General features: G+C 35.3%; 2 protein-coding genes across 5 annotated transcripts; both read right to left on the bottom strand.

The window, feature by feature from the left end:
- Nucleotides 1-16,087: 16,087 nt before the first annotated feature.
- On the bottom strand, nucleotides 16,088-46,944 carry LOC127835091 (uncharacterized). 3 transcript variants are annotated; one of them, XM_052361366.1, is made up of 4 exons: nucleotides 46,779-46,880; nucleotides 18,179-18,286; nucleotides 17,835-17,951; nucleotides 16,088-17,429 (listed from the first exon to the last, which is right to left on the bottom strand). In XM_052361366.1, exons 1-4 carry the CDS (start codon nucleotides 46,821-46,823, stop codon nucleotides 17,301-17,303), a joined length of 399 nt encoding a protein of 132 aa, XP_052217326.1. In that variant the 5' UTR covers nucleotides 46,824-46,880; the 3' UTR covers nucleotides 16,088-17,300. The 3 variants fall into 3 exon arrangements, with proteins under 3 accessions (XP_052217326.1, XP_052217317.1, XP_052217310.1); XM_052361357.1 differs by lacking the exon at nucleotides 46,779-46,880 and adding an exon at nucleotides 19,030-19,196; XM_052361350.1 differs by lacking the exons at nucleotides 16,088-17,429; nucleotides 17,835-17,951; nucleotides 18,179-18,286 and adding exons at nucleotides 44,404-44,594; nucleotides 44,998-45,114; nucleotides 45,459-45,617 and having other exon boundaries at nucleotides 46,779-46,944.
- Nucleotides 46,945-61,726: 14,782 nt separating this feature from the next.
- LOC127866398 (uncharacterized) lies at nucleotides 61,727-64,939 on the bottom strand. Of its 2 annotated transcripts, none has more exons than XM_052406900.1 (4): nucleotides 64,772-64,939; nucleotides 63,699-63,839; nucleotides 62,664-62,780; nucleotides 61,727-61,921 (listed from the first exon to the last, which is right to left on the bottom strand). In XM_052406900.1, exons 1-4 carry the CDS (start codon nucleotides 64,814-64,816, stop codon nucleotides 61,793-61,795), a joined length of 432 nt encoding a protein of 143 aa, XP_052262860.1. In that variant the 5' UTR covers nucleotides 64,817-64,939; the 3' UTR covers nucleotides 61,727-61,792. The 2 variants fall into 2 exon arrangements, with proteins under 2 accessions (XP_052262860.1, XP_052262868.1); XM_052406908.1 differs by lacking the exon at nucleotides 64,772-64,939 and adding an exon at nucleotides 64,127-64,150.
- Nucleotides 64,940-72,089: the final 7,150 nt, after the last annotated feature.

Raw genomic sequence — 72,089 nt, 5'->3', positions numbered from 1 at the left:
ATTGGGGAAATAGACATGAATATTGGTTTCTTAATCGACACTTTCATAAAATAGAACACAATATTTGTAATCTTATAATGAAATTAGTTTGACATTACATATGTGTTGTTTGTACGAACTTAAAATGCGTTAAAATGTATATGCACAATTTTTTAATCACCAATTTATTTTCTGACGTAATAAGTTCTACGAATTTATACATATTTGTTCTGTGTCGAAAATATGATTGAATGTATTGTTTTCTTAGTTCTGAGTATAAACTGTACTCAAGGACAAAGTGAAACTCATCTTCAAGTTTATTGCATACGGTACATTTTCTGTGTTCTAATGGAATCGGAGTGGGTCGTGCCCATCTGCCGCTCTCAATGTACAGCCTATGTGATGCCAGCCGAAATTTAGAAAAACTTATTCGGAATTTACTTATTTGACAATAATTTAGGTACGGTTGAAAACGAAATATTGCAATGTGTTTGTATAAGTTAGCTCTGCTGGAGTTTTCAAGCCTATTGCTCCAGTTTTGGATACATGTGTCGTTCAGTCGTTGTCTTAAGGCAGATATGAAAATGTTTACATTACCAACATCTTGGAAGAGCCAAGCGTCATAAAATCCCAGATTACTTAACAAATCCTTTAATAATGTACACCAATTTTTCTTTAAAGGATAGACGATGCTATCATTTAATAGAGTTAAATATATTTTCTTAATAAATTTGTTGTCTGGAGTTCTTAAAAGTTTTACCCAGTATTTAATGATATTTAAATATCTTCTGGATTGATAATTAATACGTCCAACCTCACCATATACAAAATCATTTTGTGTGCATTTTTTACACCCAATAATTGTTTGCAAAATTGCATATGAACCCTTTCTATTGGTAAAGCCTTAATAAAGCCCCATACCTCGCTACCGTAATTTCTATATTGGCGTTATAAGTTTATCGAAGAGCTCAAGTTTGTTGCCTAAAGGAATTTCCGTAAATTTTTATAAATACTTTTTCAGTTTAAAAATAGCTTTAAGAGCTTGTCCAGATAGTGTGTTTGTGGCGTCAGACGTAAAAACAACACCGAGATAATTAAAACGATTGACGATATTTATAGTTTTGTTGTTATAACGAAAAGAATTGGTTGAATTACGACCGCCTTTGCGAAATATTATTATTTTAGACTTATCTGTATTAACAACTAGCTTCCATGTGTGGCAATACTCATGTTATAAATCTAGACCCCTTTGGAGTTCATCTGAATTGTAAGCAAAACTTATTATATCATCCGCGTAAAGCAGTAGAAACAATTTTAAAACAGTTAATATCTATTCCATTTAACCCATTCATGTGAAATTCCTGTTCTAGGTCGTTTAGATACATGGAAAATAAAAATGGCGACAAACACTCACCTTGCCTGACCACTAACATGCATTCAATCTATCACTTAACGTGTTACTATGTTTTTGATTTGATGGAGTAATACATTGATTTGATTACATTGTATTCCTTATATAAGCAATTCTCGTATTGTCTCAAAATATAACGATAACATCATATTAACTTTCTATACCATTGTATTGCGTTTGTAACGAATTATTGTTATCGGGTTTTTAAGCCGTCAAAAGCTGCATTTTATGGAAATTTTAGACCACGGTTAGTGTTCAGTATAACTGTTTCCTAGCAAATAACAAAATAACAACGACGATGTGTAAATCTTAGACACTTGTTCAATTTTGATCATTTCTCCAAATGTGAAAAGGTTCCTTTAATTGGCGGTGCTATTGCATTCTATAACAATAATAACCGACCCACTTAATTCAAAGCAAGGTATCTATTATAGAGGATATTTGTTAGATTTGGTGGAATATCGATTTTAATTCCCGAGTGATCATAGAAAATGATATGTGTGTACCAAAGGTCATTCTGAGGGAATTGGTATTTAAAGGGGCCTTTTCACAGATTTTGGCATGTTTTGAAGTTTGTCATTAAATGCTTTATATTGATAAATGTAAACATTAAATTTTAAAAGCTCCAGTAAAAAATCAAAATACAATTAAAAAAGGAAAAAAAGTAGCCCGCAGCAGGGCTCGAACCAGTGACCCCCCCCCCCCCGGAATCCTGAAGTAAAAACGCATAAGCCAACTTAGCTATCCTGCCAAGCATACAAGTATTTTATACGTTATATAAGCAATCTTCGTAGTTTCACGAATTTAAACGACAACAACAGAACTCTCCAAATTATTCAATCGTTTCGCGTTGCAACGCTTTATAATTTTTAGGTTTTTAAATCGTCAAAAGATGCATATAATGGCTATATTAGACCATGGCAAATGTTCAGTAATACTTTTACCTCACAAATAGCATAACTAAACCGAAAATTTGCGAATCTGAAACAACTTTTTCAATTTTGTCAATTTACCAAACCGTGAAAAGCTTCCCCTTTAAACAACAAATCAACATCAAAATATTAGAATTCCGGGTATCAGTTTTTTAACGGTCAATAATAACGCAATTATGTCACCTATTGAGAGATATCCGAACATCTAATTTTGAGACCAGCGGAAAGTACACAATTATTAAATACCCAAGATAAATAAAGATTTAGCTCATAAAACCGGAATTTGAAAAAATCAAAAACAATTTAAGTCGATTTATTTCAGAAAAGGCAGCTCACTACCCCATTTGTTACCCAAAGATTTCGTTTCATTCATCTGGTAGAGTTATTTGAATAATTACTAAAAAGTCAACTTTGTCACATAACATTTTATTACAATTCTTAAATGTGGTACATAACGTTAACACAATTTGATATTCTATTGTTTGAACCATCCAATATATCAAAGGAACAATACAAAAGATAAATAGGAATTTATTGGCCAAATGGTGGACTATAATTTACCACCAGGACTAGCACTAGAGTAAATAACACCTCAGCTATATACTAGCACTACACAACTGAGGCATGTCGCGGAGGCGACGGAAGTACTGTACTGCCCTAAAGGTAACCCCCAACCCAGTTGCACTATTAATTTAGCTTCTCGTTTATGCAATCACCGCCACCAGATAATGCCACCGCATTCTATGCAATTTTGCAAGAGCTCGCAACGTGCTCACATTTATTTATGCATTCCTATTTCAACGAACGCCTGACTGGTTCAGAAATATATATCATTATTCACGCGCAATTGCTAAGGCCAACGCAACCGGCCAACTAATTCTAGGTACGCAGTACCTGCGATTGTCAAGTGCAACATATAATACACTATTCGCAATGCCACAATTTCCAAAGCCAAAAAAGAGCTATTCCAAGTACGCCTAAGCACGCAGTGCCATCGAGCGAGTATCAGAACACCCATACTATCCGAAAATAATTTGAAAGCATTCCTGCCATCCTCACACAGACTAGCACTACGTGATGGATGACGACAAAATGCAATGAATTTAAATCTTGGCAAAATGTGTGCCCCGGAGACTAATGCTCGCTGGAAATGCCCGCTGTACATATTCAATCGAATCTTGAATTTTTCAGCGACAGCTATTTCGAAAAGAATGAGAAGGCTGGTGCTCTGGTTTATATACCTATGAGTGACGTCAGAATGTCACTGAGTGACGTCGGCAGGTCACGATTAAATCGATTTTCGTCAGGCTTATTCTGGATTTTCGTAATTAAGAAGTTGTCTCCCATTCGGGAAGGTATCACGAGTATCCGGGTAAAAAGCGGTCCGTCTAAAATGCGAATATGACTCCACATCAGCGGATTGACCGAAAAGTGCGGATATGGACGAATACAGGCAATATCGATACTTTTTCTGCAATGTTGTAATAAAAAGATACAAATATGTGTTAATATGTTAGTATTGTCTCCAAAATATAACCATTTAATAGAACATTATCATTTTTCCAACAATAATATCACTTTAAAATCGATAATCACCGAATCCAACTAATGTCCTCTATATATTATAGTTTATTAGTACGTACACATATGCACGTCATTTTATTTATTCAAATGAACAAAGGATATCGTAGTGCTACATTTAAATTTTTCAAGATGATTATAACCAGTATAGTTGCGCGGTTATTGAAAAGCAATGCATGTCCCGCTAAAATTTTAGATTTTCGTTAATATTATGTTTTATAATTGAATGTAACAGCTGTAATATTGATCTTTAACATATAGGCTTCGTATTTTAACTTTTCGGGATATTGAATATGAACTGATGAAATATTAACGAAAAATCTATAACTTTTGGCGGGACATGCATTGTGTTTTTCAATAACATGTTACAGGTCGATAATTGAATCATTTATAATAAAATGTATAAATGCTTGAAATGATTTTGTTTTTACTTTACATCACTAATTTAAACAGTTCAGGCCCGTCCGTCAAGTTGATCGTATTCGTAGATGTACGTAAGCGTAGGTAGACGTATAAAGTATCAGGTAAACTAACATCTATATTTATCTTCACCTGTCCACTCTCCTTTGTTATGCTAATTCCCATCTAGCGCTGGACCAATCGTATGTATATAACATCAATCGTTGATGCTATGCCTTGTGATGTTGTATACGTACGATGAACGGCATTCTTTGATATTCATTAAATATATAGTATTTAAATATATATTTGCAGGTAAATTGCTTAGTAACATTGTTTTATGTTTATGTATGTTTTTAGCCATTTTCATTTTGTATTTTATGTAACATTGATTTACCTGTGCGACCTATATTCAAGTATTCATAACATCCATCGTCGATATTGTTATTTATCTTTACATTGTCGTCAGGTATGGATATAACATCAATCGTTGATGCTATGCCTTGTTGATATTGTATACGTACGATGAACGGCATTCTTTGATATTCATTAAATATATAGTATTTAACTATATATTTGCAGTTAGTTGTATTTTACCTGCCGTCAGACCAGCCTAAAAGAACCAAGTACTGTAACAAACAGCTCGACAATAATGGTTATAATCATTCTTTAAACATTTAAATGTAGCACTACGATATCCTTTGTTCATTTAAATAAATTAAATAACGTGCATATTTTTACGTACCAATAAAATATAATATATAGTAACAATCACATATAAGATATTTTACTATGCATATTAAATACATATTGTGTATTTTTCATTGAAATGAACATTGCAGAAAAAGTGTCGATATTGCTTATATTCGTCTATGTCCGCACTTTTCGGTCATATCCGCGGATATGAGTCATATACGCATTTTAGACGGACCGCTTTTTACCCGGGATACTCGTGATACCTTCCCGAATGGGAGACAACTTCTTAATTACGAAAAAGACCGAATTGTCATCTGCTAGTATCTTATAATCGCACGATATTTAAACCGAAGACATGTATTCGCTACTTCAAATAAATGAAATTAATTGTTTAAATAAATTAATTTTTATTAAATTAATTATCTAATCGTTTGATGTTAACTGCGGCAGTATAATTACAACTTTCTGAGGCACGATCAAGTGAAATAAAAAAACTACGAATAATGTACTGGTCTCTACAGCATGCATCGGTTATAGCATTTTAAAATTTATGACAGAGTTCTACAATTTCAGCACTTCGATTACTATAATCGATTTCGAAAACCATCACGATTACCATTGTACACAACATTGCTAACATCATTACGGATACGATCACGGACACCATAATGAATTAAAATACTGATACGATTACGGATAAAATTACGGATGTCATTACGGACACCTTTACGGCTACCATAACGGATACCATAAAGAATATCATTGCGGATACTATTAAGTTTGCAATAACAATTACCTTTACAATTAACAAATGGCTTTTAGTTTTGCGGTTTTTTTTTTCTAAATGTTTTTATTGAAGAATTGGGCCATTTACACACAGTCCAGCAACGTATGGTAATCATTCACAAGAAAACATAAATATATACTGTATGAACGTACATCCTGTGTACATAGGTAATAAGATGGTTTAAAGCACTCAATACTTAAGTTTGTTTTGTTCCATAGTTTATAAGTCTGCTTAAGCATTCATTTATTGATTTTTGTTTGAATGTTATAAAGGCAAATAATTTAAATTGTTTTCATGTCAAGAAAATTGTTCAACTCGAAATTTCTCCATTTGCAAGATTTTACAACAGGTCACGTAGGTTCAAATCTAACGTGAACGCATTTAAGCGACATTAAGGTTCAATAATGTGCATAGAATGTTAAACGCTCTTTCTGTATTGATTGAATTTTTTCCTGTGAACAACTGCTCCTTTTTTTAGTATTTTGTCGCTTTCGATTGATGTCTTTCCTAGAATTAAACAATTATATAATGTATCTTGATGATGAATGTAATTCGTTTTTTTTTCTAATTTATGCGTATGTTATTTTTCTGAATACATGGCAATTATTTTCATGGTCATTTTACCTATTGAATATGTGAGCAATTTTTTTATATTTTACATGTCCTATGTATTAGTGCAATTGATATGAATCACATTTTGTAAACAACAAGTGTTTTTCACGTTGATACAGTTGTCGTTTTTTTCATTTCCCATAAAATAGTAAACGTTCATAAAAAAATGATATATGTCGATTTTCTTCTTGTGTTCAAATTTTCTTGCAGACGGAGTAATGTTTATCAATTAATTTGTTATGGTATTCTTCGCCTCTGATGGCAGCATGCCTCCGATAATCAAACCAGGCGATTGTTGGCAGTGTCGACACATTGGCAGGTAATCGATATGTAATTATGCCATTAATCACGCAATCCAAACTGTTGCAAACAAATTGACAAAAAACGTGTGAAAACTGATGAATGTCAGCAAACTGGGCGTGAAAATATTGTTTGAACGCTCGTCTGTCAACGTTTTGATTGCTGGTCCCCGTAATCGATTACTAGCACTTGCTTTTGTTTTTACCATCGTGCAGAAAACCAGGAACAAAATGTAGCAGTCGTCATTCGACGTGTCAAAAGTGAATAATTTTTGACGCGACGTATATATAAGGAAAATTCTAAATGATAATTTCACGACACAACATGCTATCGTAAGTTAGAAAAGTTAAACAAAATTTTACAATATCATATCATAATAAACATGGAGAATCTACCTATTGACGCCACGTTGGATGATGTAATGAGGAAACTTGGATATTACAGTGGAAATAACAGTTCAAAAGAAACATGTTTTACAGAAGTTGAAGAAAATCAGCACTGCTATTATGGGAAGCGTTTAAAAAGAGGAATTGGGAGGATGTTATCGAGGAAGAAGCTTAGTTTTAAACGCAATTTGTTTACGACCAATGATGAAGCGACAAACAAGAACAAAATCCAACGAAAGGTATCCACAGGAACGCTAAAATCCTCGGACACTGGATACGAGCCGTCAACACACTTAAAGGACAAAAAGAACTCGTCTCCAAACAGGTGCGGAAATGAAGCCAGAACAACGTATTCGCGAATGCGTACCACAAGATGCGATGGTCGAAGTTGGTCCTCAAACCGTACAAATGAGCGCGGTACTGAAGAAAATTTAAACAAGACGATGCGATTGAAAAGACTGAAACCGCGCACTGTTTCCGGTGTAAAACAACATTATTATCGCCAAAAACCTCAGAGGCTTTCAAGAAGACGTTACCGCGACAGTGGAAGTGAGCTTTATCCTCAAAATACAGACATTGATCACGAAGTTGAAGACGAAACCACAGGAAAGTGTTTTATCCTGGAAAAGTTTTTAAATGACCAGGTTTCGAAGGCGACGACTCTACAACGGCCGCCGACAAGTTCAAGGCTTTCTGAACAGCTTCCGCGACCGAGAGCGAACAGATCTAAGACGAATCTTACCGGATCAAAAGAATTTTCCTTGGAGAGTGAACGAGCTCAGGTGGTTCCGCTGTACCGCTTTGACATGAATGGTACTTTGTGTAATCTAATGAAGGCACAACGAAGGCACAAGACGTTGCGGAGGGAAAATGGGGTTGGCGACCTCAAGACATCCCCTCATCCAAAAGTCAGTGGAATATCGGGAAAAAGCGCCGACCCTTCAGTGTCTTGGATGCTAGCCGTCTCGTTCGACTGTTCTTTGGTTAAACCTTATGACCTCTTAAACAGGGGTTTCGCTTGTACGCTTACGGACAGTGAAAGCGAGGGAAATGATTTCATCGACAGCACGTGCTGGGACATGACTGACGTCATTGATGAGTCTGTGGGCAGTTTGATGACGTCCAAATCGGACCTTGAGCACGATTTGTTGGATGTCACATTTTGTGATAAATATTTGTTTCATCCTCTTAATATATCTTACATGAAACCTGTAGGGGAGGGTTTGATTTTTAAATCTACAACAAGATGAGAAATGAAATACTACTGTTATGCACTCGGTTTCACTCATTGTACTAACATCATACACATCTTGATGAGGTGGGATAAACATGTACATGTATATGCTTCTTGAATGACAAAACCATGTCAAATAATGAGAATCAGTTATCAGTGACGTGTATTATTTATGTGCGCTTCCCTTCCACGATGACTTTGTTTTTTAAATTGTACAATCGTTTTGTATGTACTTGTTTTTATTTTCGGTTTGTTTATTTTAAACACATGCAATTTATAATATGTGCAATATTTGTTACTACTTTGCTAATGTTATGTTAATGGTTATTCTTGTTACTGTTTGCCTTTTTAATAAAATGTGTTCTTATACACTGACAATGCATTTGTTTTAATCCTTCGTCATCTTAATTATATATACTGCAGCTTCTTAAAATGTATTCAAGTAAACAAAACTTAACTGCTCAAACTTAAGATATATGCATTGAAATGTTCGCGGCATATTGTCTAATGAGCACATGTGCCCATTCTTAAACTTAATGATCGAGCATTGGTCGGTACTGAAGAAAACGAACTTTCTTGTGCAAACACGATTGCTTCCAACGTTCGAACAAAGTGTAAAGAAGCGTAAATATTCCATTCGCGAGTCGTTTAATATAAATAACATATAAACAACATGGAACAAAACAAAAAAATGCATTAGTAATAATTAAATTACATAGCCTATTGTTAAGTTGAGTAAAAAACAACAACACATCATCCAATACATTGGTTGTGTTTTATCACGACCAAAGGGGTTTCACGGGCCCTAAAGGTTGTCGCAACTTTATCGCGTCGTAAAAACCGTTACGCATCGGTGAATCTGAACGTATTGATATAGTCATTGCATACGTAAAAATGGATGTGCAACTCCTAGATGAAACAAAGTTGCTTCATTATACAATGTTAATAGTTATGGCAATAGACACTGCAATAAAACATTGGGTGTCCAGTCGCGCTTCCCACTTTGGCTTAACTACCCGGCCCCGTGACTGCCATGTTTTCAACAAATGGAAATTTTCGAACCGTCAAAGATAAAAACAGAACAACTTTTTGACAATGTTTCACTGAGGTTGGAAAACAATTTGACCCTAAAGTGTTGAGTTGTTTTGTCTTCAATTTTACATATTGAGCTAGTTTTGACCTCAAGTAACCCACACCTCTAGAATGTAAACAGGGTCCGTCTTATCAAAGATCGTACGACATTGTTAACTTACGATTGCATTTTGTAATTTTAAAATATAAGTCATTATGATCTGTATGTTTGAAATATAATGCATATTTGACAGCTTCCTTGGCAATGAATGGAAATGTTCAACAACAGTAATTATACATGTGACGGTTACGCATATATGGCGCTTCGAAAATTAATCGTTAATATGTACGACGCATGCAGCACTAGTAACAACTGACGACGTATAAAAGGCCATCACACAAGCGCGCCGTGTGCTCAGGTGAGCGATACACACAAAACCCAGCTCAAAACAATGCAACGGAAAATTACAAAAAACAAAACACCTTTGTCAGCGGTAAACATGGAATTATTATGATATACAATTATCGGAGCAAGGAAAAACGTCCGTATGAACCAGACCACATAATCGCGCACTCAATTTAGGGTGGAGATAGATTTAGTATAATACAAAAATGCCCACATTATCTGTATTTCGTCAATAAAATTACCGTTGAGCCCAAGGACTATCGAGAAGCATTACACATATTGTACAAGCTTTTATAATTTGATTTTGGTATTTAAATATTTTGTAATAGATCTATAATAAAAAAAATTGTTCGCATCCCTTATATTATTTGTATACTCCAGACTAACTAAACTGGCAAAGGGTTTTACCGGTATATTAATGGGGGCGCGTTTTTTTTAAAGCACTTGCTCTTTTATCAACAAATCAAAACGAACTTTAAAGCTGATAACCAAATATGCATTTATACAACATTTCTCATTTTTCCAATTTCAATAACGTGATTTAGATGTTAAGCATTTTGTATTATATACTCATATTTCGTTCTAACCGGGCTACTTTTCATGAATGTTTTGAGCGTAAAAAAGTTATGCAACACATTAAACGGGTTTTAAAGTAATATGACCCGACACGACCATTGCACAAAACAATTAATAATACCATATTTTACGTAGATCATTATTTTAGAGTGTGTATTAGCGCATTTGCACAGTATGGACTATCCTATTGATATTTGAATAACTTAAGTGTTGATAAATATCCATATATGAATACCAAAGGAAGTGGGTATTTAATCGATATTGTTTTACATAAATGAGTTCACTCGAGATGTCATCTCGTATATGAGCTATTGAGTTTGTTTGTTTTTTCAGTTGTATATACTGTATAGATTAAAATTAATATAATTGGGATACTATAATTTGAGTATGTTTTTTATTTCCGCTTAGCCTGGTCAAATAATTGTATAAAGTCAAAGGATCAAAGCAACTTAACCGATTTTGTGCCAGTTGTACATGTATACCAAATATGCATATAGAGCTCTTAATGAGCTTTTCTATTTTATCCATTGAATTCGGTGAATTTTATGCAAATAAAATAAAATAAAAAATGCCCAAGGCATCACTTTAATCGAAAGAGGGTGTTTTAGATTCGAGTTCAGGTGAAATGTCATTAATTAGCATTATTTGGTCGTTACGAGGGCATTTTTGATGTGTTTTAATTATATTGGCAAACTGGTGATTATTCTATTGGGTCAAAGTGACGCAAAAGAAGAACATTTGCTTCCATAAAAATCAAACCTATACGAATAGCCTATATTAAACTGTGAGAAGTATCGGTATAATTTAATTTGTATTTTCAAGACCAATTACATAATCAAGGAGAAAATAACGTGATGTCAATAGCGGGCATTTTTCTTTTAGAGGCAATTGATAATTTTTTTGCAAATCAAACTGCCATATCAAGGCAGGACCCAAACATTCATTTATACCAGAATCCTTGGCGACGTCCATATGTTCATCTTGGTAAATCCACCCGCACCTTAGCCAGTATTGTCTTCCCCGAAAGGAAATACTGTGATCTGATCAGGGCCGTCCGCATGAACGGGCGAACGGACATTCCGTCGACACCACCGCCATTGAATATGTTTTCATGAGAAACTTTCCGGACGGCAATATCTTTATCGCTAATAGAGTTTCCGACTGCCTCTTTCAATTTTTTCACGGGATACATACTTCTGTTGTATTCTCCGAGCATCCCGTCCCCGAATGAGGTGAAATTGTCGCGCACTGCAGCGTCACTGATGTACCTGTGCGTGTTCATGCTCAACGCTACTGCCGTCACTTTGCCTCCATCAATTTTACCACGGGATTCACTGTTCTGTTATTTTCAACAACCCTTCCGTCCCCGAATGAGGTGAAATTGCCGCGCACTGCAGCGTCACTGATGTACCTGTGCGTGTTCATGTTCAACGCTATTGCATTCACTATGCCGTTACACTCCGTGAGAACATAGTGAGAACTTAGTCAATGCCTAATGAGGAAAGGAACGTTTATTTGTAATATTGGACCACTGTAGAACTATTAATGCCTACATGAATATCTACGACTTAAAAAAAAAACATAAACTAATCTAAACTGGGGAGTTTCAAGCAATGGCTGATTTCCACCAAAGTTATTATTTATTATTGCGGATAATTTTCGGATTTTCACTAAAATCGCATTTTATAGCAAAGCTAGAAAAGATTTAAATTTAAATATTGTCATGAAGATTTTGCTCCTAATACTTGACAATAAGTGTTCACGATCACCCTTTTTTCAAAGCGAATAATATTTTAGTTGATATCACTTCTATAGGATCCCAGCGCTGCGATGAGATTCGTCTGCGCAACAGGCACCGCCATTTTCTCTTCTGATTTTGCTCTCGCTATCTATGTCTGACTGTAGACCCGCCTCTGCGTGCGCGCGAAGATTAAAAAAAAAAGAGAGAGAAAACTGTCCCAGGAGTTATGTCATTGATCTAGAAACCTGGGTATTATGGGAAGATAAAATTGGCGAAAAGTGTAACTCTATTTCAAAATGATTATGGCATTGCGTAATCGTTTGATATTCATCATATGTTAAAAATAACGCACTTCTAACTGAATTAAAATGTAAAGTTATATTTGATATGGAAACAAGATTTGTTACACACACTTTGAAGTACACTTTCAATATTTTACAACGAATTAAAAATAACGTTTGATAATGAACAGTATTTAAATGCCTAACCTTCTCAGATTTAATTACTGTACATTATGAGTGTCAAGGCATCCATTAAGAATTCATATGGGTATGTGAAGTAATGATCACGAAAACTATATTTAATTTGTGTAACCAACGTTCATTACTAAATGAATACCAACTTGTTTTATAATGTACTTGTAAGAAAAGAAAATATTATTATTTGAAGCGACCATCAGTTAATAAATTCCTAAGCATTGTGAGAACATGTACTGAAAAGAAGTTATTGGGTTATCTGTTTTGCGAAAGAAGCACTATTTATCAGGAAGTCCACATTGAGAGCGGCTCAGAATACGAAAACGATCAGCTTTTTATGTTCCGCGAGCTGCATTGAATGCTAGTTAATTTGATTGTTCGTTGTATGTATAATTTCTAGTATAATTCATTTATGCATAGTGTCTAGAAAAAAGTCCTTACCCAATATAAATAAAGATTAAGCTCATAATACCGGAATTGAAAAAAATAAAAAACACTTTAACCGATTTAACTCCGATTTAAATTTAACCCATTTATGCCTAGCGTCTAGAAAAAAGGCCTTGGCAAACAGCGTAGACCCAAATGAGACGCTCCATCATGCGGCGTCTCATCTGGGTCTACGCTGTTTGCTTAAATGAATTTCTTTAAGAAATCTTTTAAATATAGAAATAGAATATACTAGACATCCCTAATTTTGGAAATAAATTGATCCATTTTAGAAGGATGGGAGAGTCCACGAAGCATAAATGGGTTAATCCTCAAGACCAGAGAACGTATTGAAAACGTGTATTAGTATCAAACTTCAAATTTGTTTAAGCTATACGATACGCAATATACACAGAAGTTATAGTCCGAGTTGAACATAGTAAATAAAGTTTCTTATTTAATCGCCAAAATTGTCAGAAAATGCACTCGTTTAAATACTTGTTCTACTTTGGTCAGTAAAGGATTATTAAGGTTGAGGTCAAAATGCTTGTATACGAATTTCGTGTATAAAAATAAAATACTTTAATACCTCTGATAAAAACATAATTCAATACACATATTTAACAACTCCTTCAAACGAGTCCATAGGTAATATTTTATGGACTAAACTATCTCAACCAGATATTGGTATAGCAGGAAAGATTTTAGATGCTTTAAAGTCTCTATATTGTAACGTTACATCATGTGTTAGAATAAATGGTTTGTGTACAGATTTGTTTAAAGTTGAATGTGGCTTGAGGAAGGGGTGCTCGTTATCTCCCCTTTTATTAAATCTGTACGTAAATGATTTAGCTGTACGTATTAAAGACCTAGATAAAGGTGTTACTCTTGATAGTAGTAAAATATGTATTTTATTAGATGCAGATTATATTGTTCTATTAGCAGAAAAGGAACAAGATTTGCAATTTATGCTTGATAATTTATATCAATGGTGCACTGAGAATCATATGAATGTTAACCCTGTAAAGAGTAATATTATACACTTCAGATCAAAATCTGTCAACCGAACTTCATATAATTTCACATGTGGACCTCATGAGTTGAGAGTGGTCGACAGGTATACTTGCTTGGGGCTGTTATTAAATGAGTTCCTTGATTTACTGCTATAAGTGTCTCTCAAAGTGCAAGCAGGGCCCTTGGGTTACTCATTGCCAAATGTAAATCTATAGGCGTAGTGCCATACAATGTTTTTAAGAAACTATATGATAGCACTGTTTGGCCAGTCATATCCTATGGGGCCTATGTGTGGGGTGTAAGATCATTCTCTTGCATAAATGCAGTCCAGAGTCGAGCTTTGCGCTTTTTCTTTGGTTTGGGCAAATATACACCAAACAATGATCTCTATGGTGAATCATCATGGCAACCACCACATGTGAAACAACGGAGATCTGTTGTACAGCAATGGCATAGATTGAAACGTATGGATGACAATAGAATTAATAGTAAAGTGTTCTCAATATGCTGTCATAGAAGTAATAATAACTGCAGAAATTGGCAATTTTATGTTAAATCTTATTTCAGAAGTATTGATGTTATGAATTATCTTGATCAGTGTCCGACAAATTTCTTATTTTTCAGGTAGCCCATTCTTGATGAATGTGCAACAATTACCTCCAAGCAATTATGTAACCTTGTCGAATCTGTAACCATGAATAAATACATAGAACAGTGGAAAGATTCAATACAGAGCGAACAAGGTCCATCCCGTACTGGTAGAAACAAACTTAGAACATGTCGTATTTGTTAGCATGATTTTGATACAGAAAGTTATGTGAAATCTAAAATGCCCATTAAATATAGATCTGCATTTGCTAAATTCCGATGTGGGATGGCACCTATTCGACTAGAAACAGGAAGATATGAGAATTTGCCTGAACATTTACGGTTATGTCCAATTTGCAATTTATCAATCGAAAATGAGATTCATGTAATACTTTAATTCTCTGCGTAAATTGACGATAGAAATGTCTTATCACGTAAGGCCACATAAATAGACAACAACTTTATTAATATGTCAGACCAGGATAAATTCATAATTCTTTTTTTTCCAATGAAAGTGTTATGTACGAGACTGCCAAGACCTGTTACAAAATACTTCAATTTAGAAATAACTATTTGTATAGATAGTGTAGTTGGGCAGTAGGGTACCGGTAGGTCTGTTGTATGTACACTGGCGATGTCTTGGTCTAAGTCAATTGGTCTGTGTTGCAACCCCTGTGATGACCACCAGTGTTCATGCCATGGATTACCGTACTTCTTGATTATACTATCAGATGTTTAGATTATTCATTCTTTTAGTCCTACTTGATTTTACGGTTTTACATAGCGTACAAGGAAACATAATGATTTATGATTTTCCTAAGAATATGATGTAGTACATATCAGTGGTGCTAATTAGTTTACTGCAGGCATGGCCTGAGGTGATATGTGTTTTATCTACATTTTACAATTTTGGCAAAAGTCACGATATCTCTTTTTAATATCTTAAAATTCATGTTTTAAGACAGTTTTTAATCTTATAAATGAAAGTTAAGAGCAGGAAATGCCCAAGTAGCACTTTCTTATAATTCAAGGTCAATAAGTCAAAGGTGCTTTAAACTCTTTTACTGTTCATCGAATTTTGTCTAACTCTGCCATAACCAGAAAAAAAAGATTTAAGTATTTGAAAACGAGGACGGCCAATTGTAAGAATTGCCTTCAAGTGATCTCACTGTAAATTCAACTTACCAATACATAATGTCAACACAAATGACATATTTGACATAGAAAAACTTTTTTGAAGAATGCGGAAAAGGTTCTTAAAGCCGTCCAGCATAATATTTGATGGCGAACGGGCGCTTCTTTCACTGATAACAACATACCTACATATACCTAACGATCGTTCAATGTATAATTTAATGTATTATATTTATGTACATATGGCTGAGACGGTGTTGGTGCAATAAAATGTATGTATGTAACTCTTACAAGTGCCGTAAGGATTATCGACAAGACGAAAGAAAACATGAACAAAATAATTGAAGGTTTTTTTATTTTTAAGCAAACATCTTGCTTAAGAAATGGTATAGCGTCATATTTTTCATCACAGTTATTGTTAAGCATGATGACAAATGCTTTCGACTTAAAAGCATAGCGACAGTTTCAACGATTTTGATCAATAAATGATCCTTCTTTTAAGCAAACATTTATATTGTCAGTCATTTGATACGAGTTGTATGGTACGCTTGTGTAATTTTCTGTAACGAATCAACAAATTTGTCTTGTTTGATTACAAATTGAAATGCCTTCAAATGACAACAGTGCTATTTCTAGTGCAACCTAAGTCCAAAGAATAGCAAAAAAATATTTAAAAGTCTTTCTTCATACTAGCATTTCAATTGTAATGCATATCAGTGTTAAGCTTTAACCCAGCTGCCACAGACATACCCCATGTGCCCCCCCCCCCCTGTCTATTCTTGGTCTTTGGCAAACCGATACCTTATATCGTCAAAGACATAATGTGTGTATCTTTTCGGCATATGCTTAGTAAGGAAAGTATGACAAGCTTAGTAAGCAAATGTTAAGGTATACGTTACATAAATACATAAATATATTTATTTACAAGTATTACACAATGTCTTTGAATATCTCTGTTTCTTGATTTCTTGGTTGTATGCACGTCCAATTGTTTAAATCAGTTTAATTAATGAGTGTGACACTTTTTGATCTTTCAATAGATACAATAATAATAATTCAGTTGAGTCAGCCTAAATGCAGCGTATAATACTGTTTCAATCCTCATATGAGGTACCATATGAGATTGAAAAAGAAGGCACATTATACCTATTTTTCACGAAAGGGTTCGATATAATATAATATAACCTTCTCAGCTTAATTGTTCGAATAGCAGATTAAATTAGAATCGAACAAATCTTATTTTCTTTGTTAATTCGCCATTTAATTACTGTATCGTTCTGAAGCAAATATAGATAAAATAATTGTTTTGCAATCACATATAGTTGCTTAAAGGTTACACGGTCTCTTTTTACACTAAAGAAAAATAACTCATATACATAAATGATTTTTAGATATGCATTTCGTTAGTGGATTCCTTGTTTGTCGCACAATAGCTGTATAGCTAATGTTACTTGTTGATTATATGCGACGTTAAATGAAGCTTCTTTATCTTTATCATTATCTTTATTTATGTTCAGTTATTTTACGTAATAAGATAAATGCGAATGTGAATTAGACGGTGATGGTGAAGTAGTGAGGCTGCATGGAGAAGTGCGAGGTACAGGTAGTGACGTCACGTTTGTCAAGCGTGCTGACGTCGGTGACGGCCGTGGCGCTTCCGAGAGAGGCCAGAATTCTCAGCTAGATTTAAGAACATATGAATGACACAAGTTGTTCATAGTTGATAATGAAATATAACATACTTATAAAACAAAAGTATGACCAAAATTGAAACTTAGAAACTGCATTAGAAAGGGTAACTTTATAAACAAAATGTTCGATAGTTCAGGCAACTAACATTTTAAGAATGCAAACAGTGGGTATATATCACACTAAACAAGCAGACAATAAATAGCATGGTGGTCATTTCCGCAGTTAGACAAATCCGCATACAGGATAAATTCGTTTGATTCGCTAGATGTGCAGTATAATTTAACAGATAACAATATACTTGGACAGTGACTTGTATCTGCTAGAATTGCATCCTTCTATATTAGGTTTGCAAATTATAGACAGTACAGTTATGCCTAAAAGAGCTTTCCTTACCTCGACAGCCCTCATACCGGCGTCGGTGTGGATCTGCGCATGCTCGGAGTCGGAGAGGGCTGCGATGTAGCAGTTGTAGGTCATTTTATCCGGGTGGGTCTTCACTAGAAGGTGAAACTACATCGAAAATTAAATACACGATTACTTTGTGTGATAATTTGTATGGTAGCCGTACGCCATACGCCAATAGCATCCGAAAGCTGACTATTTTGAGGATTGCAAGGCAAGAGTATACAATTAATCCCAGATGTTCATAGAATCTAAAAAAGTAAAACTTCTTATGCGTAATATTCCTACTCTTTTTTATTTTTATTTGTGAATGCATGTCCCAATACACTACTTACTGTGAGAGGTTGAAACTGGAAGGTAATCGAGTCCGTTTCCGCTGGCTCGTGCGTGGGGCCCGTATTGTGCGCATGCGTGGTGTGAGGGGGTCGATGGGTGGTTGCGGCCTATAAATAATGTTAAGGTGTTGAACATGTGAGAAAAATACATCTTAAATAACCGTAACATATTTTCACACAATTGAGATATTAGTCTACACAAGGTTGAAAATCGAGAATCTTGTCTCCATCCACTATTATATATTCTTTCCTACTGTACATTTTTCTGCATGGTCACTTTGTATGAAATTACCACACGTTAACTTATTTACAACATAGAAAACGAGCTCTACGTCCGGAAGAAAAACATATTACCGAAAAGAACTTCTGCATTTTTCAAGACTTAAAACTACTTAAAAAAGTTATAATTGAGTGTTATCCTGTATTGCAAACAAACTATACTTTTACACAGCTTGACATGAAGCTGTTGTTGTTTTGAGCAACTGCTCCACGAACCGGAGCGAAAAATCTTTAAAAACAATACAAATAGATCATTATTATTTTAACAGCTTAAAATAACATAGTACGTTAGCAGAAGATACAAAATTTCCTTATATTGAAATGGAAAGGAGTGTTGGAGGATAAGACATCGATGATGTTTGTATTGCCTAACGCAATTTTAACAGAATAACATTTTAAACAGTTTAAAAAGAAGTAAATATTTTAGATCATATTGAACAAAAGTAAAAAAACATGTGTTGCTTTTGACATCATTGAAAACAAAGATGTCTTTTTAGCCAACTGAATTAAGTTGAGTGCTTTTTAACACGTATTAAAATAAACTCATTAAAAATACTTCCCGTTCTACTCACATAACATGCCACGATCACACCCAGGAAAATACAGATGGCTTGCATATTAACTAGAGAGCTGAAATCCCCGCGGTTGGTTATGTCACAGTTGATGTGCACATTTCTTCTGAAGAGTCTGTTTATATAGACGCCTAGGTACCATTAGGATGACGCTTTTCGTGCGAGTGTCTCACGACTTCTGAAAGTAGAGTTTACAAAACACGATCGAAAGATATCATTTTTTTTCGTTTGGAAACGACACGTTTTGACATTATTTTAAGATATTATACAGTTTAAGTGCGTTGCGGCATAAGCTGCAGACCATTTATATGTGCCTAGTTCTGCTGTGTAAGATGCATACCTCGAATTAGTTGAATGTTTGTTAGTTAATCATAAGTTAATCATGTTAAAGGTAAAAACGTAGGGGTATTTCGGTTCCCGCTCCGCGTAAGTTACCGTAGTTCCAGTTATAAATCATTATTTTGTGTCACAAACTTTTACAAATGATATTGTGTGAATATTTCGAAATATTAAAAGTTTTTACTAAAACTTATTCAAACACCACACGTGGTTACTTGGGGGATGTCGGTATCCGCGCGAGCGTTTGCTTTTGGCCGCTTTGACATATTTTAACATTACCGAAAACCCCTTTATATAACTTTTAAGGGGCCTTTTCACAGATGTTCGCACGCTTTTAAGTTTTTCATTAATATATATTGATAAATATTAACGTTGGATCTAAAATCCTCCAGTAAAAAAACAAGAATACAATTAAAGAAAGAAAAAAAAGTAACCATCAAATGGGCTCGAACCACTAACCCCTGGAGTTCTGGAGTAAATGTCTATCGCTTTGACCACTCGGCCATCCGCGCGCATATAGCTAGCGATGTATTTTATACTGTATATAGCAATCCTCGTAGTATCACAAAATATAACGACAACAGCAGGCCTCTCCAATTATTGAATCGTTTCACGTTACAACGCTTTATAGTTTTCAGGTCTTTAAATCGTCAGAAGATGCAGATACTTGATATTTTAGAGAATGGTATATGTCCAGTGATACTGTTTCCTCAAAAATATCATTACAACAACGAAATATGCGAATATGAAAAAAAAATTGGTCAATTTACCAAAACGTTAAAAGGTCCCTTTAATTAATTGTTTCAAAGACCAACTAATTTGTTGTTTTTTCGCTTTCCATTATTGTGACTGATTAGAAACTACTTTCAGAAATAATAGGTTGTATCACCTTGATTTTCACAACATATGCTAATTGGGTGCCCTGGCGGTGTAGGAAAGCGTGCTTAACTCACAGTTATAAATCGTTTCGTGTCATATACATGTACATGCAATCAAAGCGCTGTAGGCACTGAAGGCCTGTGGCTAGGTTTAGTGTGATGTAAAATGCATTTACGATGTTTTGTCCGATTTTCTCCCTTTTTATCAATTTATACGGATTGACCCTGGCGGCTAAGTGCAGAAGCTCAGAGACTGTAAGACAAGACAAAAGTTTTGTATATACTACAGTGTACATAGACAGTGGAGGACAACACGATTCTAGTTATGAGAACGATAACCTTTTGTTCAACTCTACAGATTTGGTAGAGGTTCGTATACATAGGCGGTGAAAATATACAACAACAACATGGCCGCGAAAACCTGTTATTGTTGGCGTCAAATAAATCACTTTCTATAGCGTAAAATAGCTTTCTATTACATAAATAAAGGGGCCTTTTCACAGATTTTGGCATTTTTTAACTTATTCATTAAATGCTTTATATTGATAAACGTAAACATTGGATCGTAAAAGCTCAAGTAAAAAATCAAGAATAAAATAAAAAAAAGGAAAAGAACATTGCCCGGAGCAGGTTTCGAACCAGTGACCCCTGGAGTCCTGCCAGAGTCCTGAAGTAAAAACGCTTTAGCCTACTGAGCTATTCTGCCGAGTACACATACTAGGCGTATTTTATACCTTATATAAGCAATCTTCGTAGTTTCACAAAATTTAACGACAAAAACAGAACTCTCCAAATTATTTAATCGTTTCGCGTTGCAACGCTTTATAATTTTTAGGTTTTAAAATCGTCAAAAGATGCATATAATGGCTATATTAGACCATGGTAAATGTTCAGTATTACTGTTTCCTCACAAATATCATAACTAAAACGAAAATGTGCGAATCTGAAACAACTTTTTTCAATTTTGTCAATTTACCAAAGCGTGAAAAGATCCCTTTAACAGATCAGGACAACACTCATACTTCTTTTGTAATATGCATACAAAAGAAAATCCACATAAGCCCAAGTCTAACTTTTGCCGGTAGAGTCCCGGTTTGCTAACGCCGGTCGACCGGCGAGGACCGGGATGATTCGTAGAAATTTTTTTACGCAGTCACACTATTTCCCGGTGCCGCCCCGGTTGAAGCCGGTCAACAGCCCGGCAGAGTCCCGGTCAACCCGGACTGGCTACGGTTTATCCCGATGAAGCCCCGGCAGTGCCCCGGTTGTCGCCGGTAGTGCCCTGGTGAAAGCCGGCTGCGTCCCGGTAAAGCCCCGGTTGTCGCCGGTAGTTCCCCGGTTTAGCCCTGGTGAAAGCCAGCAGAGCCTCGGTATAACGTAACACCGCCGGCACTCACCGTGTCTATACCGGCATCAGACTCCGGCAGAGCTACGGCAACGCCCTGATTTTACGCCGGTCGTCGCCGGTAATGCCCCGGCGGAGCCCCGGTGAATGCCGGTGGCCTTCCGACAGAGTTCCTGTTTTCTTATATACCGTAGCTATACTGGGGTTCTAACGGCATTCACAGGGGCGTTGCCGTAGCTCTGCTAGGGTCTGTATGGGCCCCGGTGGAGCTACGGTGCCGTCCCGGTTGTTCCCGGTGCCGTTCCGGTTGTTCCCGGTGCCGCGCCGGTTGTTGCCGGTCCTTTCCGGTGACTCCCGGTTCATCCCGGAGGTATTTAACATTTTAATACTTTCCCGGTGGAGCCCCGGTTTTCTCCGGTTAATCCCGGTCGTCAGCGATGGAGCCCCGGTTCATCCCGGTAGAGCCCCGGTTCATCCCGGTAGATCCCGGATCACGCAAAGGGGCTCCGCCGGCATCATAGTGAGACTGGGCCTTTTCCCTGATAAAGAACGGTGTACAGAGTGTGTCTCACGTAGAACTGTTCGCGCTCGATCGACCCAGTGAAATATCATATCCGGTAACTTCGTATATTTGCATGAATATTTGTTGTTGTTTTTGTCATGTTCTTTTTTCTTGAATGTCTCGTTAACGCAAAATAAATAACGATATCTTAAAATATGTTTATAAATACCATGTCTTCAAAAAATGTTTTAGAACAATTCTTATTACTGTCTCCGTAGACACTCGTATCTTTTCGGCCTAGACCGTAAAACAGTGCTCCAGCTAGGATTTGAAAAGGGCAGGGGGCTTTTTTGTCAAAAGGGCACTTTCGACGCGCAGTATTTTGTCAAAAGGGCACTTTTGACGCGCAGTATTTTGTAAAAAGGGCACGTTAGAGCGCGCGGGTGTTTCTGGAATGCTTCCTATTGCATGTTAATTTATATGTTATAAATAATTGTATTATTCCCATTATTATTAAACCATTCAAATACAATGTCTACAATGAGGATTAAACTAATTACAATGTAATAAGAGATTTATGAATTATCATATGTAAAAAAAAAAGGCGGAGGTTCGGGGGGGCAGGGCGGAGGTTCGGGAGGGCAGGGCGCGGCGCCCTTCGATTTAGGCCTAGCTGGAGCACTGCGTAAAGTGAGGAACTTATTCTCGTATGAATATGCAAACAATAATAACAACTATGTCGTAGCCAATGCTTAGCAATTTTGCTTCAATAATATTTGTTTCATGTTTTATGACACTGTCATTGGCGTCGCTCTGGAGAGCGGCGAATAGTATGTAATGCATTTTTTTCGCTTATGGGAGGAGCAGTTATTGTACGGATCAATGTATATATTTTTGTTTTAAGAATATCTTGCATAGTGGTGATTTTTTGTGTAAATAAGTGTAAATAAGTACTGCATATGTGCCTATTATATTTATTACAACATTTATTGATTTAAACATATTTTATTTCCAAAATAGTTACACAACTACAGAACATATATAGAGATACAACTGTTTTGAAAAAAAGGGTAGGACCTAAAGTTCTAACAACATTATTGGTGGTCTTTCCCTGTTGTGTTATTTACATTGCATATATTCGTGACGATAGCGTGATTTTGTAAAGCTGTAAGTTACATGGTCAAGATTACATTTGTATTAAGAGAGCAAAATACAAGTGCGCAAGTAAAATACAAAAGAAAATCATGGTTTGTAAAGCATTGGAAATAAAACATACAGTACAACCTTGAGATTGTGAAGTCCTGTCCAGAAGAATAAACATAACTATGCGCTACAACAACATTATGAAAAACGCTTTGTCGTCTTAATAAATATCTGAACATTTTTAAATATGAAGCAGTTGGTGTCATTATCTAACATGTCATTACCAAAAAGCATTGTATTGCAATTTATTTGTTCAATTGCGTGTAGGGTTTCAAAAAGAGTAGTACGTTGTTCAGAAAAGCGTGGACAAATAAAAAAGAAATGATACACTGATTCAACTTCTCCACATACGCATAAAGGTGAAGGTTCTAAGTGATTGATGAACAAGTGCAATTTCAAATCGCTACAGTTATTCCTTAGTCGAGCATGTAAAATGGACGATTTTCTATCACCAGTATGAAAATATAAAGGAGTTTCGACATTTGGGAGAAATAATTGTTTCAATTTAATTTTGAATCTTGATAGAGAATCTAACAGTCTTATGTCGCGAGGTAAGTTGTTCCATAGATCGATAGCCGACGGGATAAATGAGCGTGAGTAAAGTTCCGTCCTTCTAGTAACGATTACATAATCATTTGCGTTCCTCAGGTTCCTAGCAGATTGTTGATAGACAGTTACTGGTAGTAAATTTTGTAAGTAGTCTGGACATAAACCATTGTGAATTTTGTACATATGTATAAGTTTTAGATACTTCCTACGCTCGGCTAAACTATGCCAGTTGATTTCTGAATACAAGTTAGACAAAGAAACATACAACATTTATTGCCAATAATGCAAAGTTAATTCTTTTAATTAATAGCTAAACACATGGACTGGACACTAATAAAAGATCACATGGACTGGGCAAATACGCGAAACGGTGAAACTTTAAATAAATAGTCACATTTTGTGTCTGGAACTATCAACCGTGGTGTAGTTGTTAGGTGTCCGCCTAGCAATCGGGAGTTGGTGGGTTCGATTCCCAGGCGGGGAGCATTTTTTGTATATTATTTATTTTATTTATACATTTATATATATTATAATTTTAAAAATATAAAATATATAAATGTATAAATAAAATAAATAATGTATAAAAAAATGCTCCCCGCATTATTATATATTTTTATATTATTTTAAATAGAATTCAAATACACTGCGTTTTAATGCGACCTGAATACGACGTTGCACATTTTTATTAAAATTATTGGATGCCGAGTAGTGACAACGTTAATTAAAATTTCTTACATCTCTTAGATATCTTAAAAAAATACACGCGTTTTTATATGAACAAATAAATGCAAACAACAAATCTATTTTGCATGTATTTTTGTTGTTGTTTATGGTTGTCTATCATAGGCACTAAGTACTATCCCTAACACATATAGAGCGCGAACCGCGACACGTATTATTGATTGTAACAATGAGTTGTGATAAAGGAAGCAGTCGCTTATCAAGGAGGAGCTGTGTCCCAGCAACTCGTTTCCCTAGAGTCAAGCAAATCTCGGATTTTTTTAAGAACCACATATAGAGCGCGAAGCGAGACACGTATTTCTATCCAGGTGGTATGTACCCTTTGGTATTGACTTTTTTAGGTGACACTGTGAATGCGCGTTTTGTGACACTTTTTCCGCTCCTTAATTAGCGCGAAGCGCGACACGTATTACTATCCAGGTATTATGGACCCTTTGGTATGGATTTTGTTAGGTGACACTATCAATGCGCATTTTGTGAGATGAAGCAGATTTTTTAAAACCTACACATCTCTGTTCCATTAATAAAAATTGCACATGGATGCCAGTAAAAAAAGGAAAAAAAATGTTAATAAAATGTACTATGGAATATTTGGGGGTTACAACACAAAATCATAGATAATGGTTATTTGGGGGTTATAACACAACATAATGGATAATGGTTATTTGGGGGTTATAACACAAAATCATAGATAATGGTTATACCAGTATCTTTTTCTATTTTGTTTAAAATAATCGGCCAATATATAAATATTTATAGTAGAAAAAAATCGTTCCATGTAACTTCATTGAGTGCCTTTTACACTGAAATTCCCGATGCCTTTTGATGCTTTTCATCAATGCTTATCTTGTGTTATATAGTGATGTTCTGTATTTACAAGGCGTGTTAAGCAGATCTGCGAAGAACTTCTTTGATTGCGCATGAATTACCGCCAAAGTGGTAAATCGGACTTTAGGGAATTCATTCATTTGTGGGTTTTGGCAGCCAGCCAATTCTGACTGTCTCAGAAATTTGTATTATTACAATGGCCTTAGGGCTACGCCCAGGCCAAAAACTATGCTTTGTTAATATTTTGTAAATTACATTTCAGGTAACATGACACATTTTCGTACCACTGCAAGCGTCTTAAAATCGTGTTTAAACATAGATGTTATTATTTTAAAACGTATATATTTTTGCATGCGTGTCAATAACAAATGTATGATACAAAACCCTTCAACAAGTGTTTAAATGGATCAAAAATATTCTGAAATAATGAGTAATATATACAAATAGGGGCCACTTTGCTGTTAGCTTGTCCAAGTTTTATTCCCATTAGGTTACGTGTTTAAGTGGGCAAAGCGATCGTCATTTGAGATTTTCATTAATTTACAGGGACTTATTTTTTCAGCTGCATGCTGTTTGCTGTTTGTGAGGACGAACACAATTTATGACGCAAGAGTCCCGCATCCATTTAATACATAGGGTCCACATTTCAATTTTGCGAATATGTGTTAAATCCTGTTTTTATTTTAAATTCTTCCGTTTTATTATTACTACAAAGTAAACAACTCGTGCTCACACATTCATGGTTTTCCCTACAAATCAAAATACCCATATGTTTTGTATCGAGTGCATGTTACAAACACATCAATGAAAACTTTTTCTTAAATAAAAATGTATCATTAATCAAACGATCACACAGAGCTTGTTACTTCTTTGAGGCTTAGGACATGAGGCGCCCGCTATGGACTAGTAGTTCGTGGTTCTAGCTTGCCAAATCCAACCACCGCGCAAATATATGACTGGTTCCATGCTTAGTTCGATCATAATCTAGCAGTAAATAAAGCCCATGCAGTCAATTCAGATGACATTTATGATGTAACAGTGGTGGCCGTATTTATCTATGATGCAAACAGGTTAATGTCAATTCAAATAAATCATGTTTGAATAAGGAATCGCGTTTTCTATTTCACACAACATCGACCTGAGAAAATATGTAACCACCAGCATATCTACCTAATATATATAAGCAAACCATTTTGGACTCGATGTACAAATGACACATGAAGGAACTTCACATTTCTTGACTTTTAGTTAACACTTCCAAAATTACATGCTCGTTTTATTTTGCATTTAAATGTTCGCCCATAGAATATTGTATTCATCGGACTAATGCAGGTAAACGTAAAAGCAGACCGGTTGAACAATGCTTAATGTGTCACCAAAGGTGAATAGATACAAGTAATGCGAAAATTACGCCATGGCCAAGTTATGTTCTTTTTTATATTCAATATAAAACATATAATGTAAACATGTGCATAAGCAAGAACAAAGTTATAACATGCAGCAATGATAATGTTAAACATATTATGCGATATATGCTAATATTTATATATTTTTTTACCTTGTGTTTTTCTTTAAATTTAAAGGTTGTTGGTTTGTGGGTTTTTTCTTTTGTATGTTTGTGATAAATGTTATTTTAATATATAATAATAAAACTATATATGAGTTGCATAAAGTGGGGTAGATAACCAACTGGACTAGATTATAACAATTTAATGTGTTTCCATTTTTTCAAAATATTAAGTGTATCGTTGTTGAGGGCTATTTCTTTTTCAATTTGGATTTTTAGTTTTAAATAATTTATAAAACAGTTCAAAGTAGGTTTTTGTTTTTTATATTTCATGCTTAATATGAAATTTTTCATTAATATAATAATGTGGTTAACAGTGTTATTAATTTCTGGTATTTTAAAGGTATTTGCACCGAAACTGATATTTAAGAGAGACAGTTTTATTCTTAATTGTTGTTTCTCTAGAAAAGTTGTCAATTGATTCCATAGAGATTGAATATGTTTACACTCCCAGAAAATGTGTTCTTTTGGTTCAATATGTTCATTACACATATCACATATATTTGTGTTGGATAGGTTGCACTTGAAATGATATTTATTTGTAGCTATGATTCTATGGATATATTTATATTGAACATTTCTCAGTGTGCTATCTATAGTTGTTTTATACGGCATGATAAATATTTGTTTCCAATTAAATTCTTTTTCTCCAAGAAGATTTTGCCATTTAGTTTGAGCTTTGGAGATTTCGGCAGGGTTTTTAATTTGAAGTGTGTTAAATATTGTGCTCGCTTTGTTTTGTTTTGCAGTTATGTTTTCTACGAATGTTGTTTGAGTACATGGTGTGTTATTTGTACTGGTAGCAGCTTTAATATGTATGGGTATACTTTTGATCAATGTGTAGTATATCAGGAAATTACTTGTAGGTATTCCGTATATGTAGCATATGTTTTCAAAAGAATAGAAGTCGTTTATTCTGTAGTCGTACAATTGATCTACATATTTTATGTTTTGTTCAAACCAATGTTTATAGAAAAACGTTTTATTGTTTGTAGTTATATCTTTATTGTTCCATAAAATAATATTACTGTTTTATTTGGTTTCTAAATTACGAGTAACCTTATACCATGCTGATAAAACATTCGATATAAATATGTTTTGGGTTGAAATTTCATCTAAAACATTATTGTCAATATTACCTTCAAAAAGTAAGGAGTCACCATATTTTTTTAAGATTTTCTGGTAGAATAATTTCCATTTACTCGTATTGGTATTATCTAGGTATCTTTTAACCCAGCCGCATTTGATTGCATTCAAGAATGTGTCAATGTCCCTTAATTTGATACTTCCATTTTCTACAGATTAAATTAACTGAGTTCGTTTAATTTTATCAGGTTTACCGTCCCATATAAAATTAAATATTTCTGATTTTATATCTTCAATAATATAATTTGGTGGGTTTGGGAGAACTGTTAGTGTGTAAATTAATTTAGGGAGCGCAAACGTTTTCAACACGGTATTTTTTTCCGATTAGTGTTAGTTTACGATGCTGCCATGATTTTAAACAATTTTTAAATTTTTGTAATTTAGGCCATATGTTTTTTAGAATTGTTTTATTTTTATTGTTTGTAAAGGTTATTCCTAACGTTGTTGCTCTATCTGATGTCCAGTTGAATTTCATTTCTTTTTTAAGATGAATATTACTTTGTTTAAATTTACCTACTCGTATCACAGTGCATTAACTTTTGTTGAGTTTAAGACCCGATGTCGTTCCGAAAAGGGTTAGCGACTCTATTAGTTTATGAAATGAGTCCCTATGGTCATTTAAGATATTAATTGCATCATCAGCAAATAGGGGCTGTTTAATTTCGTCGTCAGGTTTTAATGATATGCCTTTGATATGTTTATTTGTTTGGATGTGATGTGATAGATACTCGATGCATATAATCAATAGCGATGATGAGAGTGAACATCCTTGTCGAACCCCTCGTTCGATGTTAAAACTGTTTGAGAAGAAGCGATTGTTAATGATTATACTGTTAATATCAGTGTAGAACAGTTTGACCCATTGAATGAGACTTTCACCAAAGTTCATATTTTCTATGCAAAAGAACATAAATGAATGATCAAGTGAATCGAATGCCTTTTCAAAGTCTGCAAAGAATATTAGACCAGAATTATTTGAATTGTTAAAATAGTTAATGCATTCTTGTATAAGACGAACGTTGTCACCAATGTAACGTCCTTTTATGAAACCAGATTGAGATTCGAAAATGATTGACGGCAATATTTTTTTATTTCTGTTTGTTATACTTTTAGTTGCTATTTTATAATCGTTGTTCAATTAACTAATTGGGCGCCAGTTTAACAAGGATTCTAAGTTTTTTTCCGGATTTCGGAATGAGTGATATTATATTTTGTTTTTGAAGCGAAGTTCAACTTCCGCTGTTAAATGAATAATTTAGTAAATTAGTTAAATGTGTTTTAATATCGTTCCAGAATATTTTATAAAACTCGATAGTGATGCCATCAGACCCCGAGCTTTTGTTATTTTGCATTTCTTTTAGAGCTAATCCACATTCATATTCAGTCAGTAATCCGTTGCATACTTGTTTTTCCTCTTCATTTAAAGCATGATGTGTATTTTTAAAGAGGGTGTTATTTTCGACATTGTTTCGTTTGTAGAGGTTTTAAAAAATAGACGTTGTTCTTCTAGTATTTGATTTCTGTTTTTATGTCTTTGCCGTCGACTACTAGTTTGTGTACCGTTTTTTGTTCGCTTCTACGTTGTTCAATATTTGCAAAGTATTGTGTATGTTTTTCATTGTGTTCAACATTCTGTGCCCGCCCTCGAAGAATTATGCCATTGAGGTGTGTATGATAGATTCCTTCTTATATTTTTTTTGCAGCAATTTCATCTTCAATGGCGGTGGTATCATTTTTGTTTGTTTCATGCAATTGTTTTTCAAGTGTTTTAATGATTTTTATGGTTTCAGTTTCAAGTTTGTGTGTTTCTTTTTGTTTAAATGACGTGTATCTTATTGTTGTGTTACGTAAATTACCTTTAATTATTTCCCATAATGTGTTAGGGTTTGCATCTTTGTTATCTTGAACTGTATTGGTTATTTCCTGTTTTATTTGCGTTTGGTATTGTTGATCTAATAAGATGCCATTATTAAGTTTAAAGTATCCTGTTCCTCTTTCAGGTTGTATATTATGCAGTTTAAGTTCAACTAGCGAGTGGTCGGTCATAAATCCTGGTTTTATGTTGCATGAGTCCATAAAATTGCACAGTGACTCAGATATTAAAAAATAGTCTAGTCTGCAAAATATTGTTGGTTTTGTGTTTGAGTGCCATGTGAATTTGCTCTTATTCGGATTAAATGTACGCCAGATGTCTATCCAATTGAGGTTTTCAATTATGTAATTCAGAATGTTTCTATGTTTTGAGTGAGTATGAAGGTTTCCATTCCTTTTATCTAATAATAGGTAAAAAACAATATTGAAATCACCTCCGACTATAATGTTTTTATCTTGGTTATTTATTATAAAGGATTGTAATGTTTCGTAAAAATTGGATTCATTTATGTTAGGACCGTAAACTTTAATTAATGTTAATTGTGTTTCGTGTATTTTTTATATCTATACTTGCTTATCTGCCAGTTATTATTTCGTTAAAGTTTTCAACTGTGATCCCTATATTATTTTTAATCAGAAAGGCAATGCCTTGTTTATTAGCATGTTGTCCACTGAGATAGATGACTCCATCCCATTCATCTTTTATGGTCTGTGCTAAAGTATGTGTTAAGTGACATTCTTGTAAAAGGCATGTGCTATATTTTTCATCTAACCATTTGGAGATTTTTATGCGTTTGTCTTTATTGTTTAGCTCTTTTACATTCAAAGTACAAATTTTAAAACTCATATAAAAGAATGGTTGAGTACATGATAATTTTAGGGTGTCTGTCCAGTTGTTTTTTATTATAAGACATAGGTCAATGAAAGTTTTATATGTTTTGGTGTTTGATGTAAAAGTGATGTGTATTTACAAATATAGGAAACATTTCATCTTGGCATATACAATGGAATAAAAGGAAAGAAAAAAAACATTAGCAAAAAAGAACAAAATTAACAAAAACAACAAACAATTGACACAAAGAGATGCAAAAATGGATAAAGGCATACGATAATGGTATGGGGATGTTAAAAAGCAATGATATATCCAGTTTACTGTTTAAATATCTAAGACGATAGTGAATTATGTAAAACATTTACATATGATGTTATGAATCAAGAATCCACATACATACATACACACATACATTCATATACGTATACATATATACACACTCGTACTAACATACATACACATATACATATAAACATATACATATATATATATAGCAATAAGATAAATTGCCTATTACGACACATCTCCTTTTGAAAAAGGAGAAATGAGAGCTTGATTTAACAACCATTATGTCAAAGTATATTATTTATATAATACATTGTATATAAATCAATACATGTATATGCATTTATATTCGTTACGAAAAGGAAAAATATGTTAACAAATTTGCTGAAGTATGTAAATGTTTTATTCTGACATTCATGTTGGTTACTGATATAGATATAGACTCTCCGTTATATAGAAAATCCCTTCAAAATGAAGAGGTATCTTCGGAGGAACTGTTTTCATAAAACGAACAAAAAAAAAGACACCATCAAAGCCTCTAAGAAAACATCTCTTTCGAAAAGCGAAACATAAGAAATCGTTTCAACGGCCATAATTTATTATATATTGACAAATACGTTTATTATGCTTATTTGTGAATGTATAACTAAACATATGCTATGCATAGAAACAAATGTTGTGGTTGTTGAAAAGGTTTATTGCAAAGTAAATTTTTCTTAGATTTGTAACACACAAACACTTTTTTTAATTGGATACACAAATGCGTGTATCATGCTGTATAACACTATACGTAAGCCACGATAAGGATGACCTATAGATAATAAAATAATACACTGGCTTCTAACAGAAACGTCTATTTCAAAACATGAAAAAAGGGAGATTGTTTTACGTAATTTGAACGTCAATTTATTTAATTAACTTATCCATTTTAATAAATGTTTATACTGTATATATATATATATATATATATATATATATATATATATATATATATATATATATATATATATATTTATAAATTTTACATTTCTCGTTGCTTAGAAATAGTATTTTACTTAGAAGAAAAAGCAGCAAAAAATATATATAATAGATAAGGCTACAGTATTTAATTTACTAACACATATTTGAATTGTGTGTATATATATACATAAGATTGCTTACATATGGAAACAGTCATAAACATAGTATTTTTTTCTGTTTTCGTTTTAAGTAAAATGCTATCTCTTAGCAATGAGGAATGTATAATATGATATGTTACAAAATACTGAAGATATTTTTAATTGTCAAATTTAAATATATGTGTGTGAACTATAAGACATGCCATTATCATATCAAGATAGTGTATGCTTATAAAAAAAAATTAAATAAATATATACAGCGACATTAGCCATATCCTAAGCGTATCATTAGGTCTATTTTTTGCATTAAAGCATATTGACAGAATGTTTAGTTTTTATATTATCGACGGTACAAAAGGTCATGCACGGGGTATTTTACACTCAAACATACTGACAGAGAACAAAACAATACGTGCGCATAGTGCCTGAGGCAAAAAACAAAGTGTTACTCAAGCGAGACTATTAGTAATAGTGCAATACACTGTGGCAAGCAGAAAGTGTTCCAACGACAACAGGGTGATTCACGCTCTACGTGGTGAGCTGTTTGGCCATGGCAAATTTATCCAGTGTTCGTATTCTTTAAATTTAACCATTTCAGTTTTGTTCATGTGCTTCTTGTATAGGATCTTCCATTTAACCATTTCAGTTTTGTTCATGTGGTTCTTGTATAGGATCTTCCATTTAACCATTTCAGTTTTGTTCATGTGGTTCTTGTATAGGATCTTCCATTTAACCATGTCAGTTTTGTTCATGTGGTTCTTGTATAGGATCTTCCATTTAACCAATTCAGTTTTGTTCATGTGCTTCTTGTATAGGATCTTCCATTTAACCAATTCAGTTTTGTTCATGTGGTTCTTGTATAGGATCTTCCATTTAACCATTTCAGTTGTGTTCATGTGGTTTTTGTATAGGATCTTCCATTTAACCAATTCAGTTTTGTTCATGTGGTTCTTGTATAGGATCTTCCATTTAACCATTTCAGTTGTGTTCATGTGGTTCTTGTATAGGATCTTCCATTTAACCAATTCAGTTTTGTTCATGTGGTTCTTGTATAGGATCTTCCATTTAACCATTTCAGTTGTGTTCATGTGGTTCTTGTATAGGATCTTCCATTTAACCAATTCAGTTTTGTTCATGTGGTTCTTGTATAGGATCTTCCATTTAACCATTTCAGTTGTGTTCATGTGGTTCTTGTATAGGATCTTCCATTTAACCAATTCAGTTTTGTTCATGTGGTTCTTGTATAGGATCTTCCATTTAACCATTTCAGTTGTGTTCATGTGGTTCTTGTATAGGATCTTCCATTTAACCAATTCAGTTTTGTTCATGTGGTTCTTGTATAGGATCTTCCATTTAACCATTTCAGTTGTGTTCATGTGGTTCTTGTATAGGATCTTCCATTTAACCATTTCAGTTTTGTTCATGTGCTTCTTGTATAGGATCTTCCATTTAACCATTTCAGTTTTGTTCATGTGCTTCTTGTATAGGATCTTCCATTCAACCATTTCAGTTGTGTTCATGTGGTTCTTGTATAGGATCTTCCATTTAACCATTTCAGTTTTGTTCATGTGGTTCTTGTATAGGATCTTCCATTCAACCATTTCAGTTTTGTTCTTGTGGTTCTTGTATAGGATCTTCCATTCAACCATTTCAGTTTTGTTCATGTGGTTCTTGTATAGGATCTTCCATTCAACCATTTCAGTTGTGTTCATGTGGTTCTTGTATAGGATCTTCCATTTAACCATTTCAGTTTTGTTCATGTGGTTCTTGTATAGGATCTTCCATTCAACCATTTCAGTTTTGTTCTTGTGGTTCTTGTATAGGATCTTCCATTCAACCATTTCAGTTTTGTTCATGTGGTTCTTGTATAGGATCTTCCATTTAACCATTTCAGTTTTGTTCATGTGCTTCTTGTATAGGATCTTCCATTTAACCAATTCAGTTTTGTTCATGTGGTTCTTGTATAGGATCTTCCATTTAACCATTTCAGTTTTGTTCATGTGGTTCTTGTATAGGATCTTCCATTTAACCATTTCAGTTTTGTTCATGTGGTTCTTGTATAGGATCTTCCATTTAACCATTTCAGTTTTGTTCATGTGCTTCTTGTATAGGATCTTCCATTTAACCATTTCAGTTTTGTTCATGTGCTTCTTGTATAGGATCTTCCATTTAACCATTTCAGTTTTGTTCATGTGGTTCTTGTATAGGATCTTCCATTTAACCAATTCAGTTTTGTTCATGTGGTTCTTGTATAGGATCTTCCATTTAACCAATTCAGTTTTGTTCATGTGGTTCTTGTATAGGATCTTCCATTTAACCAATTCAGTTTTGTTCATGTGGTTCTTGTATAGGATCTTCCATTTAACCATTTCAGTTTTGTTCATGTGGTTCTTGTATAGGATCTTCCATTTAACCAATTCAGTTTTGTTCATGTGGTTCTTGTATAGGATCTTCCATTTAACCAATTCAGTTTTGTTCATGTGGTTCTTATATAGGATCTTCCATTTAACCAATTCAGTTTTGTTCATGTGCTTCTTGTATAGGATCTTCCATTTAACCAATTCAGTTTTGTTCATGTGGTTCTTGTATAGGATCTTCCATTTAACCATTTCAGTTTTGTTCATGTGGTTCTTGTATAGGATCTTCCATTTAACCATTTCAGTTTTGTTCATGTGGTTCTTGTATAGGATCTTCCATTTAACCATTTCAGTTTTGTTCATGTGGTTCTTGTATAGGATCTTCCATTTAACCATTTCAGTTTTGTTCATGTGGTTCTTGTATAGGATCTTCCATTTAACCATTTCAGTTTTGTTCATGTGGTTCTTGTATAGGATCTTCCATTTAACCATTTCAGTTTTGTTCATGTGGTTCTTGTATAGGATCTTCCATTTAACCATTTCAGTTTTGTTCATGTGGTTCTTGTATAGGATCTTCCATTTAACCATTTCAGTTTTGTTCATGTGGTTCTTGTATAGGATCTTCCATTTAACCATTTCAGTTTTGTTCATGTGGTTCTTGTATAGGATCTTCCATTTAACCAATTCAGTTTTGTTCATGTGGTTCTTGTATAGGATCTTCCATTTAACCAATTCAGTTTTGTTCATGTGGTTCTTGTATAGGATCTTCCATTTAACCATTTCAGTTTTGTTCATGTGGTTCTTGTATAGGATCTTCCATTTAACCAATTCAGTTTTGTTCATGTGGTTCTTGTATAGGATCTTCCATTTAACCAATTCAGTTTTGTTCATGTGGTTCTTGTATAGGATCTTCCATTTAACCATTTCAGTTTTGTTCATGTGGTTCTTGTATAGGATCTTCCATTTAACCAATTCAGTTTTGTTCATGTGGTTCTTGTATAGGATCTTCCATTTAACCAATTCAGTTTTGTTCATGTGGTTCTTGTATAGGATCTTCCATTTAACCATTTCAGTTTTGTTCATGTGGTTCTTGTATAGGATCTTCCATTTAACCAATTCAGTTTTGTTCATGTGGTTCTTGTATAGGATCTTCCATTTAACCAATTCAGTTTTGTTCATGTGGTTCTTGTATAGGATCTTCCATTTAACCATTTCAGTTTTGTTCATGTGGTTCTTGTATAGGATCTTCCATTTAACCAATTCAGTTTTGTTCATGTGGTTCTTGTATAGGATCTTCCATTTAACCAATTCAGTTTTGTTCATGTGGTTCTTGTATAGGATCTTCCATTTAACCATTTCAGTTTTGTTCATGTGGTTCTTGTATAGGATCTTCCATTTAACCAATTCAGTTTTGTTCATGTGGTTCTTGTATAGGATCTTCCATTTAACCAATTCAGTTTTGTTCATGTGGTTCTTGTATAGGATCTTCCATTTAACCAATTCAGTTTTGTTCATGTGGTTCTTGTATAGGATCTTCCATTTAACCATTTCAGTTTTGTTCATGTGGTTCTTGTATAGGATCTTCCATTTAACCAATTCAGTTTTGTTCATGTGGTTCTTGTATAGGATCTTCCATTTAACCATTTCAGTTTTGTTCATGTGGTTCTTGTATAGGATCTTCCATTTAACCAATTCAGTTTTGTTCATGTGGTTCTTGTATAGGATCTTCCATTTAACCAATTCAGTTTTGTTCATGTGGTTCTTGTATAGGATCTTCCATTTAACCATTTCAGTTTTGTTCATGTGGTTCTTGTATAGGATCTTCCATTTAACCAATTCAGTTTTGTTCATGTGGTTCTTGTATAGGATCTTCCATTTAACCAATTCAGTTTTGTTCATGTGGTTCTTGTATAGGATCTTCCATTTAACCATTTCAGTTTTGTTCATGTGGTTCTTGTATAGGATCTTCCATTTAACCATTTCAGTTTTGTTCATGTGCTTCTTGTATAGGATCTTCCATTTAACCATTTCAGTTTTGTTCATGTGGTTCTTGTATAGGATCTTCCATTTAACCAATTCAGTTTTGTTCATGTGGTTCTTGTATAGGATCTTCCCGTTAGAATACCAAGCATCGCTAATTTCATCCGTCATTTTCTTTTTTACACACATGAGCACATGGAGATTTAGTTTTTGTCAGGTCATCGTTTATGTATATGTAACTCCCTTTCCGTTTCTTTCTGTTGGATAGAATGTCACTTTTGGTTTGCCGGCTTCTCAGTCGTACAATAATGTCTCTACTTTGGTTGTTCTTGTTGGGAAGTCGGTGTGTAATGTCGATAACTGCCATGGATATATTACAAATGCTGTTTTCACAATGCGTTGTTATGACTTTCTCCGCAGATTCCCGTGATGTTTCTCTAGGGTATCTGCGATTCCTCGTACTTTTATATTGTTGGCGCGTGAGTATTGTTCACATTCATTTTCGTATTTTTGCATTTTTATGCCCCCTACGAAGAAGAGGGGGGTATATTGCTTTGCTCATGTCGGTATGTCGGTCCGTCGGTCCGTCCACAAAGTGGTTGTCAGATGATAACTCAAGAACGCTTGGGCCTAGGATCATGAAACTTCATAGGTACATTGATCATGACTCGCAGATGACCCCTGATTTTGAGGTCACTAGGTCAAAGGTCAAGGTCACGGTGACTCGAAATAGTAAAATGGTTTTTGAATGATAACTCAAGAATGCATACGCGGCCAACAGGGCAAACTCTGAACAATATTACTGAAGCAACTGGTCTGTAATTCTAAATCTATAATTATCAGTCCAATGAAACATCATCCTTTGAGTAAAATACAGTGGATCAGTAAAAATATTATCAGAATATGAGATTTTTTGTATATTTTGTATATTAAATATTGTGATTATGTTTTATTTTGTTGATTAATATAAATATAAGCATGACAGGGGAGGTAATACACTATTATATCTTTCTTATATACAGGGGAAACAAATGCAATAAGTTTAAAGTTCATGTTTTATAAATAGAGGAAATTTGTTCATGTCAGTGTGAGATCATTTGTTATTTTTTATGATCACGTTTATTATTACTTTGACAAAACAACACTTACCTGAATACCACAGTGGATTCCACCCAAACAATACCCCACGACCCTACCAGAATCCTTCCCCCCCCCAATTTTTTTTAAACATCCCCCTCTCACCCCCACCCCCCTACCCCCCACAATATTTTTTAAAAACATCTTTTAAATTACCCCACCCCACATTATACCCCCTCTCACCCCCACCCCCCTACCCCCCTCCCAAAAAAAAAATTAAACATGTAATAAATTACCACACCCCACATTATATCCCCCTCTCACCCCAACCCCCCTACCCCCCCCCACCCCCCAATGTTTTTTATTTATTTTGAACATCTTATAAATTACCACACCCCACATTATACCCCCCCTCTCACCCACCCCCCACCTACACCCCCACCCCGCACCCCCCCCCAACAAATTTTTTTAAACAAAAATAATAAATTACCACACCCCACATTAGACCCTCCTCTCACCCCCGACCCCCCTACCCCCACCCCCAACTCCCCCCCCCCCCAATTTTTTTTAAACATCTTATAAATTACCACAACCCACATTATACCCCCCTCTAACCCCCCACCCCCCCCACCCCCCACCCCCCAATTTTTTTAAACATCTTATAAATTACCATACCCCACATTATACCCCCCTGTCACCCCCACCCCCCTACCCCCCACCCCCCACCCCCCCCCCCCCCAAAAAAAAATTGAAATAAAAATAAACATGTTATAAATTACCCAAATTATATCCCCCTCTCACCCCACCCCCCCCCCTACCCCCCCCCCAAATTTTTTTTAAACAACTTATAAATTACCACACCCCGAATAATACCCCCTTCCCACCCCCCAACCCCCCCCCTCTCAATTTTTTTTGTTTTTTTTAACATCTAATAAATTACCACACCCCACATTGTACCCCCCTTTCAACCCCCAACCCCCCTTACCCCCCAACTCCCCCCCCCCAATTTATTTTAAACATCTTATAAGTTACCACACCCCACATTTACCCCCCTCTCACCCCCCTAGCCCACCACCCCCCTACCCCCCATCCCCCCCAAAAAAAAGATTTAAAAAAAATTAAACATCTAATAAATTACCCCACCCAACATTATACCCCCTCTCACCCCCACCCCCCACCCCACCCCCACCCCCCCCCCCAATTTTTTTAAACATCTTAGAAATAACCACACCCCACATTATACCCCCCTCTCACCCCCCTCCACCCCCTCCCCCCCTCAATTTTTGTTTAACGTCTAAAAAATTACCCCACCCCACATTATAACCCCCTCTCACTCCCCCTACCCCCCCCTACCCCCCCGGACCCCCCCTCCCTCCAAAAAAAAAAATACCCTTCTCTCACTCCCCCCTTGATCATGACTGGCAGATGACCCCTGTTGATTTTCAGGTTAGTAGGTCAAAGGTCAAGGTCACAGTGACTCGAAATAGTACAATGGTTTCCGGATGATAACTTACATTAGGTCTAAGGTCAATGTCACAGTGACAAAAATGTATTCACACAATGGCTGCCACTACAACTGACAGCCCATATGGGGGGCATGCATGTTTTACAAACAGCCCTTGTTGCATCGACATTCTTCAGCTCTTGAAGCACCTTGTCATTTTTGTCCTTCTGGTTTGTTCATTCAGTGTCCAGAGTTTTTGTCTGAGCTTTGAGCTTTTCTACTTCCTGTTCCTTTTCGAACAGCCTTCCCTCAAGGATTTCCATGCTTTTAATCACAGACTTCAAAAGATCTTCCTTAATTTCTAAAAGGCTTTCCTAAATTGCTCATTGTAGAGACCCGTCGCCATTCACTAAGACGTTTTCAAGTTTATTGTTAAACGTGTTCAACTTGTCATCGAGTTTATCTAGCCTAAGATTGATTTTCTTCATTTGCGTGATAAAATCACGATTATCTTCAAGAGAGTTCGCCATATCACCACTATTGTAATTACTTTGCTTTTGCTTTGATTTCTTTTTCTTCTGTTACTCTACTTTTGGTGTTGCACCCACACTGCTATCTAGCTCACTTACACTGGACGCTTCTCTTTTTCGTTTCAGCTCCTCATCTATAAGCGATTCTCTATTCATGATTTTTCATGATTGTTCAGGATTGTTCAACACAGTATCTTTTTTTAACAGTATACATTTGAATTTTTGTAAAAAACGTTTTGGAGAATTTGTCATCTTTCACAGTTTTACTTTTATTTGATTTTGTATTGCATATCAAAAACAGGAAAAAAAAAGAACTCCTTATTTTGCATTCCCATCCATTTATCCAACCTTTTACCACGTTAAAAATCACATATTTTCCATTGTGTACACGCCGGTCTTACTGACCTGTGTACTAACGCGCAAGGAATTGTGGGTAGCACTTCTTTTACAAGTGAAAAGTAAAAGCGAAAGTAAGTCAAGTAATCGTGCTTCTGAAAATCGCTATCAGTCTTAATAAAGATTCAAAATCGCATTTAAACATACTAAATAACATTTCTTTAAACAACATTCCATTTTAAACACATATTTAAAACCGTTTTTATTATTATAGAAAAATATTCATTCCTACGCGGAACTATTTTGGCGGAAGCACGAATCCCCAAATCAGGGGAATGGTCCTAGCATAGAGGTGACAATAACGAAGTGACGTCACCATCGATGTATAGAATGCATATTTTCATTTTTTTTTTATAAGTCGAAAGCTTGTTCACTTCACTAGAGGTTACACACCACCACCAAGTTATGTTCTGATACAGTTAAGCATTTTAGAGTGCAATCAATTAAACGTGTGAATCAGTTTCTTTACACATTATCATCGATTCCAGAGGCATACGTTAATATGTTTCGTGTACGATATGAGAAAGTATTTTTTGCATGACCTTTGTTGCTTGCTTCTCTCAGCCAACTGATTTTAAAGATTTAATAATAATTTGAATCACATGATTTACTTTTAAGGCTAAAAATCACTGTTACCCGTAACTTTATGTTCTATTATGGTTTATGCAATCCTTTTATCTTTACCTTAAAGAGATTGTGCAAAACATCATAGCAGAGTGATTAACATATTTGCATCTACCCTAAGTATTTTGCATACCAACCAAATATTTGATATAAGACATAAGAAACGTTGCTTGTTATGAAATGTTTCCGGACTTGTTCCATTATAAAGTGGAGTTTAAGAAATACTGTCTCGATTATTTACCACCCACATGTTTTCTACACAACAAACTAAAGCTCATTACATGTAGGTGATAAAAACCATAAATACGATGTTCGACATTCAAAAAGTAGTTCTCGGAACAGAATGTGGACATTTAAAATGATGAATTTTTAATCAGGCTTTGTAACTTGAATTGTATGCATGGTGTCTATGCACATTAATTCCTTTAACAGCCAGCATGAATAGTTTACACTTCTTTAAAATGCATATTAAAACATAACATATTTTAATAGGTCGTGTGTAATTGAAATAATGATAAACACCTCTGATCATCTTATCATTTTCACACTGATTTTTTTACAAAATTACATGGCAAACTTTTATAAAAACTACTCCGAGATGATAACTGATATGTTTTTTATCTTTATAAATATGAAGCAAGTTTCCGTGGGAATATTCTGTGTTATTATTCAATGATAAACCATTCGTTTTAAAATATGCTATTTGAATCTTTTAAATACTTAACATCATATTAAAATAAGAATTAACATCTATTAAAATTGTCAGAGTAAGGTGTTCCATCTAGTCAACAACAATTGATGTTAATACATTCCTTAAAAATGAATAAACTCATAAGGATAATAATGCATTTCATAATCAGCATTGTTTGTAGAGCGTAAACACTGAAAGGGGACATAGGTAAATATAGAAAACTGTCCAAGGAGTTATGTCATTGACCTAGAAACCTGGATATTATGGGAAGATTTATCAATCTCTATCTCAAAATGATTATGGCTTAGCGTAATCGTTTGATAATGATCATAATTATGTTAACAATTACGCATTTCTAACTGAATTTAAATGCAAAGTTATATTTAATATGGAAACAATATTTGGTACACACACTTTCAAGTTCACTTTCAATATTTTACAAAGAATAAGAAAAAAACGTTTGATAATGAACACTATTTAGATGTCTTACCTTCTCAGATTTAATTGCTGAAGATTATGAATGTCAAGGCATCCATTAAGAATTCATACGGGTATGTTCAGTAATGATCACGAAAACTATATTTAATTTGTGTAATCATCGTTCATAACAAGAAGAATACCAACTTGTTTTATAATGCAATTGCAATAAAAAGAAAGAAAAAAATTTGAAGCGACCTTCAGTTTATAAATTAGTAAGAATTGTGTGAAAATGCACTAAAAAGAAGTTATTGAGTTATCTGTTTTGCGAAAGAGGCACTTTTTATCAGGAAGTCCACATTGAGTGCGGCTCAGAATACGAAAACGATCAGCTTTTTATGTTCCGCGAGCTGCATTGAATGCCAGTTAATTTGATTGTTCGTCGTTTGTATAATTACTAGTATAACCCAATTATATCTAGCGTCTAGAAAAAATGCCTTTGCAAACAGCGTAGACCCAGATAAGAGGCCGCATGATGCGGCGTCTCATCAGTGTCTGCGCTGTTTGCTTAAAGGAATTTGTGTAAGAAATATTCTAAATATAGAAATAAATATACTAGACATCCCTAATTTTGGAAATACACTTATCCAGTTTCGAAGGATGGGAGAGTCCACTAGTCATATATGGGTTAATTCTAAAAACCAGAGAGCGTATCGAACACGTGTATTCGTATCAAAGTTCATTTTTTTAAGTTATACGATACGCAATATCCACAGAAGTTTGAGTCCGAGTTGAACATAGTAAATAAAGTTTCTAATTTAATGGACCAAATAGCCACAAAATGCACTCGTTTAAATACTTGTTCTACTTTGGTCAGTAAATTATGATTAAGATTGAGGTCAAAATGCATTTATACGAATTTCGTGTTTAAAATTAAAATTCTTATGCCTCTGTTAAAAGCATCATTCAAGAGACATAATTAACAACTCCTTCAGACGATCCCAGATGTTAATTATCGTTCTTGTCGAGATTGTGATGATTACACGATGAGAATAATTAAGTTTAAGAGCAGGAAATTCCCATTTAGCACTTTCTTATAATTCAAGGTAAATAATTAAAAAGTGCTTTAAACGCTTTTACTGTTAATCGAACTTTGCCTGACTCTGGCATAACCAGCAAAATTGTTTCTAAGTTCACAATGACAAGATTTAAGTCTTTAAAAACGAGCATGGTCAAATGTAAGATTGGCCTTCAAGTGATCTCACTGTAAATTCAATTTACCGAGATGTTATATCAACTCACCTGACATACCTGAAAAACAAACTTTTTTTAAAGATTGCGGAAAAGGTTCTTATAGCCTCCAGCATGATATTTGAGGGCGAACGGGCGTTTCTTTCACTGATAACAACACACCTACATATACCTAACGATCGTTCAATGTATAATTTAATGTATTATAAAAGATTTAATATGTGTACATATGGCTGACACGGTGTTGGTGCAATAATGTGTATGTATGTAAAGTTTGTCCATCGTACTCAAGTCGGTAACGACAAAGACGCTTCCAAGTGCCGCGAGGATTCTCAACAAGACGAAATAAAAAAGGGAAAAAAATGTTGAAGGGTTTAAGTTTTTAGCCAACATATTGCTCAGGAAATGCTATAGCGTCATATTTTTCATCACAGACAGTTATTGTCAAGCATGAAGTCAAATGTTTTCGACTAAAAAGAATAGAGACAATTTCAACGATTTTGATGAATAATTGATCCTTCTTTTAAGTAAATATTTACATTGTCAGTAATTTGATACGAGTTGTATGGTACGCTCGTGTCATTTTCTGTAAACGAATCAACAAATTTGTCTTGTTTGATTGCAAATGTAAATGCCTTCAAATGACAACAGTGATATTTCTAGTGCCACCTAACATCGAATAATAGCAAAAAAGTATTTAAAAGTCTTCCTTTCTACTTACATTTCAAATGTAAGGCATATCAGTAATTAAGCTTTAACCCAGCTGGGGCAGACATACCCCATGTTCCCCCCCCCCCGGTTTATACTTGGTCTTTAGCCAACCGATACCTTATATCGTCATATAGACATACTGTGTGTATCTTTTCGTCATATGCATAGTAAGGAAAGTATGACAAGCTTTGTAAGCAAATGTTAAGGTATAAGTTACATAAATATTTGTATTTACAATAATTAACCAATGTGTTTTAATAGCTCTGTTTCTTGATTGCTTGGTTGTATGCACGTTCATTTGTTTAATTAAGTTTAATGAATGGGAATGATACTTTTTGATCTTTCAATAGATGCAATAATAATAATTGAGTTGAGTAAGCCTAAATGCGGCGTATAATACTGTCCCAATCCTCATATGAGGTACCATATGAGATTGAAAAAGAAGGCACATGATTCCTTTTTGCTCCAATGGGTTACATTTAATATAACTTTCTCAGCTTAATTGTTGCAAATAGCAGATTAAATTAGAATCGAACAAATCTACATGTGCTTTGTTTATTCGCCAGTTAATTACTTAATCGTTCTCATGCAAATATTGATAAAATAACTTTTGTGCAATCACATATAGTTGCTTGACGTTTAAACGGTCTCTTTTTACACTGACTAAAGCAAAATAACGCATATAGATACATGATTTTTAGATATGCATTTATATTACGTAATTATACATAATAAGATATATGCAAATGCGACTTAGACGGTGATGGTGAAGTAGTGAGGCTGCATGGAGAAGTGCGCGGTACAGGTAGTGACGTCATGTTTGTCAAGCGTGCTGACGTCGGTCACCGCCGTGGCGCTTCCGAGAGCGGCCAGGATTCTCAGCTAGATTTAAGAAAATAAGAACGACACGAGTTGTTCGTAGTTGATAATGAAATATTGCATACTTTTAAAACAAAGGTATGACCAAAATTGAAACCAATGCTGCATAAAAACTGGTAACTTTATTAACGAAATATTCGATATTTCAAGCAAGTTACATTTTGAGAATGAAAACAGTGGTCATATATCATACTAAACTAGCAGACATTAAATAACATGGTGGTCATTTCCGTAGTTAGGCAAATCCACATACAGGCTAAATTCGTTTGATTCGCTAGATGTGCAGTATAATTTAACAGATAACAATATATTTGGCCAGTAACTTGTGTCTTCTAGAACCGCATCCTACTATATTAGGTTTGTCAATTTAATACAGAAAATTTATGCCTAAAAGAGCTTTTCCTACCTCGACGGCCCTCATGCCGGCGTCGGTGTGGATCTGCGCATGCTCGGAGTCGGAGAGGGCTGCGATGTAGCAGTTGTAGGTCATTTTATCCGGGTGAGTCTTCACTAGAAGGTGAAACTACATGGAACATTAAATACACGATTACTTTGTGTGATAATTTGTATCGTAAAGCCGTACGCCATACGCCAATAGCATCCGAAAGCTGACTATTTTGAGGATTGCAAGGCAAGAGTATACAATTATTCCCAGATATTCTTCGAAACTTAAATCTTTAGTTACCAAATGACGTTAACCAGTAAAAGTGTATTGTGTGTAACTTTTTTATTAAATGTGATTTTTTTTATTGTTCCTGAAAACACTTGATCTACATTTTTATCCAAAAAAAACTTGTGATGCGTAATAGCCATACGCTTTTTTTTTTCACTTTTAATTATACATGCATGATCCAATCCACTACTTACTGTCAGTGGCTGAAACTGGAAGGTAATCGAGTCCGTTTCCGCTGGCTCGTGCGTGGGGCCCGTAATGTTGTGCGCATGCGCGGTGTGATTCTGGTGTGCATGCTGGGTGTGATTTGCGTGCGCATGCGTGGTGTGAGGGGGTTTATGGGTGGTGGCGGCCTTTAAAATAATGTTGAGGTGTTGAACATGTGAGAAAAATACATCTTAGATAACTGTAACATATTTTCACACAATTAAGCTATTATTCTACACAAGGTTGAAAATCGAGAATCTTGTCTCCACCCACTATTCTTACCTACTGTACAGTATTATGCATGCTCACTTTGTATGAAATTACCACACGTTAACTATTTTACAACATAGAAAACGATCTCTACATCCGGAAGAAAAATATATTACAGAAAAGAATATTTTCAAGACTTGAGACTACTTAAACAATTATAATTGAGTGTTATCGAGTATTGCAAACAAAATGAGCCGCGTTCTGAGAAAACTGGACTTAATGCTTGTGCTTAAAGTACCGTCCCAGATAAGCCTATGCAGTCCGCACAGGCTAATCAGGGACGACACTTTCCGCTTGTATGGTATTTTTTCGTCTAAAAAAAGTATCATCTACACGAAACTCAAGTGGACTGCACAGGCTAATCTGGGACGGCATTTTTCGCACAAGCATTATGCCCATTTTTCTCAGAACACGACTCAAATATAATTTTACATAGCTTGACATGAAGCTGTGTGGTTATTTTGAGCAAATTTCTCCACGAACGGGAGAGACCGATCTTTAACCCATTCATGCCTAGTGGTCTCTCCCATCCTTCTAAATTGGATCAATTTATTTCCAAAATTAGGGATATCTAGTATATTTATTTCCATAATCAGAGTATTTCTTACAGAAATTCCTTTAAGCAAACAGCGCAGACCCAGATGAGACGCCGCATCATGCGGCGTCTCATCTGGGTCTACGCTGTTTGTCAAGGCATTTTTTCTAGACGCTAGGCATAAATCGGTTAAAATAACTTAGAAGGTTAGCAGCAGATACCAAATGCCATTATATTTAAATTGAAAGGAGTGTTAGAGGATAAGATATCGATAATATTTGTATTGCCTAACGCTATTAAAACAGATTAACACAGATGATCTTTTTAAACATTTTAGAAAAACTCAATAGTTTAGATCTTATTTGAAGAAATATAAAAGAAAAAAAATGTTGTTTTTGACGACTTGTTAAAAAAAATGTATTTTTAACCAACTGAATTTAGTTGAGTGCTTTTTAACACGTATTAAAATGAACTCATTAAAAAAAATCCCCGGTCTACTCACATAACATGCCACGATCACACCCAGGAAAATACAGATGGCTTGCATATTAACTAGAGAACTGAAATCCCCGCGGTTGGTTATGTCACCGTTGATTTGCACATTTCTTCTGTGAGAGTCCCTTTATATAGACACCTAAGTACCATAAGGATGACGCTTTTCGTGCGTGTCTCACGATTTCTGAAAGTAGATCTCATTTGTGTTATATTTCTTTTGGAAACGACACGTTTTAACTTTATTTTAAGATAAACAGTTTAAGTGCGTTGCGGCATAGGCATTTGCTTAAAGCAGACCATTTGTATGTGCCTAGTTGTGATATATACCTCGAATGAGTTGTATTTAATGCCTCTTTTCGCAGTATTATTTACTTAAACGTTGTTGCTTTGTTGTTTAATTGGCGTGTTTATGAGTGTGCATGAAACTATTAACGGTGGTTCCTTTTGTTTTATTGATTTAAAGCATATGTATCGGAAATTATTGAAATATGAAAAATGCATTGCACGAGTATTTTATATTGATAAGCGGTTGAGTAAGATACTTTGACCGATGTTGTGAAAACCAAATGTATAAAACTTATATTTAAACTTACATTTATAGAACTATCAAAACTGTTATGACTACAAGGGTGTCAATCTGATAGCAATGTTAAACGACAAACAATCTTTTGTATCCAAATACTGTTAACTTTGAACAAGCAATATGTTTTCGTGATAATTGATTATGAACAAGAGGTGTCCGAAAACAGAGCGCTTGACTGGCTTTGAGATTCATGAGTGCCCGTCACTTGTTTTGTCGGTTACCTAACGTTATACCATACAAACATGTATGCAGTTGAGTTAAATACTATCAAATGTGAAATTACAGTATATAATTTAACCTAAAACATTCAACTTATCAATGGGCCAAATCAAAGACTTTTGATAAGAAGTTTTGGCCATGGCACGTTTTGTTATGGAGACCCCACTTTCGAGTTTAAATTTAATATGTGCAATTGTTTTAATAAAGTTAGTTTTGTTTAGTTTTGAAAAAGTTCACTTAAAAGGTCATATGTAGAGTTTCAATTGCATACCCTGAAAGAAATGAAAAGGTTGCCGGTATGTAGCGGCAATGTTGCGGCTACAAAGCAGCTACCATTTTTTGTAGCAACAACTACTAGTCAGAAAGTAGCCAATAGTAGCCGCTAGCGGCTACCTTGTGGCAATCATATGGCTATTAGTGGCCGCTAGCGGCTCTTATAGCCACTAGCGGCTTATAGTAGCCACTAGTGGATTATAGTAGCCAGATGCTGGCCAGAACATATTCTTGTATCAAACAAGTGCAATTATGAGCCAGATGGTAGCCACAACCAATACTTTAATATTAATCTTGAAAACACAAAAAGGCTTATAGTAGCCACTAGTGGCTCTTAGTAGCCAGAAGGTGGCCAGAACATTTTCTTCGTCAATAGAATGGCACTCGTGAGCCAGAAGGTAGCCACAGTTGTAAAATGACATCATATTTTGTATGATGTCATGAAATCACTGATGATCAGACAAAAAATCAAAATGGCTGAAGAAACTGACCAACAAATAGAAGTTACTGGGGAAGAGTTAAAGTCATTGTAAGTAAGCTGTGGTGATTAATACAGTTTCAATTGGTGTATAATAATGATAAAGCTTGGTTTTGGGAATAAATACCTGCATTATTGAAATATTAAATTTGATTTTTCACACAAAAAGGACGTCCGTTTCAAATTTTTAACACTGACATTTTTCTCTGACATTTTTTTTGGCTTAAAACAAAGGTTTGGAATACAAATCATCTTTTCATTCATGTGTTAAAGGTTTGTATCTTTACTTATTGATTACAACATAATTTATTTTTACATTTCAATTATTGTTGTTTTTAAACAAAAGCAGTAAAATTACATGTATCACAGCAAGATTAGTTTTATCTCTGGATTAGTTCAAAAGGTTGTCATGATGTTTTAATTCTAGCTGTTGGGCTGGCCGTTTGTCAAGTCAACATAAAAGACAAAAGCAATCCATATATATTCTTTATATATATATATATATATATATATATATATATATATATATATATATATATATATATATATATATACTCTTTTATTCCACTTTTCAGTGATTTAACATACATACATAATAATTTAAAAATATACATTAAATATATATATATATATATATATATATATATATATATATATATATATATATATACATAGACATATTTAAATATATACATCAGACATATAAACGTCAAGTCATATAGTATTTACACAAGTAATATTTACATCTGAATACAATCTAACATAAAATACATTAAACGTCTGTTTGTCGAAACAAGATTACTTCAAAGACGTTATACTCATATGAATAAAAGTACATATTCGTTTGGTTGTCTCATCATTGAGAGAGTTGGCCGCTAAAAGGAGTAATGTCACTTTATTATATGGATTTGTGTCGGGGAGTATGTGGCACTCTCGTAGTAATGTAAGTCTTTGTGCACTCAGTCTTGGGCAGGAGGCGACAGCGTGAATGTCGCTGTCTGTAACTATGAGACCGCAGTGTCTGCAAGGATGTTCAGAAGTTTGTATCCGTGTGTTCACAAGGACACGCACCGCTGTGGAGGCTTCCGTTGTTTCATAGGGGGTCCTCGCCGCGGCCCAGATGCGAGCGGCCCGGATGTGAGGGTGAACAACGCTAAATCGCACACATTCTGGATCCCCAGTTACGCGTCTTATCCATTGCTCCGTGTGATATTGGCGTATCGCATTATTTGCTATACGTCTCCACGTCAGTTAAGGAGGAATCACGGTGGATTCGCATTACGCTGTATAATAGTTCACAAGGTTATATTTTTCCATTAATGTATATATGTCTGGTATGAACTCTTTCTGTGATGATTTGCCTCGGATATTAAAAAGCGCTAGTCTGTACTCGAATAGTTGTTTTGTACGGTATTTAGTGTTCATAGAGCATAGTTTATGAAAGAACATCAGTTTTCTTGCGTCGACTTTAGCAAGCATTGGTAGCCAACCGATAAGGCTTAATGACATGTCAGTTCTTGTGCGAGTTGGCAGATTTTGAAAAATTTTTGCTGCGAATCTGATAAATCGTTCTAGTTTTAGGATATCATCGCTCGTCAGTGATGACCAGAGTTCCGATCCGTACAGAATGTGGGGATGGATATTTTTCGACGAAATCGGCCATTTTCAACGGATTAATATCGTACGTTGTTTCTTTTATTGTCATTAGAGAAAAAAACCGATGAGCGACCCTTTTGTATTCGTTCGTCGACTGCTTGTGACGACATAAGCGATCTGTTGTGAAGTATTATTCCTGCATGTTTTGCTGACTCTGCGGGGAGCAGTATTTTATTGTAGATTTTTACTTTAGTCTAAGGCAACACTCTACTTTTACCGCAGACCATATAAATGCATTTGTCTTCATTAAGGCGATACCCCCATGTATTAGCATAATTATGTCCTCACAATATTTAGTTGGCACTGTAATGATTGAGCGCTGCATGAAATTAGCGTGAGATCATCTGCTAGGGTTGGATTCCCGGTGTGAAGGTGGCCAGTAGTAGTTCCGTATCCAGATGACTCCAGATCACACAGAAGCTTGTCTATGAATAGCAGATACAACCAAGTTGATAAGACTCCCCCTTGTCTGACTCCCTGTCGAACCGGAAATGGTTTGGATAGAACCCCGTTAGCGCATACTGCGCTTTTGATGTCTGTGTAGCAATTTATTAGCGTCCTGAGCGTTGTTCCTTTTATTCCGAATTCTAGTAGTTTTATAAAAAGCGCGTTGTGAAGGACATTGTCGAATGCGCCGGAAGTGTCGAGCAGTGCAACGTGCGAGGAGGAGTCGTATTCTATATTAGAATATATGCATTCCTGTAAGATGAACGACACGGTAATGGAACCTAGTTCTTTTTGGTAGGCATTCTGTTTGGGGGTAGGAAATGTTTTCTCATTGTCGATGCACCATTTGGTTATCATAGTGTGGAGTAGTTTTTCGAAGAGTTTGTATTAAACCGGAAGTAGTGTAATTTGACGATAGCTGCTGCATTTAGTTTTCGGTTTCCCTTCCTTGTGAATAGGGATGATTATTCCGATCTTGCATTCAGATGGGACATACGTCGCCTGTAAAATCAGAGTGAACAGTGTTTTAACATAATGGAGAAGACACTCCCCACCATATATAAGGTGCTCGTTAACGATTTTATCATTTCCGGGTGCTTTTTTTAATTTGAGCGTTTTCATTATTTCTGCGATTTCATTAACTGATACGTCTTTGGCTAAGCACTTATCTTTGGAGAAGTCATTTGGTTGTTTGTCTAATGCGGTATGAAGATTAGCATTATACATGTTTGAGTGGTTTGGGGTAAACCCGTTTTCGTAGTATGTACTGAATATACGTGAAATATCATTTGGGTTCCGGAGGGTACCACTGTCGCCTTCTATTTCATTTATAGTCTCTTTTGTTTTATTTTGTTTCAAGCGAACCATTCTCCAGAAAGTACGCATGTCCATATTGTCGGCAGCCGCGTTTAGTTCACTGTAGAACAATTCATTCGTATCAGCGATGGCTTTTTTGCATATTAATAAATTTGCGTTTAGAGTCTTTGTATTGTTTGAAATACGGATTGTTTCTACCCGGTAACTTTTCGTTTTCAATCCAGCGTGATCTCGCTCGGCGTTGTTCATTATGAGCTTCCTTCACAGAGTATGGACCCCCATTGTTGCTCTGAGTACCAACGTCTACAATATATTTTCTTTGGCCAGAAGTCTCTTTTCTCTATACGATGCCAATCGTTCTGATAGAATGATATTTTTGCAGCTAATGTTCCGCGATTAGTGTTTATCAATTTGATTTCTCAGGTTCAACTCCTTTTTCAATCAGAAATGCTTTGAGGCCGGCGTAGTTAGAGTTTTCTGAGATGCCACCAATGTAGTTACGGCGTGTGCGGCTTTGGCGAACACTTTCAAATATAGGTGATTCCAGATTTTCTTGATTGGCATCAACTGTATACGGCTTGTCGCTATGTCCGCTATGTATATTCCTGTTTCAGCCGTGTGGGGTATTTTGTTCGCGACTTTTGGGTAAAGCACATTTGTCTTTTGATAAAGAGGGATTCTGATTTAAAAAAAATGTTGCAGTGTTTCAGATTGGCCCCACTTTCCTCAGGACAGGCGTCCTAAATGGTCAAATTTATTCCAAACATTTGTCCTAAATCATGAAAAAAATCAGACAGTTTTGTTATCGTAAAGTTAATAAAACAACAAGTCAAAACTAAATCCAATAACATTTTCCTTCAAATAAGACTTAACTAAAGACTTAGGAGAGTTTTTTAGTTGAAAATGCATTGGTTTGCAATTTATAATATGGTTTGTAGGTTCATATAATTATGTTCATGGCTGTCAAGGATTGCAATCATTACACTCTGGAACATAAATCTTGCGGGCCATCCCAGAACTAGTAGCGGCAACGTAGCCGCAACTTGTAGCGGCAACATAGCCGAAACTAGTAACGGCAACGTAGCCAGAACTAGTAGCAAGAGCAGAGCCAGACCTAGTAGCGGCAACATAGCAAGAAATATTTGCGGCAACCTAGCCGCAACTAGTAGCCAGAAATCTCATTTGCATACGAAAAACACCTTGCCGCTACTAAGCGGCAACTAATAGAGGCAACTTAGCCGCTACTTGTAGCCACAGGGCCTAAATTTTCGTAAGGGTATGTTCAATTGTTAAATTATAGGATAATTAAGTAGGATAATTCAATCTGAAAATATATTTATACGAAAAGGTGCTTTTAAAATTAATACTTTTCACAAAAAGTATTGACACTTGCGCATGACCTAATGTTATGGCTCAGATGCTTAAACATAAATTTCCGTTGATACGTACGTGTTGTATGAAAATATTGTAAGGAATAAAATTGCTCTAAACTGAAGGTCAAAAACATGGACCTTCGGCAGCGACTTTGAAAAAGTTCCTTCGCTTTAAAATGTTAAATAACACACTTGTAGTTCATATAGATACATAAAAAAGAAGTTTTGAACGCAACATTATTTCCCTAAAAATCTTAGCAGAAAAATGGCCTTAATTGTGCTGAATTACATCTCAGAGTTATGTGCCTTCGTAAGTAACAGACCATAATCACCGAAAAGACATATGCTTAGCATCAACTGAATATATATTGTAGTTTCAATAAAATGTGTTAATTTTTACTCAAACCTTACCTGAATTGTCTTGCATGAACAAAATAACATCATTGTTTTTTTGTTTGTTTGTTTTTTTTTGTTTTTTTTTTGTTTAAACATATTTATTTCAAACAATGCACTTTTGTTTACATATGATTACAACAATGTTTATAATACGTACATGTTCGAATAGGATAGGAACGAAAGACAAAGTCTTATAGAGTTCTTCTCCCTAAACATCATTGTTTTGAGTCCTATAAAACGGTCATACATATACAACAAGTCTGATCAAAAGTAGAGGTCTTGACGTTGAACACAAATGTTAAGATTTATTTTGCTTAATGTCATAAATAGAGATAGGTGGATTGTGTTGTACTTTGTTTAAACACTTAGCCAGGAACAAAAAGGGGTATTATTGAATTACAAATGTACATAGAACGCCAGGGTAAAGGGATTCTGTCGGCACTGCAATGCACACAATTGCCATGAATACGTGTCTGAAGTTTCATTAAATACTTAAAACAGAAAACAAAATATGCATTTGTTGCAAGCATGCATTAACCTGAGCTTATTAAGTCAATATTCAGTCGTACCTTTTAGATTTTTACTACTTTTCTAGTGTTTAGAGGTGTTTGCTCATCGTCTCAACATGGTGTTTACAAAGTCTTTTTGAATATTGAGTTTGACACAGCCCTGAGTGCGAGCAGGAATAAGTAAGCTTGTTCATGTTGGAGATTTCGGATTGCTCTTTAGATAACCGATATTTAGATCGGTCAGCAGCGTAAAACTCGAACATATGTTGAGATGAACATTACCAAAGATGGATAGAAATCCATTAATTCGTTCATTTATTAAACGACATGCTTCGGCCAACTTTTTACCATCTCTGTTAAGCAACGTCTATGTATCGTACAATAGCAGGTCGATAAAGATATAATATATTGAATTTTATCTTGAATTGAAAAGCGAACTTTTATCATTTTAAAAGATTACTAAATTTTACTGCCTCTTTTTATTCACTCCAATAGTTGGACAAAACAGTTGCCGCTTTGTCCGTTCGTCGAAATTGGAACTTTGATGTAATTTGCGTGGGTCTTAAAATAATGCCTCGATACTCATTTCTGTTCAACTTGACGTCCGTCCAATCGTCTTTCCATCCTTCTGCCCTTTTGCCCGTTCTTCATTAACCCATCCATGCCTAGTGGACTCTCCCATCCTTCTAAATTGGATCAATTTATTTCCAAAATTAGGGATATCTAGTATATTTATTTCAATATTTAGAATATTTCTTACAGAAATTCCTTTTAGCAAAAAGCGCAGACCCTGATGAGACGCCGCATCATGCGGCGTCTCATCTGGGTCTACGCTGTTTACCAAGGCCTTTTTTCTAGACGCTAGGCATAAATGGGTTAAATCCGACCGCCACACGTTCGATTCCCCACGAGATCACAGACAAGTACAAGATAAGTATTGATGCAAAGCATCAAAGGGCGTCGGGAATTTCAGTGTAAAAGGCACTCAATGAAGTTACATGGAACGATTTTTTTCTACTGTAAATATTAATATATTGGCCGATTTTTTTAAGCAAAATAGAACAAGATACTGGTATGACCATTATCTATGATTTTGTGTTATAACCCCCAAATAACCATTATTTATGATGTTGTGTTATAACCCCCAAATAACCATTATCTATGATTTTGTGTTGTAATCCCCAAATAGTTCATAGTTCATTTTTATTTACACTGGTTTCCTTTTTTTACTGGTATCCGTGTGCAGTTTTCATTAATGGAACAGAACTGTGTAGGTTTTAAAAAATCCGCTTCATCTTGTAAGCGTAATTTCATATTTTTCTCAACTTCAATGGGATATGATTCTGAACTAATTCTTACGTTGCTCATTTACGATAGGGGTTGAGTACTCATTGATATAAAAACACTGTAAAAGTTTGAAAAAAAAATGAATGAAAACTGTAAAATGTTTACTGAAGCTGCATTTCACAATACTTTGAAATTCAGTAAAAGATCATAACAGATTTATTGCTCCGATATTCATCATTTTCAATAGGGTTCGAGTAATACTGATATAAAAACAATTAACAAGTTTGGAAAGATTCAGACGAAAGTTGTGAAATCTTTTAAACAAGTATAAATAGTTTATTTTGTCAAATTTAATAGAAAATAATTCTGGACTTATTGTCCCGATTTTTCTCATTTTAAATGAGGTAAAAATGCTCATTGATACGAAGACACTGTAAGTTCGGAAAGAATCTGATAAAAAATGTTGACATAATCATCTAACCAAGCAGTTTTTCACTTTTATTTTTAAATTCAAAGATACATAATTCTGGACTTATGGTCCGATATTGCTCATTAAGAGTTTGGGTTGGGTCCTCATTGATAAAAAAACCTGTGTTAGTTTGGGAACAATCGCATGAAAAATTTGGACTTCGAACAAGGATTTCAAAATTTATCAAATTTTTAGGAAGATAACTATGGACGTAATGGTCGGATAATGCTAAAGGGCCCATACCACCTGAATAGTAATACGTGTCGCGCTTCGCGCTCTATATGTTGTTCTGAAAAAAAATCTCCGATGAGAAACGGGTTGCTGGGACACAGCTCCTCCTTGATAAGCGGCTGCTTCCTTTCTCGCAACTCATTGTTACAATAAATGATACGTGTCGCGCTTCGCGCTCTATATGTCGTAGGGATAGGCCTATGATAGACAACCATTAAAATACATGGATAATAGTTGTGTTGTTTGCATTTATTTGTTGATATAAAAACACGTGTATTTTTTATAAGATATTTAAGTGATGTAAGCAATTTTAATTGACGTTGTCACCACGTTGCATCCATTAATTTTAATAAAAATGTCCAATTGTAGTTAAATGGATTTTAAAATGTCTACATAAAATAAAGCTTTATTATGTTTATTAACCTGACTGAAAAAAATGTCAGCCGCCGAACTGTTCCGTTCGTGCCGGAACCGGGATTGAACGGGGGGCCCTTAGATGACTGTTGCGTAAACAACTCTAGTCTAACGCTCTCCCAACTGAGCTATTCCGGCTGACATTCACTTTTGTACTGCTATTTGGTGAAGTTGTGTATAGCGATCGTTATTATATGTCTTTTAATAAACTAATACATTGTACATTTTCTTACCACTACGCCTTCCAATAAACTTGCTTGCGCGATAGGTCGTCAAATATCGTACTGGATTGATTCTCCACTAAATAAGCAAATTTGGAAAACTACAAAATAAATATATTTTGATTATGTTTTGTTTTTATACAAAACATAATTTGTTTTATACAAAACCAGAAAGTTTCGTGTATTTGCCCAGTCCCTGTGATCTTTCCCCTGTGATTAGTTGTGGATCAGTTATTAATTAAAACAATAAGCTTTGCATTATTGGCAATACATTACATGTTGTAATAAATGTAATAGGCACAAATGCAGTACTTATTTACACTAATTTACACAAAAAATCACCACTATGCAAGATATTCTCAAAACAAAAATATATACATTGATCCGTAAAATAACCTCTCCTCCCATAAGCGAAAAAAATGCATTACATACTAGTCGCCGCCCTGCAGGGCGACGCCAATAATCTGACTTTAATAACATGTATGTGTAGCATCCATTATGGTGGAACTATGCGACCGTGTATGGCCATTCTGGTCCTTTCAGGGAGCTATCGCGTTTGTATTATTTATATGTAATTTGTTTAAGGATTTGTATTTTCTACTTGAAATCTCAGGAACTAATTGTTAAGTATTGTTATCGGAAAGGCGTACACTGATAAAGTTGTTTCGCTTCCATCATGTTTCGGGCAATAGTAATGCTTTTATCAACGTTGTGATAGTATATAATGACTCTACGCTTTGATTCAGAATCAATTAAATTTCATATGAAATCATTAAAAGGTAAACGTCAATATGTTTTCATGCTGTTCCCCTTCTGTACTGTTTTCAGAGAGTTATTGTCCCTCAAATAAAAATGTTTACACACTATTAACACATACACGACAAATCGCATCATCGGTAATCATAAAACAGTTTGATCAGTTCGATAATATGTTTCTTCTTATTTTTTTCATTTAGTTTTCTGTGTAATAATGCGATACTCAACCAAATAATTTCAAAAGGATATTAACAAAGAGCACGATATTTTTTAAATATGCAACCATTTTCATTAAACATTCATAAACCATCGTTTAAGAAACTTGACGATTGTATATAACATTATTTGCTTTATATTCAAACTATGGTGTAAATTTGGTAGTTATTTTATTATTGTTTGGACAAAATAGTTTGAAGTGTGGATCGAACCTAATATCCCTCGCTTGACCTTGAACTTTCCGGAAATGGTGGAGGTATCCAGTTGCCAAATGTTCCGAGACTGATCAAACTGCTTAAAATAACAACGGGTGAGTGTTGTTTTTAATATATTGGGAGTTTGTTTGATCAAACAATGCATGACACAATATTAATAAGCTCAGCTTTCGTGTCGAATAAATGCTGACATTTGTGCAAAGGATTTTCCTTTTGATTAACAAGTATTTCATTTCATTTATGTACCGCGCAACCTCGATAAAATAAAATATAAAATTCGGACCCATTGCAAACCTGGTTGACTAAATGCTAACCGTATTCGGAGAGCATACGAATAATTATCTCATCTGATATGCTTTACATAATTTGTGGAGTGATTTTGGCTATGATGTAAGTTGTGTAATTTACATGACCTGTAATTGTATCAATGCTGTTATTTAAAGGGATCTTTTCACGCTTTGGTAAATTGACAAAATTGAAAAAAGTTGTTTCAGATTCGTAAGTTTTCGTTTTAGTTATGATATTTGTGAGGAAACAGTAATACTGAACATTAACCATGCTCTAATATAGCCATTATATGCATCTTTTGACGATTTTAAAACCTAAAAATTATAAAGCGTTGCAACGCGAAACGATTGAATAATTTGGAGTGTTCTGTTTTTGTCGTTAAATTTTGTGAAACTACGAAGATTGCTTATATACACGCCGGGTATGCGAATACTTCGTTGACGGATGGCACTTCATTAACAGAGAACAACAAAAGCCACGCGCGAGAGGTGAGTTCTTCAGCTTTTTTGTATTTATGTTCTGTTTATTTGGTTTTTAGACACAGAACATTGTTTGGGTGATTAATGGTATAGCACTTCGTATTGCGAAGAAAGAAATTCGCGGAAAAACGGTGAATTATTTAAAAAAAACGATAAAATTCCATCGATAATCAGCATGAATTGACTGATCAGTACATATTTTAACAAAATAAACATACTTGGAAATAAATCAAGAACGTGCTTACTATTCGAAATAAAAGATCAATATATCCAGTAATGTTACAACATGTTACATTTTAGTTTACTAATGTATTTGAGAAAATTCAAATGTTTTAAGAGTCGCATGCACATTTTTCATCTGCACTTCGTTTACCGTTCATCTAAAAAACAATGGCACTTCGTTTCCCGACATCTAGACACTTTTTTACAGATATAACACACTCGTTTTTTGTGAATCAAAAATGCAGAATTCGCTGTGGAATACTGGTAAAGTAAGCAGGCAATAAATAAAAATGTATGTACTTAGTACGCAAATAAAAAACGAATTACCGAAGCATGTTCTTATCCCTTTGAAATATGATTATGATTTGGTATAAATGTGAAAGATAAATGTTAAACAAATTGGATATGTCTAATGAGTAAAATCTATATGACCATATATTTTAAATTACGTTCTAAACGGTTGATCTAAAGCATTTATCTTTATGTCCAAATGAAGGTACTAAGGCTATTTACTTATATATTAGATAGCATGTCATGAATAATCACTCTACTTAAACTGCCTCTCAGAGATTAATATCAGCAGCGATGCAGGTCCGAAATTCTATTGGAACTTTTTGGCTCAATGCCAGTAAACGAAAATAGCAATAAAAGAACGGGCGGGGTCGATTTAATCACACGACAGTGGTGTAAAAAGTTATGCATATCCGTCTTTGTTTTTAATATAAACACAACACATGCTGCATATGAAGTTGCATATAAGTGACACAATTATTTATTACAGGATGAGTGAATCGGAGCTTATGAATGTCGCCGACGGTTCGTTGTTGGACATTAGTTTAGAAGAATTGTGTACAAGCGGTTCTCGTGTGGAATTTGTGAGGACAGTTACGCTAGGAAAGCCTACTTGAAGCGTCATTTGAAGACACATGACTTAGTTTTGACCCCGCATGGCCTATGTTTGAACTTTGCCTATACATCATCAAGATACAACTTCTGACCAAGTTTGGTGAATATCTGAGGAATACTACTTGAATTAGAGAGCGGACACCATGTTAAATGTTAAAAAACGTTCCAAGTGACCCCGTGACCTAGTTTTTGGCCCGGCATGGCCCATGTTCAAACTTGGCCTAGACATCATCTTAATACAACTTCTGACCATGTTTGGCAAATATTGGATGAACACTACTTGAATTAGAGAGCGGACACCATGCTGAATGTTTAAAACGCACTAAGTGACCCCGTGACCTAGTTTTTGACCCGTCATGACCAATATTCAAACTTGACATAGACATCATCTAGATACCACTACTGACCAAGTTTGGTGAAGATCGGATGAAAACCGAGAGAGCGGACACTTAATACGGACCGACCGATAGACAGACAGACAAGTTCTATCCTATATAGCACCCTAAACTTTGTTTGTGGGGGTATACTAAGTACTGACTTCATAATATGACATTTACACATTTTATGTACGCATTCCTTTTTTTCCAGAATCAGTTGTTTTTACGATTTAATATTACCCGTGTTTCTTTAAACTCAACCAATACAGTGATTTAGGGTCAGGTGAATCGCACTTCGAGCAAACGTTAGCGTTGCGTAAAGGGAAGTGCTCCCTATAAGCAGGACTCAAAATTATGGGAGTTTTACCATTCTCTTTTTAAATTTGTTGCTACGCATAAGTATCGTCTTGATGATTCGATTAAAATAAGCACAACCGACATAGGATCTTATGAAGAACAAATGTGTATTTGTCTCATAAAGACCCATTCACTACCGTTATCTAGAGCCCTGCTATAAGTAAAATTAAACACGATTGTGTTGATCCGCATTATCCGTTGTATTTTCATTTCTCTGAATCTCAAGTTACCAATAAAAAACAAGTTCATTATGTACACATTTATTTAATAATTATTATTATCTTATTTGAAAATTGCAATTATAATAAACATAGTATAAATTAATAGTAATGTGATTTTTGAAAAATATATTTTCAAAATGTTTCGTATGAATAGCCATAATATAAATAAATGCATTTAAGGTAGAAGATAAAACTCAGTTATTAGAGTGCCCGCTTTGTTGAAAGTCTCCGTAATCTGAAGTGCCCTTTATCGGTAAACAAAGTGCCTGCAACTTTATGTATGCCACCTATTACAACATGCACTATCTTTGTTTATATTTCATTGAATACTATCAAAATTTCAGTATTTGAAGCACAGTGATTACTCTACATGCTGGAATAGCAAAATAATTTCTTGCAATAATTCTAAGTAGTTTTATTTTGTTAAAATGTTTACTGTTCATCCAGTTTATGCTGTTTTCAGATCGAATTTTCTATTTTTTGGGCAAAACTGTACCATTCTTCCGTGAAATTGTGTATTCCCAATACAAAAGGATAGTATTACACCATTTATCAACTCGACCATGTGTCTTGTCTTAAAAACTAATCTTTAGGATATAACTTTAAATAAAACAGAGGAATTTACCTCTCGCGCGTGGCGTTTGTTGTTCTCTGTTAGTGAAATGCCATCCGTCAACGAAGTATTCGCATACCCGGCGTGTATATAAGGTATAAAATACGTCACGAATGTATACTCGGCGGAATAGCTCAGTAGGCTAAAGCGTTATTACTTCAGGACTCTGGCAGGACTCCAGGGGTCACTGGTTCGAAACCAGCTCCGGGCAAAGTTCTTTTCCTTTTTATATTTTTTTCTTGATTTTTTACTGGAGCTTTTATTATCCAATGTTTACATTTATCAATATAAAGCATTTAATGAATAAGTTAAAAACATCTGTGAAAAGGCCCCTTTAAGAGTAAAACACAGTACAGTAGTCTTGCAAAGTGACGTTTTCGCGTTCGCGAGGTTGTTATGTAATCAAAGTTTATCAGAACATTAAAATCATTCAAAGAAATAAAAGAATCGTTGTTATGTTGCCCAACACATTACGAACACGATCACCCGCCCCGCAGAGTAATGAAGAACATTCCACCCTCATTTCGATTGCTAGCAGGTCATGTTGAATTGGTAAAAAATTGCGAACGATGACAAAACATGCTTGAATTTCGTTAACTATCAACTAGTAAACTACCCTCTGTCGTCCATATATATAAACATGTTTATAATCCCAAATCGATCAAGACAATTTAACCCATTTATGACTAGCGTCTAGATAAAAGGCATTGGCAAACAGCGAAGACCCAGCATGATGCGGCGTCTCATCAGGGTCTGCGCTGTTTGCTTAAAGGAATTTCTGTAAGAAATATTTTAATATTGAAATAAATATACTAGATATCCCTAATTTTGGAAATGAATTGATCCAATTTAGAAGGATGGGAGAGTCCACTTGGCATGAATGGGTTAAACTTCTTTCACAGACACGAACACGAACTAATGCACTAATATATCTACATTTTAAACATTTATTTTGTTATTATGTAATCATAAAAGATGTGAGTTCTGTGCAAACATGGCCTAGACGGTGATGGTGAAGAAATGGGTCTGTAGGGTACCCATATGGCCACATGCATTTACGTCACGTTTGTCCAGCGTGCTGGCGTCAGTGACCGCCGTTGCGCTTCCAAGAGCGGCGAGGACTCTCAGCTGTGTGTAAGAAATAAAATACAATAGTTACATGACACAATGCCAGTTTGGCACGAATAAATATAATTACAGATAATTATAAATGTGAATGTATTATCAAATTGAAACCGAAGCTGTACCAGAATGTGGCGCCGTTTGTCGCCAATTATATGTTTTACGGTTGAGGAAGGATGCAGATTGTAAACAAGCAATAACATAAGATATGTGTCGATTTAACACAAGCTAAAAACAAACAAGCCGATAATATTGAGTTTATTGCCGAAGTTCAAAAATGGTTTTAATAGAGACGTGCTTTGGAAATAATACAACTGAAAATGAAATCAGAATTCAAGTATAAAACACGCTTCATTCCATTTCGATGCAACAGTTATTTTCGACATGACAGTGACACACTTCTCAATTTGAAACGTTAAGATGGAATTTATGTTCTAAGAGGGGTTTTACCAATACGTATATTTTCTAAGTATCAACGTTACGATATGTCTCCAAACTGGTAATTTTAACTGTGCACGAATTTGTGAGGTAAACTTCATATTGCAAAATACTGTCTCGCAACTGAACACATGGTTTGGTATTTATTACACATGCGTGGTTTACTTTGATGCTTGATTTGCTTGAGCTTGTACATGATCAGTGTAGCAAATCATAAAATATTTGGGCAATTAGTTGGAACTTTCTTCTTGAGTGTTTTCAATTAACCAGTTTTAGACAGTTACTTAATGCCTGAAAGAGCTTTCCCTACCTCGACGGCAGTCATGCCCGCGTCAGTGTGGATCTGCGCATGCTCGGAGTCGGAGAGGGCGGCGATGTAGCAGTTGTAGGTCGTTTTATCCGGGTGAGTCTTTACCAGTAAGTGGAGCTGCAACGACAATGACAATAAAACACTAGATTTAAGTCAGGGGTAGATCGTACGTAAGTAACTGGTGTGACGTAAGTGAGAACATTTTAACTTGTGTTCAAAATGGCGGCCAACGGATGATTTTTCGACGGTTTAGTCCGAACATTTGAACGGTTTGTACATTTGCCATATAAATTCGACATTATCCTTACGCGCAGGATAATCTGCTGATGCATATAATGTGATGGAAGCATCCTGCATGGTGTTCATGCAAAGTAAAATATGATGGTTCTTGAGTCCACCTTTCCACGAAAACTGATGAGATGAGCCTTATATATGACCTGAAATACACATACAGTGAACCGTGTCAATTGTAAACAATCAGGCATTTGCGTAGAAATTCTCCAATAACATTTTAAATATTGATAATGAATCTACGGGATTTATACTGAGGTTAAGTGGATATCAGTAGATCAACCTGCGCGCAAGGATAGTGTCGAAAAAGTGGGGTAAATGTACCTTTCAAACGTTCGGATAAAAATATTGAACAATTAGCTGTTGGTCGCCATTTTGAACATCATTTAATTGTCTACGATCTACCCCTGTAGTGTGTACGATTACTATTTGTGGTGAATAACTGCAGCTAATAGCCTAAGACAGTTTTAAATGCGAACTGCAAGGCAAAATAATGCGAACTGCGAGGCTAGAAAACAGCATGAATCATAAAATATCATTAGAACTATGAACAAATATTACGAACATATGTTTACCTGTAAAAAGTTGTCATTCCAATTTTTGTTAAATGTACATGTATAATTTGTAACAAAACTTTAATTGATTTTCGACAAGAAAAAACACCGTTCGCCTGACAATAATTGAGTGACAACCATTTGCTAAATTGTGTCTACTTATGTATCGAACTGCCAAATTACTACTTACAGTGGTTGGTAGAAACTGGAAAGAGAGCGTGTCCGTTTCCCCTGGCTCCAGTGTAGTGTGAGTTACATGCGCATGCGTAGTGTGAGTTACGTGCGCATGCGTAGTGTGAGTAACATGGGGTCGATGGGTTGTTGTGCCGGCCTTTAGAAAAAGAAATAATCAGGAAAAATTAATAGCAAAGATATTCTGAGAAAATTGTAAATCGTTGAGCTGAATACATTATTATTCAATCGTGCATAATTAGGCGGGTGAACTCAAACAGCACAATCTAAGTGTTCATCTTTCTAGAAGGTTTCTGTCCGATTCCTGTTTTTATGCAAATTAATCGCATGAATCTAACACAGTGGGTCACACTCCTAACAAGTGTGTGCAAATATTGTTTTCACAAACAATATCCTTTATAAATGTTTAAAAAAAATACGGCATACATCATGCATCATTGAAAATTATTGACGTTTTCATTCATGTAACCTTATGACCACACGTGAAATACTTTTCAATCACACAATTTCTTGAAATTAACCACTTCTCTTGTTTTAAGACTTAAAACGCCTTTCACAAACCTTCAAGTGTAATTGATAAGCGCTTGCATTGAAACCGTGAATATTTCAGCCAATCATACAGCAAACAAATGAGCATTGAGACATATCACAAGGTTAGCTTAAAGAGAATAAAACGCTTAAACGGAATCCACATTATTTTGGACACATCGAGGGGAACCCCAATTCTATTTTTGATGAGATAAAATTTAAACAAATCCAGTACGAAAAAACACAAAAAAAACTTAAAAGATATCGAAAGCAAATCAACTTTGAGCAGTTCAAAAAGAACCAAACACTTAAGACATTATTTGAATACAATCGGAAATAACAAAATCTTATTTTTAATAACTTTGAAAGAACATAATTTTATTTAGAAAAAAACACTAAATATAATTATATGCTTAGTTTAAACATAAAAACCAGTTGTGCTGTTGCCGTTGTCTCCTCAGTTGATTTTGTTTGCCTGTATTAGTGTGTGTGTTTTTCGCTTTATAAATGCAAAACTTACTGAAAACGCGATGTTCTACTCACATGACATGCCGCGATGACAGCAATGAAAACACAGATTGCTTGCATGATTGCTACAGCGCTATAAAACTCCCCGCTGATAAATATGTTAAGATGTTGCAAACGTTTCTTGGTTTATATACGAAATAGATACCGCAAGATTTCCCTTCTCACGATGTTTCAAAGTCGGTCTTGTAATGAACTCAAATCCGGTTTGAACTGCAAAGATCTCTTTCTTTCTTTCGGTCACGTTTTACTTTCTTAAAATTGATACAACCTTGACCTTGTTGTTCCTTAATGGTTGTCAAGACAAACTTTGCCAGTCTGTGAGAACATTTAGCTCCGTGCCAGCTCATCATTCAAAAATAAGCGTACAATATTATCTCCGAATGTCGAACTGAATGTCGAGCTGGAATGCCGTGCCAGCTCGACATTCAAAAATAAGTGTACAACAATAACTCCGAATGTCGAACTGCATGTCGAATTGGAATGCTGTGCCAGCTCAACACTCGAAAATAAGCGTACAACACTAAATCCGAATGTCGAACTGAATGTCGAGCTGGAATGCCGTGCCAGCACAGCATTCGGTTTGAATGTCGAGCTGAATGTCGAGCTGGAATGTCGAGCCGTTACAACATTCGGTAATTTGAATGCTGTGCTAATGTCGAACGTCGAACGGCGAGCCAACTTCACGCACTTAGTCCGACATCGATTTTAAGTAGACGTATGTGTTTGGCGAACTAGTATCGATATTGCTTTTTGTTCTGAGCTATTTCATGTATTTCGCTCTACTTTTTATTAACATTTATTTGTATTAATATATTAACACCCAGGTGGTGGGGAGGAGCAGAATGACAACAAGTGTACATGATTAGCTTGGTTCTTTAATTTCGGAATTGTTTGAGGTTTTAGTCAAAAGTGGAATGTATGGTCAGCCATGTCATTCAGACACATGACCAGTCCACATCTTAGAAGTACTTGTTACATTCAAAGAGCAGTTTAACCTCCCATTTAAGACGATCGACACCATTGTATAGAGGGATTAATATCACTACATTTCTTCTGGGTGCCAACAAAGTATACAGATGGACAGTTTGAACAGTAGTCAAGAGTATGGTATGCAACGACAAATGACCCATGTTATGCAAACAACATATGTTTGTCAAGCTATGGTGGGTTTCCCGTGCTGACTTTGCATTTTTGCTGGAACTAGTATTGGCAGAACGAGATGCATGTAGACCTACGAAACATTTATATACAATTAATTTAGAAACATTCGCTCGGTATTTAGTGTTATTGAGGATTGAAATAGACATCTATCTATCTTTGCTATCAAGTTTTTACTAAATGGATCCGGTACTTTCATTCAGTCATGTGTCATTATGATTAATATGTAAAGGCGAAATAACCACATATGTTTTTGTACACCACTATTGCGTGCGTTTCACGCAGACTGTGTATAGGTCACTTTTTGTGCGTACGCTGCTCACCGAAGTCAAAATCTATTTCCAAATACCAATCACGCGGTGTATACTGTCTGTCACAAGCAGAAGCAACACGACATCGTCCCAAATAGCACTCAACGGAGAATTTTCATTGATACCGCAGACACGACCTTTTTGTGTCGTATATGTTTCCTTACAAGCGGGGTGCATACCTACTGGAAATTGCACTCCAGGGTTGTGTCCTGTGGTCGTGTCACTCCAGGGTTGTGTCCTGTGGTCGTGTCACTCCAGGGTTGTGTCCTGTGGTCGTGTCGATAGTCTCCTCCAGCACAGGAGGGAAGCCAATAGTATTTTTATTTTTTCCATATAAATGCTATATATGAAAAAAATAATAATATGGGCTTCCCTCCTGTGTCCTCAAGGGTTGTGTCCTGTGGACGTGTCGATAGTTTCCTCCGGGGTTGTGTCCTGTGGTCATGTCGATAGTCTCCTTCAGGGTTGTGTCCTGTGATCGTGTCGAAAGTCTCCTCCGGGCTTGTGTCCTGTGGGCGTGTCGATAGTCTCCTCCGGGGTTGTGTCCTGTGGGCGTGTCGATAATCTCCGCCAGGGTTGTGCCCTGTAGGATTGTGTCCTGTGGGCGTGTCGATAGTCTCCGCCAGGGTTGTGTCCTGTGGTCGTGTCGAGAGTCTCCTTCAGGGTTGTGTCCTGTGGTCGTGTCGATAGTCTCCTCTAGGGTTATGTCATGTGGTCGTGTCGATAGTCTCCTTCAAGGTTGTGTCCTGTGGTCGTGTCGATAGTCTCCTCCAGGGTTGTGTCCTGTGGTCGTGTCGATAGTCTCCTCCAGGGTTGTGTCCTGTGGTCGTGTCGATAGTCTCCTCCGTGGTTGTGTCCTGTGGTCGTGCCGATAGTCTCCTCTAGGGTTGTGTCGTGTGGTCGTGTCGATAGTCTCCTCCACGGTTGTGTCCTGTTGTCGTGTCGATAGTCTCCTCCAGCGTTGTGTCATGTGGACGTGTCGATAGTCTCTGATCTTACTTACGAGCTGCTTGCGATGATTTCAGTCGAAGGGGGGCATCACATCTGACAGCACCTGCTCGACCTTGCGGTTATCATTGTTGTACCGAAGCACATCGCTCACGATTCCCAGTGTGAAGATACATGTACGGTATGAATAAATCAGTGGAAGAAAAAGAATAAAGCAATTAACGCATGAACTGTTCATCGTCATTTTGCATCAATATTCGAAGGTAGGGGTCTGGTCAGATTAAGACTACCGGTGAGACCTGGAAGCATCATTTGGATCCTCAACGAAAACGCATTAAGCGGTCTAAAAAGTAACCATAAACCCATACCTCGTAATGTCCTCGTTCATCAAACCTGAGGAAAGAACAGTTTCATCTTTTTCATGAATTGACAAGGAATGATTATTCAGCATCGAGTAAAAGACGGGCTAAATGGAATGCCGAACCCGTGATTTAATTTAGAAAAATAGGTGAACAGCAGCCGTCAAGCAATTTTTAACAAGAGGGCCTGAAAGGCCCAAAGTCGCTCACCTGAGATAACAAGAGGGCCAAGATGGCCCTAGTTCGCTCACCTGAGAGGTTCATTTAATATTTACCAAACGTAAAACTTGACCTAGATATTTTCCAGACAAACATCCTGGTAAAGTTTCATCATTATTGAACCAAAACTCTGGCATATGGAGTGATTTTGTTTTTGTAAGATTTGACCTGGTGACCTATATTTTGAGTTGACCCCCCTAACCAAACATCAAACTTTGCTTACAAAAATAAATATTATGACCAAGATTCTTAAAATCTGAAACAAAATAGTGATCTCTAGAATGTTTACAATGATTTTGTACAATATAATGAAAAATTGGACAATATAAGGGCAATAATTATGGCAGTAATTATGTGATATATATAAAACCAATCTTTTCACCAAGCTCATGATGATTGGGCAAAAATGTGACTTCTAGAGTGTTCAAGGCTTTTTTTACTATATAAGAAAACTGCCCCCCCCCCCCCTAACGACAGCCATGCTATTAAACTGACCGGAACCATTTTCAAACTCAACTCCCATATTAAGGAAACAAATGTTCTGACCAAATTTCATGAAAATTGTGGCAAAATGTGACTTCTAGAGTGTTCACATGTTTTCACTATATACATATAGAGAAAAATGCCCCGCTCACTGGCGCCCATGTTTTTTCACCTACCTGAACCATTTTCGAACTCGTCTGAGATATCAATAAAACCAATGTTTTGACCAACTTTCATGATTATTGGGCAAAAATTGTGACTTCTGGAGTGTTTACAAGGTTTCTCTATAGCCAAATGTTGTTCAACTGACCGGAACCATTTTCAAACTCAACTCTCATATCAAGGAAACAAATGTTCTGACCAAATTTCATGAAAATTGGGCAAAAAAATGTGACTTCTAGTGTTCACATGATTTCACTATGTACATGTAAGGAAAAATGCCCCGCACACTGGAGGCCATGTTTTTTCCCCGATCTCGACCATTTTCGAACTCGTCCAAGATATCAATGAAACCAATGTGTTGACCAACTTTCATGATGATTGGGCAAAATTGTGACTTCTAGAGTGTTTACAAGGTTTCTCTATAGCCAAATAAGGAAAACTGCCTCACCCACCCCCCCTGGCAGCCATGTTATTCAACTGACCGGAACCATTTTCGAACTCAACTCCCATATCAAGGAAACAAATGTTCCGACCAAATTTCATGAAAATGGGCCAAAAATGTGACTTCTAGAGTGTTCACATGTTTTCACTATATACATATAGAGAAATATGCCCCGCCCACTGGCGGCCATGTTTTTTCACCGATCTGGACCATTTTCGAACTCATTCGAGATATCAATAAAACCAATGTTTTGACCAAAGTTCATGATGATTGGGCAAAAGTGTGACTTCTAGAGTGTTTACAAGGTTTCTCTATAGTCAAATAAGGAAAACTGCCGCTTCCACTGGCGGCCATGTTTTTCAACGCACCGGAACCACTTTTGAACTCAGCCAACATATCATTAAGACAAACATTTTGACAAAGTTACATGAAGATTGGGCATGAAATGTGACTTCGACAGTGTTTACAAGTTTGTTTGTTTTTTGACCTAGCACGACCCAGTTTCGAACTCGACCGAGATTTCATGGGGACAAAGCTTCTGACCAAGTTTCATGAAGATCGGACAAGAAATGTGGCCTCTATAGTGTTAACAAACCAAATATGGACGACGGACGGACAGACGACGGACAAAGACCGGTCACAAAAGCTCACCTGAGCAATCAGGTGAGCTCAAAATTCGAAATTTTACTTAAAAGACGAGTATTTTTTTTTAATAAATATTTTGTATACAGATAGCATAAACGTTTTTCCTGGTGTGTGTGTGTGTGTGTGTGTGTATTGAAACTATGTGAGAATTATCATTACCTTTCACCAGTGTTTATAAGTCGTTCGTGTTCATGACCTTCTCAAATAAGTTTCATTTTCTGATAATTGCCTGGATCCTTATACACCGAACAAGTATAACATAAACACAAAGGGTTTGTATTAACCATATTATTTCATTCATATTTGAGGCTCGCTATGAAAAAACGGGGCTTAGTGCATATGCGCAAAGTGTCGTCCAATGTGCACTCCGTACTGGCTAATCAGGGACGACATTTACCATCTAGACTGGATTTTTGTTTGAGTTTTCTTAAATACGAAACAATCTACACAAGTAGAAAGTGGCATCGCTGAGTAGAATGTGCGGACAGCGCGTATACATAATTAAGCGAGATGAAAGGGGCTCAAACATCATTAGAACTGCATCAACACAGTGGAATCAGGATACATGTGCATATAGGGACAGAATTAATCGTGTACTGTTACAAACAATATTGATTCTATTGATCCTTTCGTTTGAAAATATGTAGAATGACGCATCCTGTATTTCTTGTATGTGTGAATCGAAACAACATATGCTTGCACGTTTATCACAGTGCAGGATCAACGGGGTTCACATGGGGTTTACAGACGGGCTGGACGGAATGTAAACACACCATTAAGAACTGTACTTTTGCAAATATCTCAAGTTATTGAAAAACATTTGAAAAAATCTGAAAAAGCCCATAAACACTCAAAATCTACGAATATTTCGTACAATATTTCGAAAAATGAAGTTAACTAATACAAATCAATATTACTTATAGCCAAAATTTCAACGCTAGATCTGGTCTGGTAACATAGATTAATCAAGATACGAAATGCTCGTTTTTCTTATTTAAGGGTCAATATATTCAACATATGTTCATGTACCGTGTAAGTGTTCGTGTGTCGTAGTAATTGATATCGTTGCAGGAAATTAACATGGAATATATTTAGCAACACTTTTTTTCTATAAACGACCATTTTGTATCTCGTTAAATCTATGTTACCATACCACATCCACAGGTGGAAGTAACGTACCCAGGATAGTATTTATTTATTTATTTTTTTTTTGGAGCCCAATATATTCAAATAAATATATAAAATCATGTTTAATGAGAAAAAAATGACAAAGAGCCATGAAAAAAAATCCCCACCCTCTGATGTTGGAATCATAACAAGGTCATTAACTAGAATTTATCATAGACCTGTCTTCGCTGGCCGCAAAAATGTCAAAAGTAGCTTTAATCAAAAGCATCCATTGATCCTCCTATGGGCAATTGGACAACCTTTCAAAAAAAGTTAACTTCAAAAATATCTGTCCAGCCGTTAACTCACAGTCGGTCAAAAAACGAGCAATATTTCGAGTCCGTTTGTCAACCCGAATAAATCTTCTACAGACTTTCAAACAATATTTTTGAGTTTTTGCCCCTTAATCGATAGCTCGCGTCCTATTCCTTTGAAACAACGAAGCGTGTCAAATAATGCATGCATGTGCAACCACTTACCCCTAAAAACTAATTCCAAAATGTGATATTTTCTTTGCAACAACTGTTTTAACTCTAAATTTGATTTACTTGAAAACGAAAGAAGCCATCGCTCTTGAACCCGGCTTAGCAGTGAATTACACTGACAGAGCCAGGCACATAAATATCCAATCAACAACAACAACGATGTTTTAATAAATGTGAATAAATGGAAATAACTTATCATTCTGATTGTATTGGAATAAGTTTTTAGGGGTGTGTGGTTGCATATGCATGCATTATTTGACACGCTTCGTTGTTTCAAAGGAATAGGACGGGAGCTATCGATTAAGGGGCAAAAACTAAAAAATATTGTTTGAAAGTCTGTAGAAGATTTATTCGTGTTGACAAACGGACTCGAAATATTGCTCGATTTTCGACCGACTGTGAGTTAACGGCTGGACAGATATTTTTGAAGTTAACTTTTTTTGAAAGGTTGTCCAATTGCCCATAGTAGGATCAAGGGATGCTTTGGATTAAAGCTATTTTTGACATTTTTGCGGCCCGCGAAGACAGGTCTATAATAAAGTCTAGTTAATGACCTTGTTATGATTCCAATATCAGATGGTGGGGATTTTTTTTTCATGGCTCTTTGTCAATTTTTTCTCATTAAACATGATTTTATATATTAATTTGAATATATTGGGCTCCTAAAAAATATATATATGAAAAATACTATCCTGGGTACGTTACTTCCACCTGTGACCACATCTAGCGTTGAAAGTTTGGCTATAGCCATAAAGAATACTAATTTTGTATATTTGAACTTTTTTCTGAAATATTTTGCGAAATATTTTTGCAAATTGCTATATTAGTAACCGAAGAAAAGTAGGATGCGAAAATGGAACAGCTTGGTATTCGAACGATAACAGATTTGAGGTCGACCATCGTTGTTGATTTCGAAGCACAAAACCGGTTAACGCTGGATTTAAACGAATACAA

This window comes from Dreissena polymorpha, chromosome 1 (genome assembly GCF_020536995.1).
Source record: "Dreissena polymorpha isolate Duluth1 chromosome 1, UMN_Dpol_1.0, whole genome shotgun sequence".
Taxonomy (NCBI): Eukaryota; Metazoa; Mollusca; class Bivalvia; order Myida; family Dreissenidae; genus Dreissena; species Dreissena polymorpha.
This window is presented reverse-complemented; position numbering and strand designations above follow the sequence as displayed.

Bases quoted from the DNA above. Each gene is read 5' to 3' on its own strand.
- LOC127835091 (XM_052361350.1), bottom strand. From the start codon at position 46,823: ATGCAAGCCATCTGTATTTTCCTGGGTGTGATCGTGGCATGTTAT. The intron at 45,618-46,778 runs GTGAGTAGACCG...ATTATTTTAAAG, and splicing joins GTGTGATCGTGGCATGTTAT to GCCGCCACCACCCATAAACC. The intron at 45,115-45,458 runs GTAAGTAGTGGA...TGTTCCATGTAG, and splicing joins TCCAGTTTCAGCCACTGACA to TTTCACCTTCTAGTGAAGAC.
- LOC127866398 (XM_052406900.1), bottom strand. From the start codon at position 64,816: ATGCAAGCAATCTGTGTTTTCATTGCTGTCATCGCGGCATGTCAT. The intron at 62,781-63,698 runs GTAAGTAGTAAT...TTGTCGTTGCAG, and splicing joins TCCAGTTTCTACCAACCACT to CTCCACTTACTGGTAAAGAC. The intron at 61,922-62,663 runs GTAGGGAAAGCT...TCTTACACACAG, and splicing joins CGGGCATGACTGCCGTCGAG to CTGAGAGTCCTCGCCGCTCT.